We start from the raw sequence: 71,051 nt of genomic DNA, 5'->3' as shown, positions 1-71,051 counted from the left end.
GGACAATATTCCCATTTGGATTTGGGAAGTCTTTCGACACCTTTCTGAAGGGTGTCACACTTAACGTGAAAACTATGATCTCCCGTTCCAGGCTTGTCATAATAATCATGGTTACTCAGCTGAGATACACGCGCACACACACACACAGAGGCTGAAACCCACAGAAATGTCCGTCTGCTCTCAAGACCGGGAGAAGAACAGCCGGCTGTCCCTTGACTCAAAAGGGCAGGAGTAAAAGCTGGAGGATTTTAGTCCTGGAGAAGAGAGGGCTTCCTTTTTGAGCAATGCTGCAGATGAAACAGTTCCGCCGTCTGCAATAAAGAGACTTTTCTTGCAGCGCTGAGTCTACACAGCTCGGCGCGTCCCAAACTGGCCCCTCCTCCACAGCAGCTGCTGTGCAAAAGGTTCTCCTCCAGCAATTCCCACGCCACGCACTATCCGAGGGTCTTCATCAAAGATGAGATTCCAACAGGAAGCAGCATCTCCTCACCTGTGGCTCCTCTGATGCAGTGTCAGGTACTTCTTCTGCGTGAACCGCCTCCCGCAGTCGGGGCAGCTAATGGGAACCATCTTCGACGAGAGGGACATCATCCCCGAGCTGAGCCCCGCATCCTTCCTCTTCCTCCCTGCCCCTTGGCTTGCCCTGGGGGCCTTTCTATCTGCCACAACCGGATCCCACTTTCTCCGTAGTGGGGCGCTTCGCGGCAACGGTTCCTCTTTGTGGGTCTTCTGGTGTACCAGCATGATGTTCTTGTTCCGAAAGCGCTTCTGACACTGCGGACACTCGTACGGCTTCTCCTTGGCGCGGGCCCTTTGCAAGGTAACCCCAGTGGTATCCCCCGGGGGCAGCTTCTCCCCGCGGTGGACCTTTAGGTGGCTGTTGAGGTGTTGCTTCTGCCGGCAGGTCTTGCTGCAGAACGGGCAACGATATGGCCGCTCCCCAGTGTGCATGCGGTAGTGGATGTTCAGCGTGGTCTTGTCTCGAAAGGTCTTCCCGCAATCAGGGCAGCTGTAGGGCCGCTCGCCAGTGTGGAAGCGCAGGTGCTTGACCAGGTGCTGTTTGTAGCCGAAGCGCCTCCCGCACGCCATGCACAGGAAGGGTTTCTCGCCAGTGTGCACCCGCTGGTGGCTGCGCACATTGCGTTCCTGGGCAAAGCGCTTCCCGCACTGATCGCAGGCGAAGGGGCGCTCCTTGATGTGCGAGGCCATGTGCGCCACCAGGATCTGCTTGAGCCGGAAGCTGCGCCCGCACTCCAGGCAGGCAAAGGGCCGTTCCGTGGAGTGCGTCCCCTGATGTTTCCGCAGGCTCTGCTTCTTGTTGAAGCTCTTCCCGCACTGCGTGCAGCTGTATGGTTTCTTCGGATCCGGTGGGCAGCGCAGTTGACACTGCAGCTGCATCTTGGCCGCCAAGCTCTTTTTCGAGGAGCTGCTGCGGGGCACCATTGGTGGCGGCGGCTTCTTGCGCAGGTGTGTTTTGATGTGCCTCTTGAGATCCCCCCGGGAGGGGAAAGCCTTGGGGCAGAGGTGGCATTTGAATGGGCGTTCCTCAGTGTGGGTCCGGATGTGAATGGTCATGGCCACATTGCTGAGGAAGCTTTTACCGCATTCAGGACACTTTGGTGGGTTCATCTTCAGAGTCACCCGGGGAGAAGTTTTGCTTTTCGGTTTGGGGACTGGGTTGGCGGTCCGGGGGCGGCCTTTCTTCCTCTTCCCGGTGGGCATCGCAGGGGGCCTGGTCTCCACTCTGCCTTCGTCACCGTCATCCACCATTCGAATGCCATCTTCTGTTGGAGGAAAAAGAGCACCTCATCACTGGGGGCCAAGCAGAGAATCATACTTACATCTCCCACACACCCCTCCCACACACCCCACCCAAAAATGGTTATCTAGCAATGTACTCAAAATCTCAGCACAGGAACGGCAGCATCGATACCACCAACACCCTTTGGCTTGCCTCTTTTTCAGGTGGTACCCGCAGGGTGTCGGTGGCTATCAAAAACCAAGACGGGCCCTGCGCTGTGAAGCCCCTTTAGATGTGAATCAGGCATCTGTGGGAGCCATGTTGACTTTTTGGATTGCCTCTCGCCAATCTCCAAACCAAATGTCGTCACTGGGGTCTCATTCTCAGCAGACCAACTGTGATTCCAGAGAATTTTTTGCCGGGGGGGGGGGGAGTTGGGTGGGGCAGGCTGAGTTACTATCTATTCACCTGAACTGGTCCAAACTGGTAGGAACCCACCCCTGGTTTTAAGTCATACGCCAGGGTTCACCAACCCACGACAGCAATTATTCTCAAAATCACCACTCCAAAAAAGTGTTTGTTTCACAATTTTTGTTATTGTCGCAGGTCATTCTAGAAGACCGAGCCCCACCTCGGATTGGCCCACATTTTTTTAAAAAAAAATCAATTCAGGTGGTCCTCGACTTACAACTGCAATTGAGCCAATCGTTTCATTTAATACATTAATAATTACTAATGACTCTATTAGCAATTTAAGAGCCGCTGCGGCACGCAGTTAGAATGCAGTCTGGCAGGCTAATTCTGCTGACTGCCAACTGCCAGCAGTTTGATGGATCAAGTCTCACTAGCTCAAGGTTGACTTGGCCTTCTGTCCCTTGGTGGTCGCCAGATTGTTGGGGGAAATAAGCTGACTCTGTGAACCGCTTAGAGAGGGCTGTGAAGCAGTGTGTAAGTCTAAGGGCTATTGCTATTAATTTCTGTTGCTAAGTGAGACGTTTGTTAAGTGAGTGTTGGCCCATTTCACAACTTTGTCAGAAGGTCACAAAAAGGGATCGCAGGACACACAACAAACCACCATAAATGTGAGTTCACTGCTAAGTGTGACCACAGGAATGCTGCAGCGGTTGTATTGTGAAAAATCCCTTTCTTTCCTAAATCCCCTTTTCTGCTGTAAGCTTGAATGGTCTCTAAATGAAGCGTTGTAAGTTGAGGACTACCTGAACTCTGTGAATGACAACTTTTTCTTGTTGGTAAAAAAACAGTAAGCAATTCTGACCCAGCCACTGGCCTTGGGCCTCTGTCCATTCACACGGCTTCCACAATTCTCCCGTGACCACGTCCTCCTTCCGTTCAATTTGGTTGATAACCCGTGGCTTGACGGGCAGGGGTCCTGTTGGAAAGAAAGAAAAGCAAAAAGGTATCAACCCATTCCATGTCCATTTTGGTCCCCAGAGCCCAGAGGGAGGGAAGTCTCACTCTGCACTCAAATGGGGTCTCCCGAAGGTGATTTTTCCAAGAAGGAACTGGCCTTTCTTGATTTTTCAGAATTAGTCAGAACTGAAGAAGCTTCTCGAATGAGAAGCAAAGCCTCTTCAAGAAAAAAAAACACAGTCCAGTTGCCTCTTTAGGGACAACCTTGATCTGGATATCTGAGACTCTCAACACACACACACTCAAACTGGGAGGTTTCAGGAAATGGGAGTGGCTGCTAGGAACTGGGATTTTTCCTAGATCCCAACAATGGTAAAGTTTCCCCTTGGGTGAACTGGGAATTGGAAATTCCTTGTCAATAAATTCTGGATTTGCTAATTATTTCTCGACTTAACAACAGTTCATTTAATGACCAAAGTAACAACAGCACTCCAAAAAGTGACTTATGACCATTTTTCACACTTATGACTGTTGCATCCCCAGGGTCATGTGATTTATATTTGGATGGTTGACAACCGATTTACATTTACGACCGTCGCCGTGTCGTCACCGACCTTCCGACAAGCAAAGTCAGGGGGGAAACTGGATTGACTTAAGGACCGTGCAACTCACTTAACAAATGCAGTGATTCAGTTAACAAATCTGATTTTAAAACCCATAAAATGGGGCACAACAAATTTCTCACTTAGCAACGTAAATTTTGGGTTTAATTGTGGTCATAAGTCGAGAACTATCAGCCATTGACTTTCCAAAATCTGAAGAAGGGATCGCTTGGTTGGATGGCCCCATAAAGTTCCAGGCATTCTGCTCTTCTAGGAAGACCCAGAGAAACTGGACCCATTCAGAGGAGGAGAATTGAGGATTGAGAGGCTGAAGCAGCAGCATGGATACTAACGCCAGTGGAAGATGGCTTTGGGAGTTGGCCTGGGTGCGGTTGGAGTGGGGGGGGAGGTCCTTTGCTGTGCCCCCCCCCCCCCCCCCGGTGTTGCCACCGTTGCCTGGGCCACCGTACTGTGCCATTTGGCCATTTGGCCCCCCTCTCCTGTGATATTATGGACTGGGTCAACAGAGTGCGGCCCTGGCGATGGATGTGAGTGCGGCTGGTGTGGGCGGGGCTTAGCTGTTGGGAGTTGAAGTTGGAGGAGCTGCTGATGCCGCCGCTGTCCTCATTGCCGCCATTACTGGCCACTTCACCACCTCGCAAGCTAGCATCTGCTGCGATTTTGGACAGCTGTCTGTTACCCTTACATATTGTCCCCAACATCGACTATTTTTATGATGGACATAAGCTTCCTGCTACCCCCTTGAACACCGCCGGCTGCCCCCCCCCCCGGTGGACATGTCATCTCCTTGCTTCATCTCCCCATGATGTCATCCCATTTCGTTGATGCCACACTCTCCTCTATGCTATACTCCGACAGAACTTTATTCCCTCCGGGAACTCCCCCTTTCCCGGGGATGGCCTTCTGGCCTATCAAGACGCTTCCTTAATGACGGATCTTGGGATCCCGAGAGGTGGCATGTGAAGAAGAGACTTCTTAAGGGTTTTTTACAGGGGTTTTTAAACCAAATTTTAAGGGGGGGAGGGGGGGTTGATTCGGATGGCTCAGACAGGCTTGGGGGGGAGTCTGCCAGGGCACAGGCCAGCGCTAACTAATGGGCGCGGGTCAGGAGTGCTGGGAAGGGTTGGGATTCCGGGGGAGACATTAAGCCATTCCATTGGGGGGTTCACCATCTCTACTGTTTATGGGAGATGCAGATATGGTGGGGGCCGAAAGCCAAATGATGTTCGGAGGACGCGGGTTTGCTGTTTAAGAGCGATCGCGCATTCTGACCCTCATCACCCTTCTCGCGCCCCCGGGTGCTCGGGATTACAGGACCCTGGTGTCCGGCTGGTGTCGCTTACCGCCAGGTCCGTGGTACATAAGGCTCCCCTCATTTACGACCTCATACAAGAGGGTAGAGTGGACCTGGCGTGCATTACGGAGACCTGGTTGGGCCACGAGGAGGGTGTGCCCCTTAGCGAACTATGCCCACCAGGCTTCCGGGCGTTTCACCAGCCGAGAGCCCAGGGCAGAGGCAGGGGGGTGGCGGTGATTATCAGGGAAAGTCTCAGACCTCAGGAGGTCACTGTGCCTCAGATAGGCGGGTGTGAGTCCCTCTTTGTGAAGTGGGGCCTTGGAGCTCAGGTGGGCCTTTTTGTTACATACCTGTCTCCCTGCTACGTTTCATCAGCCCTGCCAGAACTGCTGGATGTCTTAGCTGGATTGGCAGTTGATTTCCCCAGGCTCATGGTCCTGGGGGATTTCAATCTGCCTTCCATTGGCGAGACATCCGAGTCAGCTCGGGAGTTCATGGCTTCCATGACAGCTATGGACCTAACTCAGTTAATTCAAGACCCCACCCATAATGGGGGGGGACACGGTCGACCTGATTTTTGTCTCTGGGCAGTGGATGAATGATCTAGATGTCTCTGGGCAGTGGATAAATGATCTGGATGGGTGACAACAGACTCAAACTCAACCCCTCCAAGACGGAGTGGCTGTGGCTTCCGGCCCCCCGGTTCAACCAGTTGCTTCCATCTCTCGCCATTGGGGGCGAGCAACTGGCCCCCATGGAGCGGGCACGCAATTTGGGCGTCCTCCTGGATGCCCGGCTGTCCATGGATGACCATATAACAGCCGTGGCAAGGGGGGCGTTTCACCAGGTTCGCCTGGTGCGCCAATTGCGCCCCCTATTGGACCGGGATGCCTTACGCACAGTCACCCATGCGCTGGTGACGTCCCGCCTAGACTACTGCAATGCTCTCTACATGGGGCTTCCCTTGAGATGCACTCGAAGACTACAGTTGGTCCAGAATGCGGCCGCGCGGGTGATTATGGGGAGTTCTAGATACTCCCATATAACACCTCTCCTGCATGAGCTGCATTGGCTGCCTGTGGCCTATCGGGTGCGTTTCAAGGTTTTGATTACCATCTTCAAAGCGCTCCATGGCACAGGACCTAGCTACCTGCGGGATCGCATCCTGCCCCATACATCCCTACGACCAATCCGCTCTCACAGAGAGGGACTTCTCCGGGTGCCGTCCACTAAACAATGCCAGAGGACGACACCCAGGAGTAGGGCCTTCTCTGTGATGGGCCCAGCCCTTTGGAATGACCTCCCCCTCGACATTAGGATTACCTCCGATCTCCGCTCCTTCCGTTCAAAACTCAAGACCCACCTTTTTCAACTATCTGGCCTGGCTCAACCATAGTTCCATCTTATTCCTCCTGACAGTCTTTTTTAAATCAGTAATTTTAAACTGGGGTATTTTAATTTCTAATTTCATTATCATCATCATCATCATTATTATTATTATTTTATGTATTGTAATGGTTGTCACCTCCTCCGTGTAATATTTATATGTGCTTTTATTTATTGTACGCCGCCCCGAGTCCCTTGTGGAGAGGGAGCGGCTAACAAATCAAATAAATAAATAAATAGGGGATATTTCTATTCAACTCTTGTCATGGTCTGATCATTTCCTCATCAGGCTTGACTTCCATACCACTACCCCTCGCCGCAGGGAGGCGGAACCGACTAGATGGTTCCGCCCCAGGCACCTGATGGACCCCGAAAGGTTCCTGATGGAGCTTGGGACTTTTCCTGAATCCCTTGCTCACAACTCAACCAAAGCCCTAGTGGAAGCCTGGGATAGAGCTGCCGCTGGGGCTTTGGATCGTGTTGTGCCTTTGCGGCCTCTGACCCGGTGTCGATCCCGGATGGCTCCCTGGTTTACCGAGGAGCTCTGGGAGATGAAACGCCGGAAAAGACGCCTAGAGAGTGGCTGGAGGGCCAGCCGGTCCGAATCTGATCGAACACTAGTAAGAATTTATATTAAATCTACTTAGTGGCAATAGAAGCGGCAAAACGGCAATATTTTTCCGCTCTTATCGCGTCCGCAGATAACCGCCCAGCCGCCCTGTTTAGGGTGACCCGCTCACTACTTAACCAAGGAACTGGGGAAGACCCCTTGCAGGGTAGGGCTGAAGTTCAGTATCTGCAGGATAAAATCGCTCAGATCCGGACAGGCTTGGACTCTGACTGGGTAGATTCGGGCGAGCCGACGGGGATGAATCTTGAGGAGACAATCTGGGATGGGTTTGACCCTGTGACCTGTGAGGGCATGGACAGGATTATGGGGGGACTCAGTGCTGCCACTTGTGTGCTGGACCCGTGTCCCTCTTGGTTAGTTTCGGCTTCCCGGGAGGTGACATGAGACTGGCTCCAGGCAATTACCAACGCTTCATTGAGAGAGGGGTTCTTTCCCACCGCCTTGAAGGAGGCGGTGGTGAGGCCCCTCCTCAAGAAGCCTTCCCTGGACCCAGCTTCTTTAGCCAACTATCGTCCGGTCTCCAACCTTCACTTTGTAGCGAAGGTTGTCGAGAGTGTGGTAGCACGTCAGCTTCCCCAGTACCTGGATGAAGCTGTCTACCTGGATCTGTTTTAGTCGGGTTTCAGGCCCAGGTAAAGCACGGAGACCGCATTGGTCGCGTTGGTCGATGATCTCTGGCGGGCCCGGGACAGGGGCTGTTCCTCTGTCCTGGTACTATTAGACCTCTTGGCGGCTTTCAATACCATCAACCATGGTATCCTACTGCGACGACTCGGGGGGTTGGGAGTGGGGGGGCACCGTTTTACGGTGGTTCTCCTCCTACCTGTCGGATCAGTTGCAGTTCGTGTTGCCTGGAGGGCAGAGATCGACCCCCAGGCGCGTCGCTTGTGGGGTGCCCCAGGGGTCGGTTCTCTCACCCCTCCTGTTCAACATATACATGAAACCGCTGGGCGAGATCATCCGTGGTTTTGGGATACGGTATCATCAATATGCTGATGATACCCAACTTTTCATCTCTACCCCAAACCACCCAAACGATGCCCTCGACGTGATGTCCCGATGCCTGGAGGCTGTGCGGATCTGGATGGGGAGGAACAGGCTCAAGCTCAATCCCTCCAAGACTGAGTGGCTGTGGTTTCCGTCATCCCGATTTGTACATCTTGTTCCATCTTTGACGATAGGGGGAGAAATTTTAGCCCCCTCAGAGAAGGCTCGCAATCTGGGAGTCCTCCTGGATACGCGGCTTAGTTTAGAAGAACACCTGACGGCCGTGACCAGGGGGGCCTTTTACCAGGTTCGCCTGGTACGCCAGTTGCGCCCCTTCCTGGATCGGGATGCTCTGTGCACAGTCACTCATGCCCTCGTCCTTTCTCGCCTGGACTACTGCAATGCTCTCTACATGGGGCTGCCCTTGAAGAGCACCCGGAGGCTTCAGCTGGTCCAGAATGCAGCCGCGCGGGTTGTCATGGGGATACCTAGGTGCTCCCATGTTACACCCCTTTTAGGCGGCCTGCACTGGTTGCCGGTTGTTTTCCAGGTGCGATTCAAGGTGTTAATTATGACCTTTAAAGCGCTCCATGACTTAGGCCCAGGGTACCTGCGAGACCACCTACTGCCTCCAGTAGCCTCCCACCGTCCAGTGCGATCCCACAGAGTTGGCCTCCTCAGGGTGCCCTCAGCCAGACAGTGTCGGCTGGCGACCCCCAGGGGGAGAGCCTTCTCTGTGGGAGCGCCTTCCCTCTGGAATGAGCTGCCCCCGGAGCTCCGCATAATCCCCGACCTCCGGTCCTTCCGACGCGCCCTAAAAAGTTGGCTTTTCCAGCAAGTCGGCCTGGCCTGTTAATTTTAATTTTAACTTATTTTAAATGTATTGTTTTTTTAAAAAAAAATCGGTTTGTCTTTTTGGAAATGGATTTAATCTTTTTTAACTTTGGGGGGGGGGTGTTAATGTTGTACGCCACTCTGAGTCCTTTTGGAGAAGGGCGGCATATAAATCCAAATAAACCAAACCAAACCAATTGAGGGGACCAGAACCGACTCCCATGGAAAGATATTGGATGATATGGACATATGGAGGCCGAGTGGAGATGATTGAGGAGAAGGCCTTCTTCTAGAACCTCAAAGAACCTCCCCAGAAGAAGGTGAGGATCTCTTCCAACTTGTCCTAGTGCAGAATAATGGACATAAGGTGAAGAGCTCATGGGTTCTCTCTGGGTGGTTTCCTTGCAGATGTTTCACTCCCAAACTAGGTAACATCATCAATGCTAGAAGGGAGTGGGGTTTGCGAGGAGGAGGAGGAGGAGGAGGAGGAGGAGGAGGAGGAGGAGGAGGAGGAGGAGGAGGAGGAGGAGGAGGAGGAGGAGGAGGAGGAGGAGGAGGAGGAGGAGGAGGAGGAGGAGGAGGAGGAGGAGGAGGAGGAGGAGGAGGAGGAGGAGGAGGAGGAGGAGGAGGAGGAGGAGGAGGACTGTGGGATGCTTGCTGCTCTCTGAGCTTGGTTGCTTTCTGGTAGAAGTTTCATTACCAAACTAGGTACTGCCATCAGTGCTGGAAGGGAATGAGATATGTTCTCTAGCCTTACTCCTTTTTACTACTGATGACGTTACCTAGTCTGATAATGAAATGTCTGCAAGACAAGCACCCTCTGAGAGCACCAAGGACCCCAACTTCTCCAACTCCTTTCCACAAATGCCACTCCTTCCTATCATCTGAAAGATGTTACCTAGTTAGGTCATGAAACATCCACAAGGAAACCACCAAGCTCAGAGAGAACCAGGGACCCCACAGTCCTTCCTCCTCCTCCTCCTCCATTCCACAACCCCCCTTCCCTTCTAGCATTAATGTTCCCTAGTTGGGCCATGAAACATCTGCAAGAAAACCGAGCTCAGAGAGCACTAAGGACCCCACAGTCCTCCTCCTTCTCCTAGCCTTGATGATGTTCCCTAGTTGGGTCATAAAACATCTGCGAGAAATGCTCCAAGCTCCGAGAGCATCAAGGACTCCACAGTTCACTGCTTTGTGCTGGAAGTGAGATTCGAGGACCCCTTTCGAAGGCTCTTAACCCACCCTTCACTTTAGAGCGGCTGGACTACTAATCACATCCTCCACACCCGGGGTGGCATTTGGAAGGCAGGCTCGATCTCATGAGCATCCTGATGGCTCCTTCCTCGGAGGCGGAGGGGGTCTCTCAACCAAATGTTCCCCGGCCAGAAGACTCCTAGAGCTTCTGTCTCTTTGGTGCCGAGGAGGCCATGGAGATCGTCGCCACAGCCTCAGCTAGGGCAGTAGAAGCTCCACCATCGGAGGCACCCCAGCGAGAGAAGGTCAGCGGCCTTCAGTTCTTGCTACTTGAAGGTTCCCCCCCGAAGCGTCCACTGTTGGAGACACAAAGCTGGGGCCAAGGAGGACCCTGGGAAGTCACTTACCCTCTTCCCTCCAGGATCTGAGCAATGAAGTCGTTCTTACCCAAGGACAGAACCGCCTCGTAATTCTCCATCATCACTGCTTGGTAGAGCTCCCGTTGCCACTCGCTTAACTCTTCCCATTCTTCCCGGGAGAAATAGACCGCCACGTCCTCAAAAGTCACCTGCGCCAGCCAGCAAAGAAACAATCCCTGGATTGGATCCGGGCCCCGGAAGAACCCCTCTTATCCCTACGGATGACAATCCGCTTCTCATGCAGAAGAACTTTGGGCTCTGGTACTTGGCTCCATCATAGTCGCTACGAGAGGGATCTCAGGGGGCTTGTGCATAGCTCCACAACTCTTGGGCCTGTGACCCAGTATCACACAGCGATCAGTTTGAAACCAGGCTGCGTGAGCAATGGGCATATATAGATGGATGGATATTATATCATAGGTGATAAATTATTGGTGATAGCTAGATATATACGATAGATAGATAGATAGATAGATAGATAGATAGATAGATAGATAGATAGATAGATAGATAGATGATAGATAGATAGATGATAGATAGATAGATAAAGAGAGAGAGATATGATAGCTAGATATAGATGATAGATAGATAGGTGATAGATAGATGATAGATGATAGATAGATGATAAATAGATAGATGATAGATAGACAGACAGACAGATGATAGATAGATAGATAGATAGATAGATAGATAGATAGATAGATAGATGATAGATAGATAGACAGACAGACCGATAGATGATACATAGATGATAGATAGATAATAGATAGATGATAGATAGATAGATAGATAGATAGATAGATAGATAGATAGATAGATAGATGATAGACAGACAGACCGATAGATGATATAGATGATAAATAGATAATAGATAGATGATAGATGATAGATGATATATAGATGATAGATAGATAGATAGATATAGATAGATGATAGATAGATGATAGATAGATAGATAGATAGATAGATAGATAGATAGATAGATAGATAAATAGATATGATACAGAGAGATAAATATAGATACTGATTGTGTGTGTATATGTGTGTGTGTGAGAGAGAGAGACAGACAGGAAATTGTTAACAACGAACTGGACACTGTACTGTGTGATAGTGATGAATATATTATTGCTGAATAAAGTGTTGTTGGATTGAAATCTGGACAATGAACCAGCCCAGCCTTGTATGATTCCGTGGGCCAGGAATGCTGGCTATCAGGTAGTGTTGGAACAGTGGGAGAATACGTGGAATAACGGTTGAATGTTTACCACGGCATTTTAATTGCAAAGGCAATTTTGATACGAGGATGCCCCGTTGGGACTTAACTCCAGATCAATGGTCAGGAACGTAGACAGGTGTACCGCAAAGGAATGATAGGAAGGGGAACTATACTGCCTACTATATCCAGTTGGAGGATTTTTTGCATTAAGATTTGAATTATACACCAATGATTCTTTGCTTTATCACGCGTCCACCATAGATGATAAAAAGCAAAGAATCACTGGAGTATAATTCAAATCTTAATGCAGAAAATCCTCCAACCAAATATAGAAGAAAACCAGAGCCTTTTTTCTTTTGGGTTGAGTGGAACAAGACTTGGGGAAAAAACATTTGGAAGGCTGGTGTTATATACGTTGACGGCACAGAAAAGGAAGGGTCACTTTGACTCCCACGATGGATGAATGGCTACAAAAACGGAAGGGGTTGGCAGAGATAGCCCAGATTGACCATTTTGATCAAAGAAACAAAAACAAGTAAATACTTTTATTTCTGTTCAGAAACCCCTTCTGGACTTTTTCCTTGGGGGGGTGGGGGAATGAAACATAGATTTTGGCTTTGACTGACGAGATATAGATTTGTTGTTACAGAAATGGCGAGTTTGTATTATTATGAAAAAGTAAAAAGTTGAGGGTAGATCTTCATGGCCGTATTTTGCTGCCCTAAAGGAGTCGGAAGTCAATACCTTCCCACCCACCCCCTACTTTACCCCACTCACCACTTCCCCCTTTCCCTTCCTAATTTCCCAAATCATTGCTTTCGCATTCTTTTTGTATCTCACATTATAAATGAATAAAATTACACAACACTGAAAAAAGGAAAAGAAAAAAGAAATAGATAGATAGATAGATAGATAGATAGAAAGAAGATAGATAGATAGATAGATAGATAGATAGAAGATAGATAGATAGATAGATAGATAGATAGATAGATAGATAGATAGATAGATAGATAGATAGATAGAGATATGGATATACATATGCTATAGATGGATAATTATATGATAATAAATTATTGAAAAATTAGATGATAGATAGAGATGATAGATACATGGATGGATGGATGGATGGATGGATGGATAGTTGGAGGGAGGGAGAGAAGGGAGGGAGAGAGGGGGAGATAGTTCGCTGACTAGATAAATATATATATATTTATATATCTATATAAATATAAATATCTTTATAACTATGGATGGGTAGACAGGTAGATGTGTCCTGTAAGCCATCTTGACTCACCATGTGGAGGAGGCAGCAGTATACACTTTCTAAATAAATAAATTAAGAGAGAGTGAGACTGACAGACACATATAATGGATAGGGAGATAGAGATGGACGGATGGATGGATAAATATAGAAGGATAGACAGAATACAATGAGAGAAAGAAAGAGAAAGAGACAGAAAGAATAAGAAACACAGAGACAGAGAAAGACAGAAAGAGGGAAAGAGAAAGACAGAGAAAGAAAGAGAAAGAGAAAGAGGGAAAGAAAGAGAGACAGAGAAAGAGACAGAAAGAGGGAAAGAAAAAGACAGACAGAGAAAGAGACAGAAAGAAAGAGAAAGAGACAGAAAGGGAAAGAAAAAGAGAAAGACAGACAAAGAGACAAAAAGAGGAAAAGAGAAAGAGAGAAAAAGGGACAGAAATAAAGAGAAAGAGACAGAAAGAAGGAAAGAGAAAGGCAGAAAGAGGGGAAGAGAAAGACACACAGACAGAGAAAGAGACAGAAAGAGGGAAAGAGAAAGAGAGAAAGAGGCCTTAGAATAGTTACGTCATCATAATATGCGTGTAGAGAGGCCTACCTTTTGGGCCCTATGAGGATGGGGTCCTTGGGGAGGGGAGGGGAGATTAACCCAAAAGATTATGTAATCCTCTCCCAAAAGGAAAATTTCACAGATTCGCAGCAGCGATTGCCCCACTCCCACCCCACCCCACCCCACGACCTCTGCAGCCCCCAACAACAGCCTCCAAAGGGAAATCCATAACATGTAAAAGCGACTTCATAGGGAAGACCCCCTCCCCACCCAATGTATCCCCCACTTCTCTTTGAAGCCTGAACTCCGCCTCTCCCCCCACCCATCGGGGATGGGGAGGGCCCCTAGGGCAGAGGGTGGCTCTCTGGGGCTGGGGATGCCATTTTGGCTTTTTGGGAGACACACCCCCCCTCTGCCCACACCTGGGAACTAACCCCCCCTTTTCCCTCCACCGGGGCGTGGAAGCAATGGCCAAGGAGTGGCATTTTCACTGCTGCAGAGGGGCTTTTTCCCAGGCCGACAGGAGGGCGGAGGGACCCTCTGCGGGGGCTGGAGATCCACGGGGGGGGCTTCAAAGGGGAGAAAGCCCCCCCGGGGGGAGGGAGGGGCTTAGAAATGGCGAAGCCGTGAAAGCGGCGTTTCCACTCATGCAGCCGCGTCTATAGCGCGGAGGGACCCCCGGAGACCTCCACGGCTATTCAAGGGGGGCGTTAATTTTTGTTAAACCCCCCCCCCCCCTGATGCATCCACCCACCCCACCACCAAGGCCGGGGGGGGTTAGTCCCCTTGGAGAGGAGCAGGGAGGGGCTTTGGGGGTTTTCCCGGGGGTGGGGGGGAGGGGGGCCTCCTACCTGCCCGGGACGGGGTCTGGGCGCCTCCATGGCGGGGGTGGTGGCGCCTCTCGGCGAGAACAAAGGCGGGGGTTTTGGGAAAGAGAGGGGGGGCTCGGCGACACCGCCCCGGCTCCGCCCGCTGGAAGGACGGCCGAAGAGGAGGAGGAGGAGGAGGAGGAGCGGGGGAAGAGCCCTGGGAAGGCGGCGCTGCTTTCGGGGAGGGGGCTGCCACACGCACACATGCACACGCACACACCGACGTGGTGTGGAACATGGGATTTGCGGGAATATAGGCAGCTCTAAGTATCGATCTCTCTCTCTCTCTCTCTCTCTCTGATATGTATGTATATTTATCTATCATTTATCATCTATTGTTCTCTTTCCTTCTCACTGTCTGTCTATCTTTATCTACCTCTCTTTATCTATTTATCATCTATTTCTTTCTATGTCTATCTCTCTATCATTTATCATCAACCTCTCTCTGTTTATCTATCTATCTATGTATGTATCTATCTTCTCTCTCTCTCTCTCCCTCTCTGTCTTATCTATCTATCATTTATCATCATTCTGTTGCTCTTTCTTTCTCACTATCTATCTCACTATCTATCTATTTATCTCTTTCTCTCTATTCATCTATTTATCATCTTTCCTTCTATGTCTCTATCTAGCTTCCTAACATTTATAATTAATCTCTCTCTCTCTTTCCTCCTTTTTTCTCGTTCTCTCTCTATATATCTGTCTATTTATTAAAGTAGAATAAAATATGGATTAAAATATAAGAATGAAGACGTGGCATAAAAGGGACAGTTGGAAGCTTGCTTAAAGGGACAGGGAAATGTCATCAGCCCTCAACCACAACATCTTCCAGCAAATGTCCCTATGTCAAAAGTCCAAAACCACAAGGTTCAATTAAAGTTCGTTAATGGCACATAGTCCATACCTGTAACAAAAGGAGAAGTAAGACCCCCATCTCCTTATAAGGCTTTTTCCCCAAGGTAATCAATAAGAAATGAGTTAAGTGTTTCCGTGTTACACTGTCTTTGAGAATGTATAAGAATGCGTGCTTCGATAATAAAGATTGTTCAGAATTTGCAATGTTAGCCATGGGCTAATGTTTCTGAACCTGGCTGCCAAATAAACTCCTCCTGTATCCTGAGAAGTCTAAGCCTGTCATTTATCATCTATCTATCTTTCTCAATCTATCTCTGTCTATCCATCTTTATCTATGTTTCTCTCTATAGCTATCTATCTATTTATCTATCATTCTTCATCTCTCTCTCTCTCTCTCAATTATTTTATATATATGTCTCTGTCTCCGTCCGCCCGTCCCCCTCCTCTCTCTCTTTTTCTCTCATTTTTCATACTTACAACCACTGCAGCATTGAAACCAAACCATGGCTTAATGCGACACAAGAGCCTAGCCAAGATTAAGCCTGCCTTATTGATTTTCAGACAGTCCTAACCTTACGACCGCAATTCAGCCCCCGCCCCATTTCATCCCTAAGTGAGACAGCTATTAAGTGAGTTTTGCCCCCATTTTACGATCTCTCGGGCAACATTTCCTAAGTGAATCGCTGAAACATGGTTGGTAAGTGAATCTTGTTTCCTTCCCCTTTTGTTGGTCGGATGGTTGCAAAAGGGGATCACGTGACCCCGGGACAACGCCACCGTCATAAAGGCGAGTCAGTTGACAAACGTCTGAATGTTGATGCTGCAATGGCCGTAAATGTGAGACACGATCCTAAGTCCCTTTTTTCCCCCAGGGCCAGCATCACTTTGAACAGTCGCTCAATGAACCTGTCGTAACTCGAGGACCAGCCATATTTGGCTTTTCATGCAAAAGTTCTCTCACGGACAAAGGTGAAGAGGCTGGTTAAACATTACCGCATTAAGCAGAATTTGAACAAATAAACAGATTGGGAGCCAAAAAATACGTCTGTTTTATTTAACAACAGAAAATCCAGAACTCACCACTTTCATTTGGCATTCCAGATACAATTTGTCCCCCCCAAAATTGAAGAGAAATATGAAAAGAGCAGCCATCCTGATTCTTGATGCTCTGAGGATACGACGAGGAAGGATTTAACGTCCTGATTCTCAACCTTGGTCATTTTAAAAGGGGAGGACTTCAACTCCCAGAATTCCTCAGCCAGCATGTAGGCTTTGAAATCCATCCTTCTTAAAGCAGGTCATCTGGGGGATTCTGAGAGTGGGAGTCCTTCCCTCTTAAAGCATAGCTGACTGGGGGATTCTGGGAGTGGAAGTCCTCCCCTCTTAAAGCATAGCTGGATGGGGGATTCTGGGAGTGAAAGTCCTCCCCTCTTAAAGCATAGCTGGATGGGGGATTCTGGGAGTGGAAGTCCTCCCCTCTTAAAGCATAGCTGAATGGGGGATTCTGGGAGTGGGAGTCCTCCCCTCTTAAAGCATAGCTGGATGGGGGATTCTGGGAGTGGAAGTCCTTCCCTCTTAAAGCATGCAAGCTGGGGATTCTGGGAGTAGAAGTCCACTTAAAACATGCTGGATGAGGGATCCTGGCAGTTGGAGTCCTCCCCTCTTAAAGCATAGCTGGATGGGGGATTCTGGGAGTGGAAGTCCCCCCTCTTAAAGCATGCAAGCTGGGGATTCTGGGAGTAGAAGTCCACTTAAAACATGCTGGATGAGGGATCCTGGCAGTTGGAGTCCTCCCCTCTTAAAGCATAGCTGGATGGGGGATTCTGGGAGTGGAAGTCCTCCCCTCTTAAAGCATAGCTGGATGGGGGATTCTGGGAGTGGAAGTCCCCCCTCTTAAAGCATGCAAGCTGGGGATTCTGGGAGTAGAAGTCCACTTAAAACATGCTGGATGAGGGATCCTGGCAGTTGGAGTCCTCCCCTCTTAAAGCATAGCTGGATGGGGGATTCTGGGAGTGGAAGTCCTTCCCTCTTAAAGCATGCAAGCTGGGGATTCTGGGAGTAGAAGTCCACTTAAAACATGCTGGATGAGGGATCCTGGCAGTTGGAGTCCTCCCCACTTAAAGCATAGCTGGATGGGGGATTCTGGGAGTGGAAGTCCTCCCCTCTTAAAGCATAGCTGGATGGGGGATTCTGGGAGTGGAAGTCCCCCCTCTTAAAGCATGCAAGCTGGGGATTCTGGGAGTAGAAGTCCACTTAAAACATGCTGGATGAGGGATCCTGGCAGTTGGAGTCCTCCCCTCTTAAAGCATAGCTGGATGGGGGATTCTGGGAGTGGAAGTCCCCCCTCTTAAAGCATGCAAGCTGGGGATTCTGGGAGTAGAAGTCCACTTAAAACATGCTGGATGAGGGATCCTGGCAGTTGGAGTCCTCCCCTCTTAAAGCATAGCTGGATGGGGGATTCTGGGAGTGGAAGTCCTTCCCTCTTAAAGCATAGCTGGATGGGGGATTCTGGGAGTGGAAGTCCCCCCTCTTAAAGCATGCAAGCTGGGGATTCTGGGAGTAGAAGTCCACTTAAAACATGCTGGATGAGGGATCCTGGCAGTTGGAGTCCTCCCCTCTTAAAGCATTGCTGAATGGGGGATCCTGGCAGTTGGAGTCCTCCCCTCTTAAAGCATTGCTGAATGGGGGATTCTGGGAGTGGAAGTCCTCCCCTCTTAAAGTGATCAAACACTGATTTAATGAAATATTTCCCCCATTGACGAAATCTCCCATCATGCTGTGGGTTCCCCAAAAATCCACCTTGGATGGGCAGAGACCCCCCAAACCCAGCAGGCAAGAGCACATTCCCACAATTACGTTCCCACTTGATTCTTTCTTCTTAACTCCAGAGCAGGAAAGATTCCAGAGACTGTCGGGGAAAAGAAGTCAAAACAACACGGTCAGGATATATAGGCAGTCCTCGGACATACGACCAAAAGCAATCTTCAACATTTCTGTCGCTAAACTTGCAGCTATGACGATCCACAGGGAGTCCTCGGCCTTACGACTGCAATTGAGCCCACAATTTATGTTGCTAAGCGAAAGGGTTGTTGAGTGAGTTTCTCACCACCATTAAGTGAATCACCACAATTATTAAAATTAGGCACATGGTCATTAGGTGAATCTGGCTTCCCTGTTGACTTTGCTCATCGGAAGGTCACAAAATGGGATCGTGGGACTCCAGGACGCTGCGAGTCGGTTGCCAAGCATCTCAGTTTTGATCACACGACCACGGGATGCCACAATGGTCGTAAGTGTGAAAAAACCTCATAAGTCAGTTTTTTCAGGGCCATTGTAACTTTAAATGGTCACTAAGTGAACCATCATAAGTTGAGGACTGCCTGTATGAGGATCACAGGTAGTCCTTGACTTATGACCACAATTGACTCGCAATTTATGTGGCTAAGTGAGACAGTTGTTAAGTGAGTTTTGCCCTCTTTTACAACCTTTCTTGCCATGGTTTAATGCAACACAAGTGCTTGGCCAAGATTAAAGCACAGCATGGTTGATTTATAGGTAGTCCTTGACTTACAATAATTCATTTAGTGACTGTCTGAAGTTACAACGGCCCTGAAAAAAGGGACTTAGGACCAGTTTCCACACTTACGACCGTTGCAGCAGTGAAAGCAAACCATGGTTTAAGGCGACATGAGAGCTTGGCCAAAATTAAGCCCTGCATTATGGATTGACAGCTGGTCCTTGAGTTATAATGGTTCATTTAGTGACCATTGGAAGTTGCAATGGCACTGAAAAAAGTCCCTTATGGCTGTTTTTCACACTTAAAAACATTGTGAAAATCCCCACTGGGGAAATGATCAAAATAAGGATTCTTGCCAACTGACATATTTATGACGGTCACAGCGTCCCCCCAGGGGTCGCGCAATCCCGTTTGGCAAGTGTCCGATGAGCAAAGTCCACAGGGAAGCCAGGTTCTCTTAACAATAGTGCAGCTGACTTAACTGTGGTGGCGGTTCACTTAACAACATTGGTCATCCAGTGGGACAAAAGTCACTTCACAAGTGTCTCACTTAGCGACAGGAATGTTGAGTTTGATTGTGGTCATAATTCGAGGAATAGCTGTGCGTGTGTGTGTGTGTATATATATATATATGCCCTTTCTTCCCCCTCTCAAAATACTGCCTTGCTTCTGACCAGAGGGCAGCCCTGTGCCCTGAAAACTCTCACCTCTTTGCCCGCTGTGGGGTGGGCCATTGGAGTCTGAGAATGCCCCAGGAAGGGGGGGTCCATTGGCACCGGCTTCTCTTGCCTGTCGGGGGGCGCTGCCTTCTCTCTTCTCCTGCGGAGGACTCTGGGAGGATCAAAGGAAGGGGGAGGAGATGCTCACAGGGTCCTACCAGGATTTGAAAGCCGGAGAGCCACCATTCCCAAACCACAGTGAGAGGACCCAAGCGTAGGTATATGAAAATAAGAGTAAACCCCTCGCCCTTCTGGCACTGAGATGTTAGCTAGTTGGGTCATGAGACGTCTGTAGAACTCCACAATTCTTACCCCCCTTCTCCTCCTCCTCTCCACAAACTCCACTATCTTCTAGCACTGAAGGTGTTACCTAGTTTGGTCATGAGATGTCTGCAAGAACCCTACCAAGAACCTAGCAGTCCTTTCCCCCCTCCCCCTCCCCCTCCCCCTCCCCCTCCCCCTCCTCCTTCTCTTCCTCCTCCTCCTTTTCCTCCTCCCCCCTCCCCTCTCAGCAAATCTCCATCCCTCTTAGCACTGATGGTGTTACCTAGTTGGGTCATGAGATGTCTGCAGGCAAACTACCACGCTCAGAGAGCACCAAACACCCCACAGTTGTCCTCCTCCCCCCCACGAAGCTCCATACAGGCTGACCCTGACGCCGTTCCCTATTTGGGTCATGAAACGTCTGCAAGAAAACCAACATGCTCAGAGAGCACCAAGGACCCCTTCAGTCCAAGAACTGCCAGCTTTGGAGTCCAGCTACCCATCCCTGATTCCCTGTTCCACCCCAAAATCCACGCCCTGCCGTGCCAAGGACCAGGTTGCCACTTTCTGAAGACCCGTGGGAGGAGCAGCGTCCCCACCAAAGCGCCCAGCCCCACTCACCACAGTCTTCATCAGCCCCCGGCTCAGAGCTGAGAGGCTGCCCAACCGGTAAGGTCTCCATCGCTTCCGTTGGGTGGTCCGGATTATTCGGACGGTTGCCCTGCTCCCCTCACCACGGCCGCCCTGCAGGACGGAGAGGTCATAGAGAAGACTTGGCTGTTTTACAACGGCCCCCTCCCTCCCCCGGGGGTCAAATTCAGCCCTTTATACGGGATACACTTCCGTCAGAATAGAACTGGAAGAGATCTCGGAGGTCTTGTAGTCCAACCTCTTGTTCAAGCAGGAGACCTTTACAGAATTATAGAATAATAGAGTTGGAAAGAACCTTGAGGTCATCTAGTCCAACCCACAGCTCATGCAGGAAACCCTTACAGAATGACAGAATGACAGAGGGACCTTGGAGGTCATTTAGCTCAATCCCCCCTGTTGAGCAGGACACCTAATACCATTTCAGACAGTCTCTTCTTGAAAACCGTCAGTGTTGCAGCACCTGCAACTTCTGGTGGCAAGATGTTCCACTGGTGAATGGTCCTCCCTGTCCGGGAATTCCTCCTCAATTCCAGGTTGCTTCTCTCCTTAATGAGTTTCCATCCATTGCTTCTTGTCCTGGCCAAGAGGTCTACTGACAAATTGAGATGAGGCCTACATTCCTATCCCCAGATTGTACCAACCTTTGTCTCCCCGGTTTCCTCTGCTCCCTCTTCTCCATCTGACAAGTCAGCAAAGCCCACAACGACAACGGTGGCAACCCAGACCCACAACAGCCGGGACTCCATTCTGGAGAATCCCCAAAAGATCTTTCTGAGATCTTCCCTTCAGCCTGAATATCTGCTGGAAGAAGCAAAGAGGAGGAGCCCAGGCGCCTTGGACGACTGTTAAAAATTAACCAATATCCTACAAAAAGGATTAACTTGGATGGAAGAGGAATTCAGGGATGGGACCATGGAAATTTTCCATTCGACCTCCAGAAGTGAAAGGTGGAAAAAACGTGGCCTTCAGAGCAGGAGATAATGGAGGAGGTGAATCAAGGAAGTCTGGAATTCAGAGGGGAAAGGAAGAACAAGGAGGTCTTCTAGTCCAACCCTACTAGCAGGAGACCCCATACCATTCTGACAAATCTTCCTGTCCAATTTTTTCTTGAAGACCTCCAGATATGATCTCTCATATGTGGAAAGCTGGCTTGGTTTCTTTATGTGGTTTGATCTCCAGACAGACCTACAGGTGGATCATTTCACATCCCAGATGTGGAGGAACCTTCAACCTACTCAGGAGGAGCTATGGGGGAGAGAGAGAGAGAGAGAGAGAGAGAGAGAGAGAGAGAGAGAGAGAGGGAGGGAGGGAGGGAGGGAGGGAGGGAGGGAGGGAGGGAGGAGAGAGAGAGAGAGAGAGAGAGAGAGAGAGAGAGAGAGAGAGAGAGAGAGAGAGACCAAGAGAGGGGGGGGGGGAAGAGAGAGAGAGAGAGAGAGACCAGACCAGGTTTTCTAGGGATACTTCTGGAAGATCTTCATGCAATGACAAATCTTCCTGTCCAATCTGTTCTTGAAGGCCTCCAGTTGGAGCGTTGGGGCCCCCACAACTTCTGGAGATGCCCCACTGGTTAATTGTCCTCACCTTCAGGAAAGTTCTCCTTAGTTCTAGGTAGCTTCTCTCCTTGATGGGTTTCCAATTCATAGTTTCTTCTTCTACCTTCTAGTGCTTTGGAGGATGACCCCCTATTCTCTGTGACAGCCCCTCAAGTATGGGAAGATGCTACCCCTTCACCCCAAATATGGTCAACATGATCTCTTATATCTAGAATAATAATAATAATAATAATAATAATAATAATAATAATAATAATAATAATAATAATAATAATAATAATAATAATAAAATTTATTTATTTCTTAGCCGCACCCTCTCCCGAAGGACTCAGGGCGGCGTACAACAAAACATAGGAAATAAATATATAGACAAACATACATATAACAAAACATATACCAAGACATATACAAAACATATACTAGGAGGAGGTGAACTGATAGATAAAAAACAAGTAAAAACACAATGTTTAAAAACCCCTAAGTAAATTGGATGCAATTAAAATATCCCAGATAAAAAACCCGTCAGGAGTGATATAATTGGATCAAAGTTGAGCCAGGCCAGCAACTTGAAAAAGGTGGGTCTTGAGCTTTACACGAAAGGAGCGGAGGTCAGAGGTATTCCTAATATCCAGGGGGAGGTCATTCCACAGGGCTGGGCCCGCCACAGAGAAGGCTCTACTCCTAGGCGCCGCCCCACGGCACTGCCTGGTGGACGGCACCTGGAGGAGACCCTCTCTGTGCGAGCGGATTGGTCGCAGGGATGTATGGGGCAGAATACGATCCCGCAGGTAACTAGGTCCTGAGCCATGGAGCGCTTTGAAGATCATTATCAACACCTTGAAACGCACCCGATAGACCACAGGAAGGCAGTGCAGCTCGTGTAGGAACGGTGTCACATGGGAGTACCTAGTACTCCCCATAATTACCCGCACGGCTGCGTTCTGGACCAACTGTAGCCTCCAGGTGCATTTCAAGGGAAGCCCCATGTAGAGAGCGTTACAGTAGTCCAAACGAGACGTCACCAGCGCATGAGTGACCGTGCGTAAGGCGTCCCGGTCCAGTAGGGGGCACAATTGGCACACCAGGCGAACCTGGTGGAACGCCCCCCTTGCCACGGCTGTCACATGGTCATCCATGGACAGCCGGGCATCCAGGAGGACACCCAAATTGCGCGCCCGCTCCACGGGGGCGAGTTGAATGCCCCCGATGGCCAATGATGGAATTAATTGGCTGAACCGGGGAGCCGGTACCCACAGCCACTCCCTCTTGGAGGGGTTGAGTTTGAGTCGGTTGTCATCCATCCAGACCCGTACGGCTTCCACACACCGGGACATCACTTCGACGGCCTCGTTGGGGTGGTTCGGGGTGGAAAAGTACAGCTGAGTATCATCAGTGTACAGATGATATCCCACCCCGAAACCACGGATGATCTCACCCAGCGGCTTCATATATGTGTTGAACAGGAGTGGCGAGAGGACCGACCCCTGTGGCACCCCACAGGTAAGGGGGCGTAGGGTCGACCTCTCCTCCCCTGCCAACACACGCTGCGTCCGGTCGGAAAGGTAGGAGCCGAACCACCGCAGAACGGTGCCCCGGATCCCCAACCCCTCCAGCCGGCGCAGCAGGATACCATGGTCGATGGTATCAAAAGCCGCCGAGAGGTCTAATAGGACCAGGATAGAGGAGCAACCTCTATCTCTGGCCCTCCAGAGATCATCCACCAACGCGACCAAGGCCGTCTCCGTGCTGTGACCGGGGTGAAAGCCGGACTGGCGCGGGTCTAGATAATCATTTTCCTCCAGATGTCGTGGGAACTGATAAGCCACCACACTCTCTACAACCTTCGCCAGAAAGGGAAGGTTGGAGACAGGACGATAATTGGCCAGCTCCAGAGGGTCCAGGGAAGGCTTCTTGAGCAGGGGTCTCACCACCGCCTCTTTCAAGGCGGCCGGGAGAGACCCCCCGCTCAACAAAGCGTTCACTAGGCCCAGGAGCCAGTCTCGTGTAACCTCCCAGGATGCCAGTACAAGCCAGGAGGGGCACGGGTCCAATAAACATGTGGTGGGTCGCAGTCGTCCACGCATTCTGTCCAAATCCTCGATGGCAACCAAGTCAAACTCCTCCCAGGTCGAATCCTCAAGACTCGCCATGGACGTCTCCGTTGGACCACTGACAGGGACCCAATCCCTCCGGATTTGAGCGATTTTATCCTGCAGATATTTCCCAAATTCCTCTGCTCTGCCCTGTAGAGGGGCCTCCCGCGGCCTCTGAAACAAGAGGGAGCGGGACACCCGAAACAGGGCAGCAGGGCGGTTCTCTGCGGATGCAATGAGAGTGGCACAGTATTGGCGTTTGGCCACTCTCAATGCCACAAGGTACGTCCTTAAATGGGCTCGTGCCTGTGTTCGATCAAATTTGGAACGGGAGGATCTCCAACGACTCTCTAGGCGTCTCTTGCGGCATTTCATCACCCTTAGCTCCTCGGTAAACCAAGGAGCCAGGGTGGATCGTTGCCGCCGGAGAGGCCGCAAAGGCGCCACCCGGTTCAAGGCCCCGGTAGTCGCATTATTCCACGCGACCACCAGGTCCTCTACCCGGGGGCGGGTCAGGGTTACAGGTGGTGGCCCAAGCTCCGTCTGGAACCTATCAGGTTCCATCAGGCGCCTGGGGCGGAACCATCTAATGCTTTCCGGTTCCGCCTCCCCGCAGCGGGAGGTAGCACCAGGGAAGTCAAGACGAAGGAGTGAGTGATCTGACCATGACAGGGGAGTGATGGTTAAATCCCCTCCTCCCAGATCACTCAACCACTGGCCAGAGACAAAAACGAGGTCCAGGGTGTGTCCTCCCTCGTGTGTCGGGCCCTGAATCATTTGAGTCAGGTCCATGGCTGTCATGGAAGCCATGAACTCCCGAACCCCCTCTGATGCTTCTCCCATCGATGGCAGGTTAAAGTCCCCCATGTCACGATGTTAAAAAGTTTGCTAGGCCTGAACTGCCTAAACTGACACTCAAGAGTTAAACTAAGAAAGCTTTATTGCGCAGGTCATAAAACAAAATGTTATCTGAAAGTGATTTATTGCGCACGCGTTACACATTCCAAAATTCCTCTCTTCTTTGTTCGGCAGCCAACTTTGGCAGATGTAACTTTCATTATCAAAATGTAACCATTAGTTATTTTCTGTTTCATTTACTTTTATTATTTTATTATTAAAAGTTTGTTTATTAATTAGAATTCTTAAATACTTTTACTTTTCTCAATATCTCAAAAGATATGCGGAAGGGAATCAGCCACGGTCCATTGATCTCAGATATCAGGGCGTTTTTTCCCTGACAACTTGGTATGCAGAGTTTGGCTTTTTGATGATACCAGCTGAGATGGTTACAATTTATGGCTGTATTTTCCCTTCATGCTATCTAAAGATAACCGACTAAGCCTAATTAGCAATGTCGAAGAGAAAGAAAAGAAAAAAAAAACACGGACATGGAAAGCGCTCGAAAGAATCCATTCCCTCAGACACAGAGGAGCAAGATTCTTCAGGTGCCGAGCCAGATGTGGGGGAAGGAGTTACAGAAGGCAAGATCTACGGACTGAGGTCAGTAAATCTTCCTCATTATCAAGATACAATTAATGAACGGCAAAAGTCTAAACGGCAACTGCCGGCAGAGGAAAAATCCTCCCACGCAGAAAGCAAAGTTTATGAAATCTCCCCAGATGATGAGCAAGAAATGCAAAGCTATCTATATCGATTAAAGCTGTTTGAAAAATATACTAGGGAGGCGAGAGAATGCTTTAACGAAATAAAGCGAAGTAGGAGGAGCTCCCCCACTCCCAAAATATTTGAGGACGCCATCTTGTCTTCAAAACAACAGCCTAAGACACACCCCACAGAGTTCATTGGTCAATTAGAACAAAGAGACATGTACACGTCACCGAGGTCACGTGGTCCCTTTGAGCCCATTGAACTTCCGGCCATGTATAGAGGGCTGCAGCCAAGAAGTGAAGCTGCACTGCCATCTGCTGGCGGAGAAAAATCATTACAGCAAAAGATGATGAGGTTTAAAGAATTAGCTATGAGTTTTACAGAAGCCCAAACTTTGCCCTCAAAGGTTAAGTCTTCAACACCCCCTGGCGGCGTTGAATCCTCCCTAGATGGAAAAAGGCAAAGCCAAAGGCGAATTCGAGGAAGCCAATTTGATGTTGCCACACAAAGGCCAATGATGCAACCCCAGCATCCCCTGGTTCAACAACCAGATTTGCAACCAGAGCAACAAATTGTTCCTCAGCAGGTATTCACAGTCACCCCCTTGACTGGTGAGTCCAAATTAAAGGAGTCAGGAGAGAATTATAAAGCCTGGGTCAGTGAAATTGCGCTCTTGCTTCGAAGAGAAGGCACATATTCCATGGTTTTTAATCCTCCCCGTCAACCCTGGACACCTGCAATGAGAGACCTCGAAAACAGAGCAATCACGACTTTACTCATGTCAATGGAAATTGAGATCCAAGGTATCTTTCCACCTGATGCAACTGCCCAAGAAATATGGGCTATTTTGGAAGATTGCTACAGGCCCGTTTCAATTGAATCTTCATGTTTGCTCATGTCTGAGTTCCATGGTTCGAAGTTGAAACCTGGTGAACAAATTGGTGGACATTTGACCAAACTGAAAAGAATGAGAAGTGAATTGAGACAAAATGGCCATGTAATCGATGATATCCAAATGATTAGCATCATCATTAACTCATTGAATTATGAATGGAAAGATGCTGTTGCAAAGATTAACTACGTGCCTATTGCTCAACGCACAGTTAACCACGTTTGCAGACTTTTAGTGGAAGACGAAGCTATCAGGTTAGCTACCCCACATCTGCAACGACCTCCAGCGTCAAAGGCTCCAGCCAGACGTCCCTTCCGAGGAAGAGGCTACGCTCCAAGGATGCCAAAGTGCTACACCTGCAACCGTGTGGGACATGACACCCGGGATTGTCCCCAACGAGTTCCAGCTCCCGCCACGTACCAGCCCAGAGGAACAGATTCCAGAGGCAGAGGTAGAGGCGGAAGACAAGGTCGTCGTGGTCCAAGACGTGATTCACAAGCTCCACTTGTGACACTGGCCATAACCAACGTTCCACAACCTGATCCAAAGTTCGACAGACGTCTTTTGTGGACTTTAGATAGTGGAGCAGCTGTGCACGTTACCCACAGAAGGGAACTTTTCACAGAGATGGGCGAACCAGAGCCCGAGTATCGAGAACTGTATTCCTTCACCAACCACACTTGCAAGGTCATGGGAAAAGGAACTGTTTACATTGAAGAACTCGATACACACATCCCTGATGTTTATTACATACCTTCAGCAACCAGTAATTTGCTTAGTCAAAGTCACTTGTCTAGAGAGTTAAAGTTCCAGGTTCACCACCTCGAAAAAGCAAGTTACTTAGTTAAAGATGGTGATATTGTTGCTGAAACCATGCTGATTGGTGGTGTTTATTACTTAAAGCCAAAGCCTAAAGGGCAAGCACAGGCAAGTATGCAAACTCCAAAAAGGCACAACGTGAACCCAGAGAGAGTTGTCCCAGAGAGAGAAAGCGTTACTGTGCCAAAGGCTCCTAAAGCCAACAAACAGAGAAAACAAAAACAGATTGCTCAGAGCAAGCCTGAGGGTCCTCATGAAACTGTTAATGTTGAGAATTCACTAACTGGTAAACCTTTGCATTCCAGGTGTATTCACAAGTGGCACAGAAGATTGGGGCATGCCAGTTTCCGTGTTCTTAGAAAGATGCCGGAGTTCGCAAAAGGTTTGGATCTAAAGGGGTGTAAGGTGTTTTTGGATTGTGCGGTTTGCAAAAAGGCTAAATCCAAGGCGGCTGCAATTCCCAAACACGCTACACGCCTGTCAACACGCATTTTTGATTTGGTACACACTGACATAGTGGGTCCTTTCCCACCAACACTTGGTGGCAGAAAGTATTTTTTAACAATTGTAGATAATCATTCTAGATATGGATTTGTATATCCTATGAGAGAGAAATCTGAGACCTTTCAGATCTTTAAAGACTTTGCAGCGTTTGTTTCTACACAATACCAAGTTCGCATCGCCAGAATCCAGAGTGACCGTGGTGCAGAATTCATGTCTCAGCGTTTCCAGGACTGGATGCGTAAGAATGGAATTCTTCATCAGACATCTGCTCCATATACACCGGCTCATAACGGAGTCGTAGAAAGAAGACAAGGGGTTCTACAAACCATGATGCGTTGTCTTCTAGAAGATGCCAATCTCAGTAACGCATACTGGGGTGAAGCAATCAAATATGCAAATTACATTGTCAACCGTACTTGGAGCAGTGTAATCAATCAAACTCCTTTCTACATGCTGTATGGCTACAAGCCTGATCTCAAGAACCTCCATATTTTTGGTTCATATGCTATGGTGAACACTCCTATAACTCAAGGACCAAAGAGACTAAGATTTATGGGTATTGATGATAATTCAAAATGGTACAAATTCATTGATACTAAACATGTGATTGTCATTTCACAATCTGCTAATTTTGAGGAAGATATTGACTGGTCCAGGATTCATTCCAATGATCCTGAAGTTTATTTTCCTAGAGATGGTGTTCCAGATGCCACGCAGCCTGATGACAATTCGCAGGCAGATATTCCTTCTACCAGTTCTTCACAACCTGATGTTCCGTCTTCGCAAGCCGCGGATGCTGATGCTAGCGACGAACGTGAGGACGAGGATGATGATGATGAAGAAGAAGACTGGACTGATGTTCCTAGACGCTCCAAGAGGGCCACAAAAGGAATCCCTCCACAACGTTATTCATGGCAACTGACAAAATCACCATTACCTTTGATTTGCAACGTTACTCTTCCTCCAGAGACATTCACACAAATCAAACAGCTTCCTGATTCAGAACAAGACAAGTGGTATGATGCAATGCAGGATGAAATGGACAGTTTGAAGAAACTTAATGTATTCACACCTGCAAAACCTCCAGCAAACAAGAAAGTCATTGGCACCCGATGGGTCTACAGAATCAAGAAGAAACCGAATGGTGAGTCTTTATACAAAGCCAGACTTGTAGCTCAGGGTTTCGCTCAACGTTATCCTGAGGACTACACAAACACTTACACACCAACAGTCAGAACTGAAAGTGTAAAAATTGCTTTAACCACTGCAACTATTCTTGGTTTAGAAGTTTTTCAATTTGATGTGGACACAGCTTATCTACATGCAGACCTAGATGAAGAGATCTACGTGAGAAGCCCTCCAGGATTCCGAAAGCAAGAAGGGGATACCTGGTTCCTGAACAAAAGTCTTTATGGTCTGAAACAGTCAGGTTTAATGTGGTATTTATGTCTTACTGACAAACTAAATTCAATGGGCTTTATTAAGTCCGAAACTGATGAATGCGTGTTCACAAAAAGATCTAACAATGCATATGAGATAATTCTTGTTTATGTTGATGATATTGTTTATATTGGTCCAAATAAGAAAATGAGTGAGATTTTTGCCAAAAGTTTGCAGAGATACTTCACACTAAAATCTTTAGGACACATTAGCACTTATTTAGGTGTTCAAATTGAAAAGACACAGAAGGGGTTTAGTCTTTCACAAGAGGAGAAAATTGACCACATTCTACATCATTGCAACATGAAAGATGCTAGCACAACAAAGACACCCATGCAAACAGATTTTCACAACTTAACACATGAACCAAGTCCTGAGTTCGAGGATCAAACACTTTATCGTTCAGTCATTGGTTCACTATTATACATTAGTAGTTGGACCAGACCTGACATCGCACTTAGTGTTAATCTTTTATCACGACACGTAGGTAAGGCAACACAATTTCATTGGTCATGCATTAAGAAGTTGTTGAAATACCTGAAACACACTAAACACATGAAGTTATTGCTAGAACCAACACACACTGATCAACCAAAGTTGATTTGTTTTGTTGATTCCGACTGGGCGAGCGACAAGAAGTCACGCAAAAGCACTTCTGGTTACATGATGTTCCTAAATGGTTGTCCTGTTTACTGGCAAGTGAGAAAACAGAGTTTTGTTTCATGTTCATCTACTGAAGCTGAATATGCTTGTGTTTCAGATGCTTGTAATTCTCTAACGTGGTTTGATGCTTTGATCACAGATATCTGGACACGTCCGATTCGACCAATCACCGTGATGGAAGATAATGTATCTGTTGTTTATATTTCTGAGTCACATTTTACAGGTTCTAGGTCCAGACACATTGACATTCGTTATCAAAACACAAAGCAATTAGTTAAACAAGGTTTTGTTAAATTGCAATATGTTTCTACACATGATCAGATTGCAGACATGCTTAACAAACCACTCGCCGCAAATCAACACGAGTATCTGCGAAAGAAGATGTGCCTTAATTGATGATTTGATGACGTCAGCCCAGACTAGCAAAAGAAGGGGTGTCACGATGTTAAAAAGTTTGCTAGGCCTGAACTGCCTAAACTGACACTCAAGAGTTAAACTAAGAAAGCTTTATTGCGCAGGTCATAAAACAAAATGTTATCTGAAAGTGATTTATTGCGCACGTGTTACACATTCCAAAATTCCTCTCTTCTTTGTTCGGCAGCCAACTTTGGCAGACGTAACTTTCATTATCAAAATGTAACCATTAGTTATTTTCTGTTTCATTTACTTTTATTATTTTATTATTAAAAGTTTGTTTATTAATTAGAATTCTTAAAGACTTTTACTTTTCTCAATATCTCAAAAGATATGCGGAAGGGAATCAGCCACGGTCCATTGATCTCAGATATCAGGGCGTTTTTTCCCTGACACCCCATAACTAAAAGCTTGGGGGTCTCAACCGCCACCGATGCGATCAGCTCGAGGAGTTCAGGCAGGGCCGCTGATGTATAGCGAGGAGCCAGGTATACTATCAGCAGGCCCAACTGTCTCCCAGGGCCCCATTTCACAACCAGGGATTCACATCCGGACGTCTGTGGCACAGTAGACTCCCTCGGCTCTAAATCCTCCCGAATAATTGCTGCCACCCCACCGCCCCTTCCCTGGGCCGTGGGTTTGGTTTCTTTATTTGGTTCTTTTTTCTCCAGACCTAAAAGTGGACCGTTTCAGATACCAGATGTGGAGAAACTCTCAATATACTCAGAAGGGATTATGGCGAGAGGGAGAGGGGGGAGGAGAGAGAGAGAGAGAGAGAGAGAGAGAGAGAGAGAGAGAGAGAGAGAGAGAGAGAGAGAGAGAGAGAGAGAGACCAGGGTTTCTACAGGTTTTTCTGGAAAATCTTCATGTAAGCAGGACAGGAAGTAAATTCAAACCATGTTTGTAAATGATACAAGCGAAAGGGTGAAAATTCAGAATTTGAACTCTTTATTTGCGAAATCGGTCCGTTGAGTATTGTTTGATTGTAAAAGGCATAATCTTGATTTGAGATGCAGAGTCTTGTTTGTCTTCATGCTTATATCCGGAAGAGGAGACTCCGCCATACAGCTAGTCCTCGACTTATGACCCCAGTTAAGCCCCACCCAAGTGTTGCTAAGTGAGAAATGGGTTCAGTGAATTTTGTCCCCTTTCCCGATTTTTTCTCACTGGGAATCCCAGCGGTGGTTAAGAAAGTCACCCGGTCGTTAAGTGAATTGGGATTTCCTGTTGAATTTGTTGGTTGAAAGGTTGCAAAAGGGGGGATTGCGTGACCCCGGGGTATAACGACCGTCATAAATGTGAGTCGGCTGTCCAAGCATCCAAATCACATGAGTATAGTGGTAAGCGTGAGGAAAGGGTCACTGGTCCCGTCGTTCGGGGCCATTGCTAAGCGAACTGTTGTAAGTCGAGGACTGCCTGTGCGGGGAATAGATTATTGGGAGAAAATTGTGGAAGCAGAGTTGAATTCCTTGTCCTGATCTTTAAGCCCAGAGCCTGCAGGAAAAGGAATAAAGTTTGGAAGATACCAGTCAAGATCCTGAAAGCATCCAGATCGAAGCATAGTCTATCTGTTTGGGGGTTCTTCCTCATCCAGAACACTCACAACCCACAACCTATCGCTTCCTTCAAGGATCTTGGTTTAGTGCATGACTGTGTTTATGATTAGTCTTTTACACAATCGTGCTTACTGTGGGTTGGACTACATGACCTCTGAGGTCCCTTCCAACTCTGTTCTCTAAAATTACACTTTTGCTATAAACTATATACAAAAATATCCAGATAGATAGATAGATAGATAGATAGATAGATAGATAGATGATAGATAGATAGATAGATAGATAGATAGATAGATAGATAGATAGATATGATATGTAGATAGGATAGATAGATAGATAGATAGATAGATAGATAGATAGATAGATAGATGATAGATAGATAGATAGATAGATAGACAGATGATAGATAGATGATAGATAGATAGATAGATAGATAGATAGACAGACAGACAGATGATAGATAGATCGATAGATCGATAGATAGATAGATAGATAGATAGATAGATGATAGATGATAGATAGATGATAGATAGATGATATAGATGATAGATATAGAGAGATAGATAGATAGATAGATAGATAGATAGATAGATGGATGGATGGATGGATGGATGGATGGATGGATGGATGGATAGATAGATAGATAGATAGATAGATAGATAGATAGATAGATAGATAGATAGATAGATGATAGATATGGATAGAGATAGACATGGATAGATGGATGGATAAATATAGATGGATAGATATTAAATGATTGATGATAAGTTATTGAAGAGATAGATAGATAGATGATAGATAGATAGATAGATAGATAGATAGATAGATAGATAGATAGATAGATAGATGATAGATGATAGATGATAGATGATAGATAGGTAGATAGATAGATAGATAGATAGATAGATAGATAGATAGATAGATAGATAGATAGATAGATAGATAGATAGATGGATATAATATGTAGATAGGATAGAGAGAGAGGTAGATGATGGATAGATGGATGGATAAATATAGATGGATAGATATTAAATGATTGATGATAAATTACTGAAGGGGTAGATGATAGATAGATAGATAGATAGATAGATAGATAGATAGATAGATAGATGATAGATAGATAGATAGATAGATAGATAGATAGATAGATAGATAGATAGATAGATAGATAGATAGATAGGTAGGTAGAGTTCACTGTGCCACAGATATCCGGGTGTGAGTCTCTATGCGTGAAGTGGGGCCCAGGGAAACAGTTGGGCTTGCTGATTGTATACTTAGCTCCTCGCTATGCATCAGCGGCCCTGCCAGAGCTCCTCGAGATGATCGCAGAGATGGCGGTTGAGACCCCCAAGCTACTGGTTATGGGGGATTTCAAGCTGCCATCGATAGGGGAATCATCCGAGGCGGCTCGGGAGTTCATGGCTTCCATGACAGCCATGGACCTGACCCAAATAATTCAGGGCCCCACACACGAGGGAGGCCACACGCTGGACCTTATTTTTGTCTCTGACCAGTGGAAGAGTGATCTGGGAATAGGGGAATTAGTTATTACACCCCTGTCATGGTCAGATCACTCACTTCTCCGGCTCGACTTCCCAGGCGCTACTCCCCATCGCGGGGAGGCGGAACCAGAATGTCCTAGATGGTTCCACCCCAGGCGCCTGCTGGATCCTGATAGGTTCCGGGCGGAGCTTGGGGCACTTCCTGTAGCCTTGACCCGCTCCCGGATGGAGGACCTGGTGGCCGCATGGAACAGTGCGGCTGCCGGGGCCTTGGACCGGGTTGCACCTTTGCGGCCTCTCCTGCGGCAGCGAGCCACCCTGGCCCCTTGGTTTACCGAGGAGCTAAGGGTGATGAAGCGCCACAAGAGACGCCTAGAGAGCAGATGGAGATCTTCACGCTCCGAATCTGACCGAACACAGGTAAGAGCCTATTTACGGAGCTACCTTGTGGCATTAAGAGTGGCCAAGCGTCAATATTGTGCCGCTCTTATTGCGTCCGCAGATAACCGCCCTGCCGCCCTGTTCCGGGTGACCCACTCCCTCCTTTCACAAAGGCCGCGGGAAGCCCCCCTGCAGGGTAGTGCAGAGGAATTTGGGGAATATCTGCAGGACAAAATCGCTCAAATCCGTAGCGAGTGGGTCCCCTTCAGTAGTCTAAAAGGGATGTCGGAGGTGAGTCTTGAAGGACCATTCTGGGAGGAGTTTGACTCTGTTACTGCCGATGATATGGACAGGTTGCGTGGGCGACTGCGAGCCACTACATGTTTACTGGACCCGTGTCCCTCCTGGCTTATACTGGCATCCTGGGAGGTCACACGAGGCTGGCTCCAGGAGTTAGTCAACGCTTCCTTGAGAGAGTGGTCCTTGCCGGCCGCCTTGAAAGAGGCGGTAGTGAGGCCCCTACTCAAGAAGCCTTCCCTGGATCCAGCTATGTTAACTAACTATCGTCCTGTCTCCAACCTTTGCTTTCTGGCGAAGGTTGTAGAGAGTGTGGTGGCACAACAGTTCCCACGCCACTTGGAGGAAATGGATTATCTAGACCCGCGCCAGTCCAGTTGCCGGCCCGGTCACAGCACGGAGACGGCCTTGGTCGCATTGGTGGATGATCTCTGGAGGGCCAGAGATGGGGGCTGCTCCTCCATCCTGGTCCTATTAGACCTCTCAGCTGCTTTTGATACCATCGACCATGGTATCCTATTGTGTCGTCTGGAGGGGTTGGGGTGAGGGGCACCATCTTGCGGTGGTTCTCCTCCTACCTCTCCGGCCGGACACAATGTGTGCTGACAGGGGAGCAGAGGTTGACCCTGAGGCCACTCACTTGTGGGGTGCCGCAGGGGTCGGTGCTCTCGCCTCTCCTGTTCAACACGTATATGAAGCCGCTGGGTGAGATCATTCGTGGTTTTGAGGTCGAGTACCATCTGTACGCTGATGATACTCAGCTGTACATCTCCACCCCAAACCACCCCAACGATGCCATCGAAGTGATGTCCCGGTGCCTGGTGGCCATACGGGTCTGGATGGGAAGTAACAGACTCAAGCTCAACCCCTCCAAGACGGAGTGGCTGTGGTTACCGGCGCCCCGGTTCAACCAGTGGGTTCCATCACTGGCCATCGGGGGCGAACAACTGGCCCCCGTGGAGTGGGCACGCAATTTGGGCATCCTCCTGGATGTCCAGCTGTCGATGGATGACCATGTGACAGCCGTGGCAAGGGGGGCGTTCCACCAGGCTGGCCTGGCCTAACCGTAGCTTTAATCTTCAATCTTTCTGGCCTGTATTTTAAATTTTTTGGGGTAGGCTTCTTAGGTTGCTTTTTAATTTTTATTATTATTGTACAGCTTTATATTTAATCTGTTTTTAGGCTTATTTAAGATTTTCTATTTTGTATACGGTCTTTTAACTGCTGTCTGTACACCGCCCCAAGTCCCTTCGGGGAGAGGAGGCGGTCTATAAATTTAATAAAATTCAAATTCAAAAAATATAGATAGATGATAGATAGATAGATAGATAGATAGATAGATAGATAGATAGATAGATAGATAGATAGATAGACAGAGATAGACAGACAGAGATAGACAGACAGACAGACATACTTTTACAAATATATTTCTTTTCAATTTTCCTTACTATCTTCAGTTTTTATTTTTCATTATTGTAAGCCGCCCAGGCTTTTTCTGAGGTAAGATGGTCAGCCAATATATTTTATAAATATATCATTAAATCCGTAAATCAATAAATCAGAAAATAAATAAATCAATAATTCAGTAAATCAATAAAAGCAAATATATAAATCAATAAATCAATAGTCTTGTTTCTTTCTTTTCTATTTCCTTTCTTCCTGTCTTTCTTTCTCTATTTGTTCTTTCCTCTTCTCTGCGCCTTCTGTTTTTTCCTTGTATTCTTTTCATATTTTTTAAATGTTTGCATTAGCTTTTACCTTTTCAATTTCAACGTTGAATCAAATTACTCTCTTTTTTAAAAAGAAACTCCTTTGAATCCCTGCAAGCCCATCCCGAAACCCTTCTACACCTCTTCGGCTCTTTGACGTACTTGTGTGCCGGAATTGACACGCATCAAATTGCCCCGTAGTCTTCGTCATCCTCGGGCACGTTCACACGAGCGGGAAGGTGAAGCTGCAGAAGGGAAGGTCAAAACGGCGGGTGTGGGGTTGGTTAGCAGGGAGTGGAATGGGACGATTCACAGCGGCCAAGTGGGCGTGACTGGGTAAGTGTGGCTAGCTGGGCGCATCTGGCTCAGTCCTGCTGACTCGGCACGGTTGACTCGGCACAGCCACGCGGCCATTCGCCTGGTGGGGGCAGCTGGTTTGGACCTGCTGACTCGGTGCGGGAGGGTCAGTATGGAACAAATCGTACTGGCTAACTCGATGTGGAAACGACTCAGTGCCCCACCAAACTACTGACAGCCAAGCATGCGCAAACCCCCACCCACCCCATCCCGAGTTTGGGGACTTTTCTGCACAGAGGAAGGAGAAGTCCTTCTAAATAGGACGGCATAGAGCCGGGCAGGCCCAACCACGATTTCCACCACCAATTTGGGTGAACCAGTCTGAACCAGCTGAATACCACCTCTGCCACCACCACCCCTCCCCGGAGCCAAAGCAAGGGGCAAGGAACTGCTGGCTTCCGAGTTGTCCCCAAGTTGTCGAGTTAGGCTGTGGAACTTGTTGTGCGCAGAGTCTCCCCACCCAACCCGGACTCTCTTCAATCCCAAACATACCTTGAAACGCTGGAATAGTTCCCTAAGGGGTGTCGGATACGTCTGGAATTCGTCGACAGTTTGGTTCTGTGGAAGGAGAGGACACTAAGGGAGTCTCCCAAACGAGAGAAAGACTGCGTTCACCAGATTGGAGAAAAGAAGGACACTATAGCAGCATTCCAGTATTTGGGGGGGCTGCCCCAAAGAAGAGGGGGGAGCATTGTCCTAAACACCAGAAGGCAAGACGAGAAGTGACGGATGGAAACTCATCCAGGAGAGAAGCAACCTGGAATTGAGAAGAAACTTCCTACCGGGAGGACAATCAACCGGTGGAACGGCTTGCCACCAGAGGTTGTGAGTGCTCCATCAATGGAGGTTTTGAAGAAGAGACTGGACAGTCACTTGCCTGCAATGGTATCAGGTCTCTTGCTTGAGCAGGGGGCTGGACTAGAAGACCTCCAAGATCCCTTCCATCTCTATTCTGATGGATGGATTGAGAAGGCAGATGCCAAGTTAATTAAGAACCGCTCTCCTGGAGAACGGAGGGGCACTTGAGTAGCCCCTGATCTATCTGTCAGCTCTGTACGTTGCCAGTACGGAGTTTTGTTCTGCAGATATATATTCTCATTGTGCCCAGAGAGAGAAATATCTGCCTCTACCTAGGATCGAACTCACAGCCTCCTGATTGTGAGGCAAGAACTCCATCTCTAGGCCACCACTCCACTCCTTCAAATCCCTCTGTTAACCATCTGTAATTCTATTTAATGCGTAAAAAGCCCACAAACGGTTTCCAGTCTCTTATAAAAAGTATCTAATCCAGGCTGCCCCAATCCCTGGTCTGCAGATCGGTACGGTCCATGGCCTGCCAGCAACTGGTCTGCACAAGCAAGCGAAGCCCCATCCATGCATGCGTGGCACGTGGACAGCATTCAAAACCACACTTCCTCGGTCCGCAGAAAAACCCCTGTCCACGGAACTGGTCGGCGGCTCCCAAATGGTTGGTGGTGGCTGGTCTCATCCACTGTCTCTAATCACGGCACTTAGGGTAATGCTTGTTTTAGCTGAGCAAGATGGCCAGCACTACGGACCCAAGGTGAATTAGGGAAACGGGAGCAGAAAAACACGGGAATGCACCGGCTCCTTGACGTGTGTCCCCTGCCTTTTTAGACATACTGTCAAGTTTGAAGCACGCTTATGCTGTTGCAACCACTTTCGCTTCTCAACTTGCCAACAAACCGGGGATTGGGGAGAGGTAGGGGGAAATGGAACATAGCCTCCAGACATCAAGAAGACGAGTCCTGGGAACCAAGGACACTTACGCAGGTCTTTGCCAAACCCCAGAGGCATTTTCTCATAACAATACACTGACCCTTAATTGGACAGTGTGACCTGCACTAATAGTGGGAGGGGGAATGCTATACTTGAAGTGTGTGGATTGCGCAGGAATTAGCCAGAGCTGGTTTGGCTTCCCCCGTGCCGAAATGATGTACTCAATAAAATTTTGCATTTGGAGATTGGATGGTCTCGAGTGGGCTTGCTGAGTTGTTTCGTCAGTCGGAACCTTGACACATACCTGTATAGCAGGTTGAAGAGTCGGGAAGTTGGCCAAGTCAAATGTCAGTGAGTCCTCCGGCTGGGGGGAAAAACAGGCGTTAGAAGTCTGTTAGAACTTGGGGGCAGCCCCTCCCAAGGTGCAAAATGTATTTGATTAGCATAAAAAACGCTCAGAGTGGGGAATAAGCCAGAGTTCCCCAACCTTTTTGGCCAGAATGGGGGGAGAGGATGTCTCCACACGAATGGCGGGCAAGCGTGCACAGCTTCATTTGCATGAATGATGGAGACGCACGCATGCCACTCGCGCACCCATGTTTGCTCACTGTTTGCCCGAATTGGGCATGTGCTCTCATGCTTGCTTGCTGCTCACACAATTGAGGATGCACACATGCTTGGCCACCACTTTTGCAACCCAGTTCCACAGGGCTTGGGGCCCGGGAGCGGGCTGCGGCCTGGGGAGTGGGGACACCTGGGTTAAGCAAAGGAGAGTTAAGGACCATGTAAGATCCAGGGGTCTCCAGAGGTTCATACAGAAGACGCAAAGACTGCCTTTTTGTCATCTGCAATCCACCACAAGGAGATGTGGCTTCAGAAGCTGAGGGATTGCATTAGAATTAGAATTTTGTCCCAGACAAAAGGCTTCCTAGGTCAAAAAGGTCAAGCTGTTGACCACCATTATTTTTTGTAACTGCACTGCTGAGCTTTGGTTATGTCAAGCACTGGGGAAATCGAGAGATTCAGTCAGTTCAAATGAGTATCAAGATGATAGATAGATAGACAGACAGACAGAGAGACAGACAGACAGACATAGATGATAGGGATGGAGGGAGGAAGAGAGATAGGAGAGAGAGATGGCTGGATGGGTGGATAGATGGATGGATAAAGATAGATGGATGGATGGATGGATGGATAAAAATAGATAGATATTAAATGATGAATGATAAATTATGATAAATAGATAGATAGATAGATAGATAGATTGATTGATTGATAGATGATAGATAGATAGATGATTGATAGATAGATAGATAGATAGATAGATAGATAGATAGATATGATATGTAGATAGGATAGATAGATAGATAGATAGATAGATAGATAGATAGATGATAGATAGATGATTGATAGATAGATAGATAGGTAGATAGATAGATAGATAGATAGATAGATAGATAGATAGATAGATAGATATGATATGTAGATAGGATAGATAGATAGATAGATAGATAGATAGATAGATGATAGATAGATAGATAGATAGATAGATGATAGATAGATAGATAGATAGATAGATAGATAGATAGATAGATGATAGATAGATAGATAGATAGATAGATAGATAGATAGATAGATAGATATGTCAAGTGCCAGGAAAATGAGGAAATTCAGTCAGTTCAAATGAGTATCAAGATTTACTGCAAGCTTAAGCTCTCTACAAGAATCTGACCTACTAACGGTCAAGGGAAATGAGTGGGAGGTATGAAATGCATGCATGGTGGGCTGGATTAAGATCATTTCTGGGTGTGCAGGGATTCATGACTGATGATGCCTTTGACTCCTCCCTCGGGCACAGCCTGGTCATCTCCCACAAAAGATGGAAGGATAGATGATAAATAATAGAAGATAGATAATTGATAGATGATAGATAGATAGACAGACAGACAGACAGACAGACAGACAGACATAGATGATAGGGAGGGAGGGAGGGAGAAAGAGAGAGGAGAGAGATGGATGGATGGATAAAGATGGATGGATGGATGGATGGATAAAGATAGATAGATATTAAATGATGAATGATAAATTATGATAAATAGATAGATAGATAGATAGATAGATAGATAGATAGATAGATAGATAGATAGATAGATAGATAGGTCAAGTGCCAAGAAAATGAGGAAATTCAGTCAGTTCAAATGAGTATCAAGATTTACTGCAAGCTTAAGCTGTCTACAAGAATCTGACCTACTAACGGTCAAGGGAAATGAGTGGGAGGTATGAAATGCATGCATGGTGAGCTGGATTAAGATCGCTTGTGGGTGCGCAGGGATTCATGACTGATGATGCCTTTGACTCCTCCCTCGGGCACAGCCTGGTCATCTCCCACAAAAGATGGAAGGATAGATGATAAATGATAGAAGATAGATAATTGATAGATGATAGATAGACAGACAGACAGAGAGACAGACAGACAGACAGACATAGATGATAGGGAGGGAGGGAGGGAGGGAGGGAGGGAGGGAGAAAGAGAGAGGAGAGAGATGGATGGATGGATAAAGATGGATGGATGGATGGATAAAGATAGATAGATAGATATTAAATGATGAATGATAAATTATGATAGATAGATAGATAGATAGATAGATAGATAGATAGATAGATAGATAGATAGATAGATGATAGATATGTGCCAGGAAAATGAGGAGATTCAGGCAGTTCAAATGAGTATCAAGATTTATTGCAAACTTGGAGGGGCAGGGACGAAGTCGCGACGATACAGCATGTGATCTCAATGCTCTGAGATCGCAGTTGACACTTTTGCCACTGGGGAGGGTCCAAATGGACCTAAACCGTCCCGCAGAGAAGGTGAACAGGAAGAATACGTCTTGCTGATCTCAGGGACATTGCAAAGTCCCTGATTGATCCAAGAGAAAGTCTTCAAGCCGGTGACAAAAAATCCAGCCATTTGGCTGACGAAGTCGGGGCAGCTCCAAAACGGGAGGATATGGAAAGAGAAAGTGTTCCCAGCTGGTGAGGAAATTTTATTGTTTTAAGAGTGATTGCCTATAAAAAACTTAAAATAAATTTAAATTGGAGAACAGAAGAAATAAGCGGCAGAATTAAATTTGGAATGGTTTTTGACAGGGGGTTATCTTTTTTCTTTCTCAATGCTATCTTCACGGACGGAATTTATGTAAGACCTTTAAAACGAACGGACTAAGCTTTCTTCTGCTATTTTCCTTTTTTCATTACTCTCTGTAACCTATGGTCTAAAACTCTCATCTGTCATTACTGTGGATGTTTTTTTAACTCATTTAAGAATTGGACTTTCTCTTCAACTTGAAATACAAAAAAGACACTTTCTTTTTAAAAAGGGAAGAATTTGCGGCATTGTGGCTAACACTGTTCTGTTTTGGAAACAAAAAAACCTTTACTTTTTTTCACAGACTATCTTGGCTGGTACCTCAAGGTCTTATTGCTTGTTTACAGAGAGAGATAAGAAGAAACAGATGTTCCTTTGAGGTATTTCTAACCAGAGAGAGGTGATTAAAAGCTACTAAATTAAAATAACAGTGTTTACATAGTTGAAAACAATGGCGCTATCACAGCAGGAGAAAGAGGCTTTAAGTCTGCAAAAGATATTTTCAGAAATACAGAAGCTATCAAATACACGCAAGACGATTGAGAAGAAATTGGATGATTTAATCCATTTAACAGCAAAATATGACGGGGAAGTTGAAGATGTTCATCAAATGGAGAAAGCGGCAGTTAAAATTTAAAAAAAACAAAAAGGAAAATGATTATAAAGAAATTAAAACTGCTGATAATTATGATGATGGGTTTGTCTCTGAAAATGGAAAGAGAGGAATATTGAAAGAGGAATTAAATGGAGGGGAAACTTACTCCAGATGGCAAGATACAGAAGAAGAAAAAATAAAAGAATTTATGGACCTAAACTTTACTTTTACTTTTACTTTTATTTAATTTATAAACCGCGCCCTCTCCCAGAAGGGACTCGGGGCGGTGTACAGTCATATTAAAACAACAATAAAAATACATAAATATAGATAAATATAGATGGAGGAGGTAACATATAAACTGTACAGTAATAATTAAAATTAAAATTAAAAATACATTAAAAACTACCCTTAAAAAACTACCCCAGAATAAGATGTTTGCCAGGAGGTTAAAAATGGGACTATAAATCGGCTAGGCCAGCTAATTGGAACAGGTGGGTCTTGAGTTTCTGTCGGAAGGAGCGGAGGTTGGTAGTGGTTCTAATATCGGGGGGGAGGTCATTCCAGAGGGTTGGGCCCATCACAGAGAAGGCTCTACTCCTGGGCGCCGCCCTTTGGCATTGCTTAGTGGACGGCACCCGGAGGAGTCCCTCCCTGTGGGAGCGAATTGGTTGCAGGGATGTATAAGGTAAGATGCGATCCCGCAGGTAACTAGGTTCTGTGCCATGGAGCACTTTAAAGATGGTAATCAACACCTTGAAACGCACCCGAAAAACCACAGGCAGCCAGTGCAGCTCGCGCAGGAGAGGTGTTATGTGGGAGTACCTGGTACTCCCCATGATAGCCCGCGCGGCCGGATTCTGAACTAGCTGTAGTCTTCGGGTGCATCTCAAGGGGAGCCCCATGTAGAGAGCGTTGCAGTAGTCCAGACGGGACGTCACCAGCGCATGAATGACTGTGCGTAGGGCGTCCCAGTAGAATAGGGGGCGCAATTGGCGCACCAGGCGAACCTGGTGGAACGCCCCCCTTGCCACAGCTGCCACATGGTCATCCATCGACAGCCGGGCATCTAGGAGGATGCCCAAACTGCGCGCCCGCTCCACGGTGGGCAGTTGCTCGCCCCCTATGGCCAGCGATGGAGTCCACTGGTTGAACCGGGGTGCCGGTAGCCACAGCCACTCCGTCTTGGAGGGGTTGAGCCTGAGTCTGTTGTCCCCCATCCAGACCCGAACGGCTTCCAAGCACTGGGACATCATTTCGACGGCCTCGTTGGGGTGGTTTGGGGTGGAGATGTACAGCTGCGTATCATCAGCGTACAGGTGGTATCCGACCCCAAAACCACGGATGATCTCACCTAGTGGTTTCACCTATGTGTTGAACAGGAGGGGCGAGAGGACCGACCCCTGCGGCACCCCACAAGTGAGCGGCCTCAGGGTCGACCTCTGCTCCCCTGCCAACACACATTGCGTCCGGTCGGAGAGGTAGGAGCAGAACCACCGCAAAATGGTGCCCCCTACTCCCACCCCCTCCAGCCGGCGCAATAGGATACCATGGTCGATGGTATCAAAAGCCGCTGATAGGTCTAATAGGACCAGGGTCCGGGTCCAGGGAAGGCTTCTTGAGTAAGGGCCTCACCACCGCCTCCTTCAAGGCGGCCGGTAAGGACCCCTCACCCAATGAAGCGTTCACTAGACCCAGGAGCCAGCCTCGTGTAACCTCCCAGGATGCCAGTACAAGCCAGGAGGGACACGGGTCCAATAAACATGTAGTGGCTCGCAGTAGCCCACATAACCTGTCTAAATCCTCGGGGGCAACAGAGTCAAACTCCTCCCAGCGTGGTCCCTCAAGATTTGCTTCTGACGTCTCCCCTGGTCCACTGAAGGGGGCCCATCCACTCCGGATCTGAGCGATTTTGTCCTGCAGATATTCCCCAAACTCCTCTGCTCTACCCTGCAAAGGGGCTTCCCGCGGCCTCTGTGATAGGAGGGAGCGGGTCACCCGAAACAGGGCAGCAGGGCGGTTGTCTGCGGACGCAATAAGAGTGGCACAATGTCTACGTTTGGCCGCTCTTAGTGCCACAAGGTAGGTCCGTAAATAGGCTCTTACCTGTGTTCGGTCAGATTCGGAGCGTGAGGACCTCCACCTGCTCTCTAGGCGTCTCTTGTGGCGTTTCATCACCCTTAGCTCCTCGGTAAACCAAGGAGCCAGGGTGGTTCGTTGCCGCAGGAGAGGCCGCAAAGGCGCAACCCGGTCCAAGGCCCCGGCAGCCGCCCTATTCCATGCGGCCACTAGGTCCTCTGTCCGGGAGCGGGTCAGGGCTACAGGAAGTGGCCCAAGCTCCGTCTGGAACCTATCCGGTTCCATCAGGCGCCTGGGGCGGAACCATCTGGGACAATCTGGTTCCGCCTCCCCGCGGCGGGGGGTAGCGCCAGGGAAGTCGAGCCGGAGAGATGAGTGATCTGACCATGACAGGGGTGTAATAACCAAATCTCCTATTCCCAGATCACTCGTCCACTGTCAGAGACAAAAACAAGGTCCAGCGTGGGGCCACCCTCGTGTGTGGGGCCCTGAATTAGTTGGGTCAGGTCCATGGCTGTCATGGAAGCCATGAACTCCCGAGCAACCTTGGATGCTTCACCCGTCGACGGCAGATTGAAATCCCCCATAACCAGAAGTTTGGGGGTCTCAACCACCGTCTCTGCGATCAGCTCGAGGAGCTCAGGCAGGGCCGCTGATGCATAGCGAGGAGCCAAGTATACAATCAGCAAGCCCAACTGCCTCCCTGGGCCCCATTTCACGCCAAGGGACTCACACCCGGATATCTGTGGCACAGTGAACTCCCTCGGTATAATTCTCCCGTATAATTACCGCCACCCCACCACCCTTACCCAGGGCCCGCGGCTGATGAAATGCACGGTAGCCCGGTGGGCACATTTCCACGAGGGGTAAACCACCCTCGTGGCCCAACCAGGTCTCCGTTATCCCTGCAAGGTCCAGCTCCCCCTCCGAGAGAGAAATCTTTTCAGCAATAGTTTTGATAACACCACTGACAATTATAGATAAGTTGATTGAGGAAACAGAAGAAGGGCATCGAAATTACAAGAGAGACCGTATAAGCAAAGAGCTGCTAAGAGGAGTCCATGCAAAGTTGATTAAAGAGAAGAGGACTGTTACCACAAACAGCAGAAGATATGAGATTGCCTCGTTATTGGAAAGATACAGGTTGATAGATGGAAGAATATAACTTAAAACTAGCTAAACTTAGTGAAATTTAGTGATAATAATAGATATAGTTAAACAAATAATTGATAATGATAATGAGGCAGCAGGTAAATAACCCCCTCATTTGAAGGGTATAGGAGCCCCTAGACTCCTTGATAAAACTCCTTGATAAAAACATGGATTAAGTCTGCATATTAAAAGGACTTCTGTAGCTGGCATAGGAAATTACACATTTTAGTGACACATAGCTCAGGAAACGCTTTATGGAAGGGCACAGAAAAACAGATGTTGTAAGATAAGAAATAAGGAAGTGGCATTTAGCATTTTAATCACCTTTATGTAGAGATCGCCTAGGCTAACACATTATTCCTGTTTTTCTGTATAATGTTAGCATTTTCTACTTCTCTTTTCTTGCAATTAACAAATTCACTTCTGTTTCTGTTAAATGTCAAGGAGAATATTTGTAACATTTTACTGTAAAAGTTGTGATGATGATGAATCCAAAATGTACCTCCCCTTGACCTTCCTTTTTCCTTTGGACAAACACGCCTATGGAACCCCCAAAACGTCTGAAGGGGTATTAAAGTTCTGTCCTGGCCTACCCAGGACAGTTCAGACTTTGCAGTGTTAAACGCTCTGAACTCTGATGCATCATTAAAAACCTGTTTCTCTTTTACCTTGTGGTCTCGCGTCCTATGTTTGGCTGACTGAGGTTTCCTGCCACAGTCTGCCGCAACATTTCTGGCGACTCCGAGCCGGGACTGTGAGGGGTTTTGGAACCCTCTGGTGTGTCGGCCCCGGTGCCGCTCGCCCGGCTGCTCCTAGGGACTTCCCCCTGGCGCCAACGGACCTTTGTTCCGAGGGGCTTTCCAGAGGACTGGGGGGCCGCGGCACCTGCGGCTGACGACTCCAAGAACCACGTGAAAAGGACCAGAGACCAGGAGCTCACAGACGCCGGCCGGCTGGGACAAGGGGATTCAGACAGGCAAGTATTGCGGGACCCCTCTCCCCTGAAGTTGAGCCGGACTCGTTAGAGAGCCGGACCGGAACGCCCGGATTCCTTAGTGAACCGGAGGCGCGGGCTGATCCCCCGACGCTAACTGAACAGGTACCTCTGGGTGGATTGTCTAAGCATAAGTGCTTTCTGAGGCTATTGCGGTTCCCTACGGTGACCCTGTTGATCGGGCACCCTGGGCCAGTAGCAGGTGCGTGAGCGTCCGCAGTTCCCTACGGTGACCCTGGTGATCGGGCTCCCTGGGTCGGACGATTGTTTGTGTGTGTGTAAAGGTGTTACGTTCGCAGTTCCCATTGGTGGCCGTGGTGAACCTGGACCGTGGGTCGGACGTGTGAGTGAAAGCTATTTGTTTTGTCTGGGGCCCCGGGAGGACCATGGGTGGCAGTGAAAGTACACCCCAGACCCCCCTCCAATGCATGTTAGACCATTTTAAGGCTGAATTTATGTCTCAGGACTATGGCATCAGGTGGAGTAGGCACAAACTCAGGGTATTTTGCACTTCCGAATGGCCCACTTTTGGCTTTGATTGGCCAGCCACAGGCACATTTGATCCCCAAATTACTTTAAAAGTTCATCAGTTGGTGTTTCATCCCGAATTAGGCCACCCTGACCAGGCTCCTTACATAGATGTGTGGTATTTCCTGGTGCGAAGACCCCCTCCCTGGATGAAAAAATGCCAAGCCAAAGCAGTCAATGTTATGCTGTCTCGTACACTGACGCTGAAACGCCCGAAAATAAAAGTGGTTCCTCCCATAGTGGCCAGTGCTCCAGAAGAAGTGCCCCATCCCCCACCTTATGAAGTCTCTCAGGTGGAGGCACCTCGATTGGCTGTGGCCAGGCCACCCCCGGTGCCTGCGTTAGTGCCCCAAGTGCACCATTCAGGTGCCCGTCCACGCAGCGTAAGCTCAAGCGGAACCTCGGGGGTTACATGGATGGAAGAAAGGCTGGATGACCTAGCCCCCCTACTCTCAGCCACCAGCTCTTTCAAAGGCTCCCAGGATCTGGCTCCCTCTGAAAGACCAGTATCCCCAGAAGCAAAAGAAGAAGCAAAAGAAGAAGCAGGAGAGGGGGAAGGGATGGAAGCAAGTGGAGGCATACCCATGAGGGAAAGTCAGGATCCCCCCATTTCTACCCGTACCAGGGCAAGAAAAACTGAAACAGCCCTTACGGCCCCCTTGAGAAGGGTGGATCAGCTCCTAGTGGATCGAGATGACCCTACCAAAGTGCTGACCAGTCCCCTGTTTCAGCACGTTCCTTTTTCTACATCAGACCTCCTTAATTGGAAGCTCCACTATGGACCCTTTAGTGAAAAGCCAAATGATGTGGCTGATCTGTTTAAAACTATCATGGACACCCACAACCCAAACTGGAGGGATCTCCAACAGCTGCTTGCCACTTTGTTCAACCCAGAAGAAAGGGAAAAGATCCGAATAGCAATTGGCCAGATTTTGAAGCCTGATGTCCCTGCTCATACCACTTTGGCCCAGTTTATTGAGAGACGGTTTCCATCTCAGGATCCCCATTGGGACCCTTATGAGCCCCGCCAGATGGCAGAATTGCGTCAACTCCAGCAGTTAATTGTCAGGGCCATCCGGATGGCTGGCAAACCAACTACCAACATGTCAAAGCCCTCCCTCGTTCATCAGGAACCGAATGAAAGCCCCGAGGCATTCTATACCAGGCTCATTGATGCCTACCAAATGTATACTCCCATAGACCCCACTTCGCCTGAAAATGCTCGCATGTTGGCTATGGCTTACATTTCCCAAAGCACCTCAGACATCCGTCGGAAGCTTCAAAAGCTAGAAGGTGCCTTGGGCAAGCCCATGAGTGAGCTAGTGGAAGTGGCCCGCAAGGTGTTTGTCAACAGAGAAGCTGTGGAGGAGAAGAAGAAAGAGTCCAAAATGCAACGTAAGGCTGAACTTCTGGCAGCTGCCTTCATGACACTGCCACCAGGAGAAGGAAGAATGAGAGGAAGAGAGAGTGGAGGGCCCTTGGGATGCAATCAATGTGCTTACTGTCATCAATATGGACACTGGAGGGAGGAGTGCCCCCAAAAGGCTAGGGATGGCGCAGAGGGACCAGCAAGAGGATCTGGACGACCCAGACCACCCAGAGACCCTCGTCTGCGCCCCACTAACCGGGGGCGCGGAGGCAGAAGAGGCTTCCTTCCCCCTGCCCCCCTTATGCAGTTGGGCCACTTAGAAGAGGAGGACTGAAACCGACCAGGTTCCAGCAGCCTCCCTGAACCTATGGTCCGTATTAAAATTGGGGGCACAGAAATTCCCTTCCTTGTTGACACAGGGGCTACCCGCTCCGTGCTCACCAAACCCCTGGGCCCCCTCTCTAGTCAATCTATCAACATCCAAGGGGCCACGGGAGGCCCTCAGAAGCGTTCACTCCTACAGCCCCTGCTTTGTAAAACGGGAGGAAGGTCCATTCTTCATCAATTTGTGTATTTGCCCGAATGCCCACTCCCCTTGTTGGGCCGAGACTTACTTTGCAAACTACGTGCTCAGATCTTCTTTACTGAAGATGGGGAGATGGATCTCAAATATGGGCGGGTGAATTTGGAAGTGCCCCGGGAGGAGGCTTGGAGAATTATGACCATCATGCAAGTACCAGGAGAAAAGTGGCGTGAATTCAAGGTCCCTGAATTATGGGCAGAGGACAACCCCCCTGGCTTTGCAGCTCATCACCCACCTATCATAGTGGAAGAGCTCCCCTTTAAAAACCCTGTCAGGATTCGTCAAAGACCCTACCCCAGACCCATAGTGGCAGCCATCCAAGAAGTCATTGATCTGTATTTGGACAACCATATTCTGGTTCCCACTGACTCCAAATGGAACACCCCGATTTTGCCTATCCCTAAGGGTGAGGGTCGTTTTCGCTTGGCGCAGGATCTACTCCCCGTGAACCTGGCTACAGTTACCATACATCCGACTGTTCCAAACCCATATGTACTGTTGGGTCTGATTCCTCCAACTGCTAAGTGGTTTTCCGTCATTGATCTGAAAGATGCCTTCTTTTCCATCCCCATACATCGCAAGAGTAGACACTTGTTTGCCTTTGAGTGGGAAAGCCCTGTCACGGGTCGCAAGCAACAGTACACCTGGACTCGTCTCCCACAAGGTTTTAAGAACTCCCCCACTCTGTTTGGAGAAGCCCTGGCAAAAGACCTTGAGTCATTACAAATCCCTCGGCCTGATGTATTGCTTCAATATGTAGATGACTTATTAGTCACCGGACACAACCAGGAGCACTGTCACAAAAACACATCAGCTCTGTTGAATTTGTTAATGGAGAGGGGATACAAGGCTTCTAGGAAGAAGGCTCAGCTAGTCCAAACAGAGGTCAGATATTTGGGCTATGATATACAACAAGGCCAAAGGGCATTGGGGCATGAACGGAAAGAGGCCATTTGCCAATTACCAATCCCCAAGAATCGCAAGGAGCTGAGAGGCTTTCTGGGGGCAGCAGGCTTCTGTCGCATTTGGATCCCTAATTTTGCCCTATTAGCTAAGTCATTGTATGATGCCACAAGAGGACATGAAAAAGAACCTATGCAATGGGGAAAAGAGGAACAGGCCAGCTTCTTGCAGCTTAAGCAGGCTCTTACCCAAGCACCCAGCTTGGGCCTTCCGGATTTGGACAAGCCTTTTCATTTGTTTGTGGACACAAAACAGAATATGGCTGTGGGAGTGTTAACTCAGAAATTTGGTACCTGGCACCGTCCTGTGGCCTATCTGTCCAAACAGTTGGACCCTGTAGCAAAAGGATGGCCTGCTTGCCTTAAAGCTGTTGCTGGCACGGCCCTCCTTACCCACGAGGCTAATAAATTGACTTTTGGCCAGGACCTGAACATATACACCCCACATGCCCTTAAGGCTGTCTTGGACCGAAAAGGCCATCAATGGCTCACAAATCCACGGATGCTCAAATACCAAGGCCTGATTACTCACAATCCTGCTGTCACATTGATCCAATCGCACGCCCTCAACCCAGCTACTCTTCTACCTGAACCAGATGCCCAAACCACCCATGATTGTTTACAAACCATTGCTGAGACCTATGCCAGTCGCCCCGACTTGAAGGATGAGCCCCTCCTTCGCCCCGATGCTTCTCTGTACACAGATGGCACCAGTTTTCTCCATGAGGGAACCCGCAAGGCTGCCTATGCAATCGTCACTCTCGAGGAGGTATGGGAAGCAGAGCCCCTTCCCCCAGGCACCAGCGCTCAATTGGCTGAACTACATGCTCTCACACGGGCTCTGGAATTAGCTCAAGGCCTCCGAGTCAACATTTACACAGACTCCAAATATGCCTTCCTCACTGTACAGGTCCATGGGGCCCTTTACAAAGAAAGGGGGCTTATCACAGCAGGAGGAAAAGATATTAAATATGGCCCACAGATTCTGAGGTTATTGGACAGTGTCTGGGCACCTAAGGAGGTGGCCGTTATGCATGTAAGGGGACATCAGAAAGGCACCACGGACACTGAGCGAGGCAACAATAAAGCTGACCGCACGGCCCGTGCTGCTGCTCTCCGCCCTATGAAATTGCAAGCTACATGCCTTACCTTGTGGACCCCAGACTCATCCCATCCACCTTCATATACGAACCAAGAAATTCAACAGGCCATAGCCATAGGAGCCCATCTTCAGGAAGGATGGTGGGTCTTACCTGACAACAGAGTTTTTGTTCCTCAACATTTGGCATGGGAAGCAGTTACCTCCCTCCATAGGAACCTACATCTGGGGAAGACTGCCCTACAAAATGCTTTGGCCAGAGAAGTCTACATTGAGCACCTTCCTAGCATGGCAGCTAGTGTATGTGCCAGATGTCAAATTTGTGCTGCCAATAACCCTCGACAAGGTCCTTCTCTTCCCCAGGGACACCAACCAAGGGGATCCTATCCTTTTGACTCCTTAATGATTGACTTTACAGACATGCCTAGGTCAGGTCCATACAATGCCATGTTAGTCTTAGCATGCACTTACACTGGCTGGCCTGAATGTGTCCCCACTAGGATGAAGAAGGCCTTCGAGGTGACACGCGCCCTCATGTGTCTTATAATTCCTCGTTATGGCCTCCCGTCTCGTATTTCTTCTGACAATGGCCCGGAATTTATTCATAAGGCCACGCAACAGGTGGCTTCGATCTTAGGGATCACCTGGAAGCTGCATTCGTCGTTCCACCCTGAATCTGGCGGTTTTATAGAGAGACGGAACCGCACTATTAAGGACAAGGTCGCTAAAATTTGCCAAGAAACCCACCTTAAGTGGCCAGATGCCCTGCCTATGGCTCTCTTGGCGGTTCGTTGTGCTCCAAGCAAGGGTCTTGGTCTCTCGCCCTTCGAGCTGTTGTATGGGCGGGTCCCCAACCTCTTGGCCCCTAACTTGCACCCGACCGCTCAGATAGCTGACTCCATTAAAATTAAACAATTACAAGCCCTGAATGCCATAGTCCTCCAATTGCAAAAATATGTATTGGCCTGTCGGCCATATGTTGTTGCCACTCCGGTCCATGCCTTCCACCCTGGCCAGGAGGTCTGGGTCAAGGACTGGAAAAAGGAACCATTGGGCCCCAAGTGGAAAGGACCATATACTGTTGTCATATGTTCTCCCCTTGCTGTTAAGGTTGCTGAAATCAAACCGTGGATCCATTGGTCACGAGTTAAGTTGGCAGCACCTTCCCAGTGGCACGCTGCCAGCGACCCACACGATCCCTTGAAGCTCACTCTGCGTCGTCATCGGGACCCCGACTTGAGGACTGTCACCTCTCTTGACGACACTCGGGACGCTGTCTCTCTACGGACAGGTGACCAACGCTCTCCACCCCCTGCAGGTGATCTACCGGGCACGGTCACCCATTGCACGGGCAACTTACGACGTCTCCCGTGGACTCTTCGCTCATCCCGGCGCTCCAAATAGCTCAATGGAGGCCACCCAGCGCCTGCGCCAAACGGCCTGGATCAGACGAGGCCTTATGCCCACCGTCTGGGTGGTAGTCGTCCTTCTTTTTATTTCTATTGTAATTAACTCTATGTATTTGTACCGACTTTTGCGTGCCCAGGACCCTCCTCCGGTCCTGCCGGAGGGATTCCCCGAGTCGATTGATCCTCCAACAGGGGGGAATGGGACACGCCCCGTATACGAAACTATGGGACCGGGCCCCTTTCCACCCTGTGAGGAGTGTTTCGTGTACGGTCCAGGGGGAAAACAGTTCCTTCATAGTGATTCTTGGTTCCCCGAATGCCATAAGGAGGAAGGGCTCTCCCCTTGTGAGTATGAAAAGACTAACTTTTGGCAATGCAGAATAGACCCCAATGGTACAAAATGGGCCCCCAATGATATTTACAACTCATCCATCATGTGTCACTTGCTAAGGCCCACTCAGGTACCAATTTCTGGTATCAGACATACCAGACATAAACGAGCCAAAGTCACACCTACTAGTGAGGAATCCACTAAAAAGGACCTCCACACCCTTCAGAAACACATGTCAGCCTGGTTGACCAATTTCATGAGCAAACACGTGCAAGAGACGAAGGAACTTGATAAAAGCAAACACACCCGAGTTAAAACCACCCCCATGAATGAATTTAGGACCCCCCAGGGAAACACCATTATACATATTACCGAGGGGGAACATGCAGGTCCACCAGACAGGGCCTCACTTGATGAGGTCAAGAGAGCTTGGGCTAACTCAAATCTGACAGTAATACCCAAGGAGCTCCCTCAGTGCATTTCATGCATGACGGGCCAAGGTAAAAACATTTTTAGGTTTAAATTAGGCCTGACCCAAGAGTGCAGTACTTCACCTGAAACTGCTTCACTGCCGGACTGCACTTTTGGGAAGGATCACCCTCAGGTAAAAATATGTAGGGGTCGGGCTGGCATTAGAAACTGTACTCAGGTCCCCCTAAAGCCCCAGGTATACAAAAGATGCCAGGGTTCCACCGGTATTATCTGCTACCTTCCAAAATCCCAAGGTTTGGACAGCTGCACACCTTGCATGAAAAAGGCATGGGTAGGGGCTCGCACCATTGAAATCCTGATCTACCACACTGAGGCCCCTCCAAATTGTGTACCCCAGGCCACAGGGTGCATCTCCAATGGTACCATGTACAGTTACTGTTTGCAGGGAACTGATTTGGTGTGCTATAATCCAGAACTCCCTGTGCGGATGAATGTTTCTGTTTGGGCAGGCCTCGGCCTCACCTCTCAGGAACATTCATGGCTCTATTACCTAAACTCTACAGTAGCCCTGAAGCAGGGAACACAACCCCTGACTGTTGTCTTTGATGTGTGCGCTGCCATGGACAAAGCGGTCCATATTACCTGTGGGGACAGTAGCTGGAGAAATGCTTATCAATCTGCACACAAATACCTATGTCCAAGGAATCTGGACCCGTACAAGGGCAATCCTGATGACTTCAGCCCTTGTGATAACCGAATGGTATGTACAGGTTGGGATTGTGTATGCAAATACACAGGCCAAGGAACACATTCTGGTTGTCCGCACATTGCCAAGTTTGAAAGGATCCCCGATAGTAATCTGGTATCGATCCAGGTGTCTCGAGACCATCCCCCTCAGGTTAGTTATGGTATTGGGATTGAGGGGTCAGGGAGGGATCCTGTTACCTATATCACCATTCGCCTCCAGACTAAGAATGATGGGGAAATAAAGTCTCTTGGATGGTCAGTTTATGACAGCCTTCAAGAGTTGGAAGAACCTCTCCCTCTAAGTACTAAGGCAGTCAATTTGTTTGTGGAAATGGCTGAGGTCGTTGCAAAGTCCCTCGCAATTAAAAACTGCTTTGTGTGTGGTGGAACCAACATGGGAGAACAGTGGCCATGGGAAGCTTTGGAAACTAGCCCCGAAGTATATAACAACATGAGTCAAGATGGCAATATCACCGCCAGAACTGATCCATCGGGCATAGTCTGGACGCTCACCACAAATTTGGTGGGACGAAATTGCTTTGTCCGGAATGGGTCATTCCCGGTGGGCCATCTGATATGCCTGGGTACGTGGGATGTCAATTATACCCAATGGACATCGCCATCTGATTTGCCAGCCCCTCCAAAGTTCAACAGCACTTTCCTTCCTTTCATTAGCTCCAACCCTAAGTTCCCGGGCCCATGGGTTGCCCCTGCAAATATGTATTGGATTTGTGGCAACACTGCCTATGAGGTCTTGCCACCGTATTGGTCTGGGTCATGTGTTCTGGGATGGATAAAACCTTCTTTTTTCCTACTCCCCATCCAAAAACGCCAAGTCTTAGGGGTCCCTCTATATGAACACATAGGGCTTCAAAGGAAGAAGAGGGACTCCGAACATGCATTCTCCAACTTCCCTTGTAAAGAACTGGCCCAATACGAAGGACAAACATTCTGGGATTCGGAACGTATTGTTTGCACCTATGGGAAGGCCACTTGGGCTGAGGATGGGTCCTGGGGGTATCGCACTCCTATATATATGCTGAATCGCATCATTAGGCTCCAGGCAGTGTTGGACCTAGCAGGTGAAAGGATTGATAAGTCACTTAACATTTTGGCCTCAACAGCAGATAAACTAAGGACCGCTGTGTATCAGAATCGGCTGGCCCTGGACTATGTGCTGGCCAAAGAGGGTGGGGTGTGTGGAAAATTTAACCTTACCAACTGTTGTCTCCAAATAGATGAAACTGGCTCAGTTATAAAGCAATTGACTACTGAAATGAGGCAACTCACCCACTTTGAGGGGCAGGATTGGAAAGGGTTTGACTTCTCCTCAGCTTTTGGGTCTTGGTTTCCCAAACTCCCTGGACTGCAGGCAATAGTGGCTTTGATTGGCCTAATTGCCGCTGGATGTGTTATTCTGCCTTGCATCCTCCCCATTTTTGTGAGAACCATTAGTAACAGTCTCTCACTTCTGGTCGACAAAAAGGCCTCTGTAAAGGCCTTGGCTCTGTGTGACGTGGAAGGTGAGTATGTCACCTTGCTCCGGCAAGAAAAGGAGGAACCCCCTCTCTGGCGTACTTGGGATGATCCCAACGGTGCTTATGAAACTCCCCAGTAAGCTATCACATACAGGTGAAGTTTCAACAGGGGGGAATGAGGCAGCAGGTAAATAACCCCCTCATTTGAAGGGTATAGGAGCCCCTAGACTCCTTGATAAAACTCCTTGATAAAAACATGGATTAAGTCTGCATATTAAAAGGACTTCTGTAGCTGGCATAGGAAATTACACATTTTAGTGACACATAGCTCAGGAAACGCTTTATGGAAGGGCACAGAAAAACAGATGTTGTAAGATAAGAAATAAGGAAGTGGCATTTAGCATTTTAATCACCTTTATGTAGAGATCGCCTAGGCTAACACATTATTCCTGTTTTTCTGTATAATGTTAGCATTTTCTACTTCTCTTTTCTTGCAATTAACAAATTCACTTCTGTTTCTGTTAAATGTCAAGGAGAATATTTGTAACATTTTACTGTAAAAGTTGTGATGATGATGAATCCAAAATGTACCTCCCCTTGACCTTCCTTTTTCCTTTGGACAAACACGCCTATGGAACCCCCAAAACGTCTGAAGGGGTATTAAAGTTCTGTCCTGGCCTACCCAGGACAGTTCAGACTTTGCAGTGTTAAACGCTCTGAACTCTGATGCATCATTAAAAACCTGTTTCTCTTTTACCTTGTGGTCTCGCGTCCTATGTTTGGCTGACTGAGGTTTCCTGCCACAGTCTGCCGCAACAATAATAATGTATACTATGTGTAATGTCATGGTAAGTAATAATGGGATATGAATATTGAATGGTACCCATGAAAGGAAGATTAGAAAAGGTCTTGGATTATATATAAAGATTACTAAATAAATAAATAAATAAAAGAACTAAGTTAGATATAGTTAAGTTTTGAATATTAGGGGGGGAATGTAATAATATACAATCTAGTTAAATAATTGTTCTAACTGTCAGGAAATTCCTCCTCAGTTCTAAGTTGCTTATTTAAATAAATAAATAAATAAATAAATAAATAAATAAATAAATAAATAAATAAATAAATAAATAAATAAACGAACTAAGTTAGATATAGTTAAGTTTTGAAAATTAGGGGGGGGATGTAATAATATACAATATAGTTAAATAAAGGAGGGATAATGATAACAATACAATACAATACAATACAATAGTAGAGTTGGAAGAGACCTTGGAGGTCTTCTAGTCCAACCCCCTGCCTAGGCAGGAAACCCTATACTGTTTCAGACAAATGGCTATCCAACATCTTCTTAAAGACCTCCAGTATTGGGGCATTCACAACTTCTGGAGGCAACTTCTGTTCCACTGATTAATTGTTCTAACTGTCAGGAAATTCCTCCTCAGTTCTAAGTTGCTTCTCTCCTTGATTAGTTTCCCCCCATTGCTTCTTGTTCTACCCTCAGGTGCCTTGGAGAATAGTTTGACTCTCTCTTCTTTGTGGCAACCCCTGAGATATTGGAAGACTGCTCTCCTGTCTCCCCTAGTCCTTCTTTCTATTAAAGTAGACATACCCAGTTCCTGCAACCGTTCTTCATATGTTTTAGTCTCCAGTACCCTCATCATCTTTGTTGCTCTTCTCTGCACTCTTTCTATTGTCTCCACATCTTTTTTACATCGTGGCGACCAAAACTGAATGCCGTATTCCAAGTGTGGCCTCACCAAGGCATTATAAAGTGGTATTAACACTTCACGTGATCTTGATTCTATCCCTCTGTTGATGCAGCCTAGGACTGTGTTGGCTTTTTTGGCAGCTTCTGCACACGGCTGGCTCCTATTTAAATGGTTGTCCACTGGGACTCCAAGATCCCTCTCATGGTTACTACTATTGAGCAAGGTACCACCTATACTGTACCTGTGCATTTCGTTTTTGTTGCCTAAATGTAGAACCTTACTCTTTTCACCATTGAATTTCATTTTATTAGATAGTGCCCAATGTTCAAGTTTGTCAAGATCCTTCTGTATCTTAAGCCTATCTTCTGGAGCGTTGGCTATTCCTGCCAGCTTGGTGTCATCTGCAAATTTGATGAGTTCCCCATTTATTCCCTCATCCAAATCATTGATGAAGATGTTGAAGAGTACTGGGCCTAAAACAGAGCCTTGGGGTACTCCACTGCATACTTCCCTCCATGTAGATGCAGTTCCATTGAGGACTACACGTTGAGTGCGGTTGGTCAAGGTCTATATAGGTATGGGTACAACATAAGGAAATTGAATGTAAATTGCAAATAATGATTTGGAAAGAAGGATTAGAAATTTTGTTATTGAGTATTATGGATGTTTAGCTAGAATAGGATATAAAGATTCAGTGTTATTGGAGGATTTAAAAATAGTAAATGAAATGCTAGTATATGGTTATTATTAAATTTGGTATATTTTATGATGAAGGACATTTAAACAATTGTAGTCAAATGTAAATGGAGGTATGATAGTGGTCACATGTATAAATATCTGAGTTAAAATACTTGAGTTAATATGAATTATGACTGTGGAAGAGATGCCCGAAAGTCTTTTGTAACCAACTGATACACTTTCTACAGTATGCAAAAAAAAGAAGATTTTATGTGTTATGTTTGTTTTGAAAACAAAAAATAAATTAAAAAAAATTATTTAAAAAAAGATTTATTGCAAACTTAACCTCTCTACAAGAATCTGACCTACTAAAGGTCAAGGGAAAGGAGTGGGAGGTAAGAATAGAAGGGATTCAAGGCAGGCTGGACTTATCTGTGGCGTGCAGGGACTCGTAACTGATGACATGTTTGACCCCTCCTTTGGGCTCAACCGGGTCATCTCCTACAGGTTGCACCACTGTTGTGACTTTCTTTTTTAACCAATCACTGTAGACACCCTTGCCCCAAAATTGCAGGGTTATGGGGAGAAGGGGGTGATTTTGTAAGGCAAAGTCGTCCTTTCAGAATTGGGTTACTAGCCAAATTCGACAGTGTTCATCCCGTGCAGATTCAACCTGCATTCAATCCCTGTGCCCTGGACTCGAACCCAGGGAATGGATCCTATGCTCCCGAGGCAAACCCCAGCCTCATTGGCCGGATCCAGAATGGTTCTACCTGGTCAATTGGCTCTCGACTCATGAGGGAGTAACATCCGATACGATGACGACAGGGATTACGATATCCTCTTCTAACTCGTTCTCGTACCTGCAGAAAAGGAAAAACACCCTCCTTACCAGCCGGCTGGAGAAAGTTTTCAGGTTAAGGCAGCCTGTTCCAATTCGGCTGTCTGACTACAATTCCCATCATCTCTTCAGACTGAGATTAGTAGAGCCTACTAAACCCATTCCAGATCAGTCCAGGTAGGAAACAACCTCGCTGTCTTCTAGCCCTGATGTTGTTACATAGTTGGGTCATGAAATCTCTGCAAGGAAACAACCCAGCTCAGAGAGCATCAAGGACCCCACAGTCTTCCCCCTCCCCCCTCCTCCTCCTTGCAACACATCCAACTCTTTTCTAGCACTGATGATGTTACCTAGATAGGTCATGAAATTTCTGGAAGGAAACCAGCAAGCTCAAGAGAACACCAAGGACTGCCCAGTCCTTCTTTCTTTCCTTCGTTCCATCCCCTTTTGTTTTCTTTCCTTCCTTCCTTCCTCCCTTCCTTCCTTCCTTCCTTCCTTCCTTCCTTCTTCTGCCTTGCATCCTCCCTCCCTTTCTATTTCCTTCTTTCTTTCTTTCCTTCCACATTTGCCCTATTTCCTTCCTTTTTATTTCTTTTTCTCTTTCTTTTCTCTGTGTTCCCTCTCTCCCTCCTATCCCCTTTCTTTTTACTTCCTTCTTTCTTTCTTTCTTCCATCCACCTCCACTGTTTCCTTTCTTTTTTCTTTCTTTTTCCTCTGTTCTTCCTCCCTTCCTCCCATCCCCTCTTCCTCTCTCCCTCCCTTCCTCCTTGTGTCCTCCATCCATCCTTCCTTCCTTCCTTCCTCCTCCTCTTCCTTTCCCTGTTTTCCCCTCCTTCTCTCCAAAAACCCCACTCCCTTCTAGCACTGATGATATCCCCAAGTTGGGTTGTGAAATGTCTACAAGACAACCATCAAGCTCAGAGATCCCCAATGATCCCACCGTCCTCCTCCTTCTCCCCTTCCCTCCTAGCACTGATCATGTTTCCTAGTTGGCTCATGAAAGGACCCCCACACACACAATCTCACAGACCACCGAGGACCCCATCGTCTCCCCGAAAATGGCTTGTTGGTGTGAAAAATCAGCAAGTAACCAGGGCACCTTTGACAGAGTACCTCAGGTGTCCTGGATTGCCCCTGAAATTCACGGCAAAAGAGTTCCCTTCAGTGCAACTGTAACAAAACGGCCGTCCGGCAGTAACAGCTACAAACCAGCACTCGGGATCGAGCTGAATTAGGAAATCGGGAGCAGAAAGAAACACGGGAAGAGCCCCCTCTTTGCTAAATCTACCCTTCTAGCAGGTGAAAAAGGCAACAAGTTCAGATATGCGTGGTTTCCCAAGCTCTGGGTCAGAGGGCAGACCCATGGGCTTTGGGGGCCAGGTATCCAAAGGGGAAATACGTGCTTGCTTAGCGTATGTGGCCCGCGAGAGGAGGCTAAGCGACAAAAAGTGAAGGACCTCGGAAGACACAAGTTACGTTCCACCGAGACGGAACAGATACGGCAGGGGTGTCAAACTCGATTTATTGAGGGCCGTATCAGGGTTGCGATTGACCTCGGGGGAGGGTGGGCGGCACGAGGTGGGTGTGGGTGTGGCCAGGGTGGGCGTGGCAAACTAGACGTCACTTGTGCCTGGGGCACCTGTGGTGTCCAAGTTAAGACAGGACTTCCCTCAGACCCTCCCTAACTCTCATTATAATCTCCTTCCTTCCTCCCTCCCTCCCTCCCTCCTTCCTTCAGTCCTTCCTTCGTTCCTTTTCTGTCTTCCTTCCTGTTCTGTGTTAGATTTGGGCAACGAGAGAACAGACTTCATACGATAGTGACAATCAGCTCTTTATTAGTTAAGTAGTAGTGATCCAGCTTGCTAAGGGGTCGTGCAGCTCCCCTTTTATAGGGAGCTGGCAGACCTCCCGTCCAATCAGAACAACCCCTTGTTCCCACCCTAGTGGCGGACATGAGTGGAGACTACAGCAGTTTATGTAAATATCTAACACCCCTCCCCTCTTAGATGGAGTGTTCCGGTTAGTGACAAAGTCCTGTAAGTATGCAGGTTTCTGCCTTGTTCGGGTGGACCTGCGTAGTTCTGGTTGTGCAGGAACGGGCATAGGATCGGAGTGTCCTTTTTGTTCCATTGTCCTGGCTGGGGATTTCAAATTCCCTTCACTTGGAGGCTGCTCCGTTCTTTCGTTGGCCTCAGGTTCCACCTCTGGCTCTGCTGTGCCATAGTCGTCTGTGATGGGCGAGTCGGGTTGTTGTATCGGCAGTCTTTCCGATGGGATGAGTTCTTCGTTTGATGATCGTAGGTTGGAGTGCGTCAGGTGACCTCGGATTTGGTCGATGTGTCTTTTCCAGTTCCTACCGTCTTCCAATTCTAACAAGTAGGAACGAGGACCGGTGATGCCTATTACCTTTGCCGGAATCCACAGTGTCCCCCCTGCAAAGTTGTGGGCGTATACTGAATCCCCTATGCTAAAATTCTGAATTTTGCTTGTGGAGTCTGGGGGTGTTGTGGCAGAGTAATTTGGGTGTAGTCGGTCTAGGTGAGACCTTAACCGGCGACCCATGAGGAGTTCAGTGGGACTCCTTCCCGTCGTGGCGCTAGGGGTAATGTGTTGGATTAAAAGATAGTGATCGATTCGTGTTTGCCAATCACCCGGGCCCATCCTAGCGAGGGCCTCTTTTGCAGCGCGCACCATTCTTTCCGCCTGTCCATTCGATGCCGGATGAAATGGCGCGACAAGGGCATGCCGAATTCCCTGACTTGCTAAGTATGCTTCGAATTGCATGGCCATGAACTGGGGCCCGTTATCGGAGACCAGGAGGTTGGGCAGGCCGTGCGTGGCGAAAAGTCGCCGTAGTACCTTGATGACCGCCTCTGCCGTGATCGAAGTCATCAGGACTACTTCTAACCATTTGGAGTATGCGTCCACAACTATTAAGAAAGTTTGTCCCTGAACTGGTCCTGCGAAATCTATGTGTATTCGCGACCAGGGTGCTTTTGGTTTGTCCCACTCCGTAGCGGGCGCTTCAGGGGGAGCTGGTCTGGATTCTTGGCACGGATTGCAAGTGGCTACCCATTCCTCTATTTCCTTGTCCATGTTTGGCCACCAAACATAACTCCTAGCTAATGCTTTCATCCTTACGATCCCTGGATGCCCCACATGCAAAGCTTCTAATACATTTCTCCGCCATTTGTATGGTACCACAACTCGATCCCCCCACAATAAACCGACAGTTCATCACGCTTAGACCAAAACAGTTTGAATTCGGTTCCCACAATCCCTTTGGGCCACCCCCTCCATACCCAAGTTTGCACTTGTCTGATTACGTTGTCCTTAGCAGAAAACCTAGCAACGTCCACAGAAGATACTGGCCCTGTGTCCAAACAGTCAATCAAAAGGACCGGTATCTCTGGAGTGGGGTCGGCCAGCAGTTCCGGTAGCGGGCAGTGGCTGAGCGCGTCTGCATGCCCCAATGTAGAACCCGGTCGGTGTACCAGTTTGTAGGAATACGCAGCCAGGAAAACAGTCCACCTGGTCATGCTCGGGGAGAGGGAGACCGGTGTGGGGCGGTTTCCCGCCAGTAGACCCAGCAATGGTTTGTGGTCCGTGATAAGTTCGAAATCGCGGCCGTAGAGGTATTCGTGAAAACGCTTGATTCCAGCCACAGCGGCTAACGCTTCCCTGTCCAGTTGGCTATAGTTGCGTTCCGCCGAAGACAATGTTCTTAAGTAGAAAGCGATGGGGGCTTCGTTCCCGTTTGGCATTCTGTGGCTGAGTACTGCGCTGACGCCGAAAGGTGAGGCATCGCAGGTCAATACCAGTGGTAGGGTTTGGCTGTACTGGATTAGCAGAGAGTCGGTCGTCAGCAGGCGCTTGACTGCGGCGAAAGTGGCCGCCTCGGAACGTCCCCAGGTCCATTTCGCGTTCTTTGCTAGAAGTCGGTGCAACGGCTCAGCGACGGTGGCTTTCTGTCTGAGAAAGACGCTGTAGAAGTTAAGAAGTCCAAGGAAGGCCTGCAACTCGGTCTGATTTTGTGGTGTGGGGACGTCCTGGATCGCCTTAATTTTTTTCGATGTCGGGTGTATTCCCAGTCCATCGATCCTGTAACCCAGGAATTCTACGCTGGGCACGTTAATTTGGCATTTTTCCTTTTTTAGGCGGAGACCCTTTTCTCGAATTCTGGCCAAAACAGTCCTTACACGCTTTAATAATTGCTCCTTGTTTGCAGCTGATACCAAGATGTCGTCGAAGTAAGGGTATGCCCTGCAAAAGCCGTTCCATGACGCTTTGGAACAATCCCGGAGCGATGCTTACACCGAATTGTAACTGGTTGCATTTAAAAGCACCCCTGTGCGTCACTATAGTTTGGGCCTCCGCCGTGGCACTATCCACTGGCAGCTGCTGATACGCTTGTGCCATGTCTAATTTTGCAAAAAAAATTCCTGGCCCCAACGAGTGCAATAGGTGTTGTACCACGGGCACAGGATATGCACTTTGTTGTAGGGCGACATTAATTGTGCATTTATAGTCCGCGCAGATACGGACTGACCCGTCTGGCTTAATGGGGGTCACGATTGGGGTTTTCCAGCGAGCGTGATCCACTGGTTCAAGGATTCCTTGCTCTACCAGCTTATCAATTTCCTTATCAATTTTGGGACGGAGCGCAAAAGCACTCTCCTAGGTTTGAGCCTGATAGGCGCCACATTTGGATCCAAATTAAATGAAATTGGTTTGCCCACATACTTACCAAGGTCGGGGCTGAACACATCCTCGAACTCCTTAAAAATTCCTTCAGCGCTGCTGTTACTCACGGCGTTGATCCCGGTAACTTCTAGCCCCAAGGCCTCGAACCAATCCAGTCCCAGGAGGCTTTGTAATGGCGCGCTGGCAACGGTCACAGGCAGCTGGGCTGTGATGTTTTTGAACAGGACTCGAAACATGCCTTGACCCACGATGGGGACCCTGTTCCCCTGGTAGTCTCATAGCAGGATGTCTGGTGTTCGTAGTTGGCACTTCTTTAGGCTCGGAATCGCCTTTTTCATCGCTGACCACGAGATGATCGTCAGTGATGATCCCGTGTCGACTTCAAGCTCGCAAGGGGAGTCCTCCAGGAGGACAGTGAGTTTCAGCTTTTTAGGTCGCTTAGTGCGGACCTGTCCTATCGTTGTGAGATAGGTTCTTAGTGGTTCTCTCTGGGAGTACTATCTCTCAGCTCCCTGGGAGTACTCTCTCTCAGCTCTGTGGGAATACTCTCTCTTGGCTGACTCCCTTGGTTCTCTCTCTGGGAGCCCTTTGTTTTTTCGCCAAGCCCCTGAGGGATTCGAATCTCAGCATGTAGGATTCCCAATGCTCGGTTATTGGGTTGTAGGGAGTCGGTGGAGCGTGCATCGCCATCTTGTCCTGCGTTCGAATTTGCCGCGCTGAGATGGCTGCGGAATTTCCGCTCCGGGGCTGGATCGAATCCGTAGATTACGGTGGTAGATCTTCGTCCTATCTGTCTCTCGATCCCACCTTCATCGCCAGTGTTAGATTCGGGCAACGAGAGAACAGACTTCAGACGATAGTGACAATCAGCTCTTTATTAGTTAAGTAGTAGTGATCCAGCTTGCTAAGGGGTTGTGCAGCTCCCCTTTTATAGGGAGCTGGCAGACCTCCCGTCCAATCAGAACAACCCCTTGTTCCCGCCCTAGTGGCGGATCTGAGTGGAGACTGCAGCAGTTTATGTAAATATCTAACATTCTGACCTGGGCCTCCCAATATCATTTAGTTTAAAGGGAATTCCTCTCCAGCAAAGTCTCAGCCAACAGCCTTTCAAGAGATTTCACAACTACAGACCTTTATCAGTCTCGGAGAGCTGCCAGGCCGATATCTTCCAAACGTCAGGCTGTTGCAGCAATTATTTGGCAAGAAATCAGGAACAGATCTTCACCCTAATGAATTGAACTAACTGCCTCCTGCAAACTCCACTCCCCTTTCGCTCCTCTTTTTATTTCCTCTGGGAGGGGCCATTCACTGTCCACCTGTGGCTTTACTCCCGAGTCAGCCCTTGTTCCTTAGCTGTTCCCTTCTCCTGGCAGCTCTGCGCATGCGCACCCTGGGAACAGGCTCCAGCTGTTCTTCTGCCCCACTGATGTCTGACTCCGAAGGCAGCTGATAATTGGTAGACGGCTCTGGCCCCCTCTCTGCCTCCGACACAGAGCCCTCCTCAGAGCCTTCCCCAGACTCCAGGACTGGCCCATCTTCCTCCCCAACCTCCTCACTGTCCGAATCTGCTGCCAGCTCCACTGGTAGGGGGGGATAACCAGGCCAGGGAGGGGGGGATAACCAGGCCAGGAGGGAAGCCAGTGCCAGACGAACAGGTGAGTCCAGGAGGGAAGTGAGCGGAGTGGGGGGGGAGAGGGAACAAGTTATTCCAATAGAGGGTTGTTTGATTACAACGGTCGCGGGGAGGGGGGGATGCGAGGACAAAAGAAGATTACAAGGTCGGTTGGGAGACCGTGGCTGTTGGCTACGCCCGGTCGTTTGTACCAACCCCCGCAACCTAGGTGGCCAGGAACTACAGAGCCCGGGCCTATGGCTGATGCTTTGCAATGCAAGGTCCGTAACCAACAAGGCCCCCCTCATTAATGAGCTGATCTCTGAGGGGGAGCTGGACCTTGCAGGGATAACGGAGACCTGGTTGGGCCATGAGGGTGGTTTACCCCTCGTGGAAATGTGCCCACCAGGTTTCCGCGCATTCCATCAGCCTCGGGCCCTGGGTAAGGGTGGTGGGGTGGCGGTAGTTATACGGGAAGGTCTAGAGCCGAGGGAGTTCACTGTTCCTCAGATATCCGGGTGTGAGTCCCTTGGTGTGAAATGGGGCCCAGGGAGGCAGTTGGGTTTGCTGATTGTATACTTGGCTCCTCGCTATACATCAGCGGCCCTGCCCGAGCTCCTCGAGCTGATCTCGGAGACGGCGGTTGAGATCCCCAGGCTTGTGGTTATGGGGGATTTCAACCTGCCGTCGACGGGAGCAGCGTCTGAGGTGGCTCGGGAGTTCATGGCTTCCATGACAGCCATGGGCCTGACCCAGTTAATTCAGGGCCCCACACACGAAGGTGGCCACACATTGGACCTTGTTTTTGTATCTGAGCAGTGGACGAGTGATCTGGGTATAGGGGACTTTGTTGTTACACCCCTGTCATGGTCGGATCACTCATGTCTCCGGCTGGACTTCCCTGGCGCTACCCCCCACCGCGAGGAGGCGGGACCAGATGGTCCAAGCTGGTACCGCCCCAAGCACCTGATGGAGCCGGATAGGTTCCAGATGGAGCTTGGGCCATTACCTGTAGCCCTGACCCGCGCTCGGTCGGAGGACCTAGCGGCCGCCTGGAATAGGGCGGCGGCTGGGGCCTTGGACCGGGTTGCGCCTTTGCGACCTCTCCTGCGGCACCCGGGCTCCTTGGTATACCGAGGAGCTGAGGGTGATGAAGCGCCATAGGAGACGTCTAGAGAGCAGGTGGAGGTCCTCACGCTCCGAATCTGATCGAACACAGGTAAGAGCCTATTTACGGACCTACCTTGTGGCATTAAGGGCGGCCAAACGTAGATATTGCGCTGCTCTTATTGCGTCCGCGGATAACCGCCCTGCTGCCCTGTTTAGGGTGACCCGCTCCCTCTTGTCACAGAGGACGCAAGGGGCACCCTTGCAGGGCAGAGCAGAGGAGTTTGGGGAATATCTGCAGGATAAAGTCGCTCAGATCCGGAGCGGATGGGCCCCCCTCAGTGGACCGGACGGGCCGCCAACAGCAAGTCTTGTGAGACCATCCTGGGAGGAGTTTGATTCTGTTGCCCCCGAGGATTTGGATAGGTTGCGTGGACGGCTGCGACCCACCACATGTTTAATGGACCCGTGTCCCTCCTGGTTGGTACTGGCATCTTGGGAGGTGACCCGAGGCTGGCTTCTGGGCCTGGTGAATGCCTCATTGGGTGAGGGATCCTTACCAGCCGCCTTGAAGGAGGCGGTGGTGAGACCCTTACTTAAGAGGCCTGCACTCGACCCAATGGAGCTAGCTAACTATCGTCCAGTCTCCAACCTTCCATTTTTAGCGAAGGTTGTCGAGAATGTGGTGGCGCAGCAGTTTCCACAACACCTTGACGACTCCGAGTATCTAGACTCACGCCAGTCGGGCTTCCGACCCGGGCACAGCACAGAGACAGCCTTGGTCGCGTTGGTCGATGATCTCTGGAGGGCCAGAGATAGAGGTTGTTCCTCTATCCTGGTCCTATTAGACCTCTCGGCGGCTTTTGATACCATCGACCATGGTATCCTATTGCGCCGGTTGGAGGGGATAGGAGTCAGAGGTACCGTTTTGTGGTGGTTCGGCTCCTACCTCTCCGACCGGAGGCAATGTGTGTTGACAGGGGGACAGAGGTCGACCCCGAGGCCACTCACTTGTGGAGTGCCACAGGGGTCGGTCCTCTCGCCTCTCCTGTTCAACACATATGTGAAGCCGCTGGGTGAGATCATCCGTGGTTTTGGAGTTGAGTATCACCTCTACGCTGATGATACTCAGCTGTATATTTCAACCCCAAACCACCCCAACGAGGCTGTTGAAGTGATGTCCCGGTGCTTGGAAGCCGTCGGGGTCTGGATGGGGGACAACAGACTTAAACTCAACCCCTCCAAGACCGAGTGGCTGTGGCTACCGGCACCTCGGTTCAGCCAGCTGATTCCATCGCTGGCCATAGGGGGCGAACAATTGCCCCCTGTGGAATGGGCGCGCAATTTGGGCGTCCTCCTTGATGCCCGGCTGTCAATGGATGACCATGTGGCAGCCGTGGCGAGGGGGGCGTTCCACCAGGTTCGCCTGGTGCGCCAATTGCGCCCCCTACTGGACCAAGATGCCCTACGCACGGTCACTCATGCGCTGGTGACGTCCCGCCTGGATTACTGCAACGCTCTCTACATGGGGCTGCCCTTGGGACGCGCCCGGAGACTGCAGTTGGTTCAGAACGCAGCCGCGCGGGCTGTGATGGGGAGTACGAGGTACTCCCACGTAACACCTCTCCTGCGCGAGCTGCACTGGCTACCTGTGGTTTTTCGGGTGCGTTTCAAGGTGCTGATTACCATCTTTAAAGCGCTCCATGGCACGGGACCTAGTTACTTGCGGGATCGCATCCTCCCACATACATCCCTGCGGCCAATTCGCTCACACAGGGAGGGACTTCTCCTGGTGCCGTCCACTAGGCAATGCCAACGGGCGACACCAAGGAGTAGGGCCTTCTCTGTGATGGGCCCAACCCTCTGGAATGACCTCCCACCCGACATTAGAACCACTTCTGACCTCCGCTCCTTCCGGCAAAAATTGAAGACTCACCTGTTCCGATTAGCAGGCCTGGCATAATTACAACTGTCCCTCCTGGCAAATGTATTATTATCTGGTTATTTTAGGGTTTTTTTTAATCTGTTGTGTCTGTTTTAGGGATTTTAAAAAATTATATTTATTCAGCTTTGTACAGTTCTTTTAATTGCATTTTAACCTCCTCCAAACTGTACATATTTAATTTTTTATTGTATTTTTGTGATATTCTCTATGGACTGTACACCGCCCCGAGTCCCTTCTGGGAGAGGGGGCGGTCTAGAAGCACAAATAAATTGAAATTAAATTGAAATTGAAATTGGTTACTGGAGGGCCACAACACTTCCTTCCTTCCTTCCTTCCTTCCTTCCTTCCTTCCTTCCTTCCTTCCTTCCTTCTCTTCTCTTCTTTTTCATTCCCTCTTCTCCTTTCTTCTTCCTTCCCCCCTCTACTTATTTTTCCTTCCTTGCTCTCTTCCCATCTTTTCTTTCTTTTCTTTTTCTTCGTCTTTCCTCTTTCCTTTTCTCCTTCTTGCATGCTCAAATGCAAAAGGGGAAACATTTCTCCTTTAGCTTTGCTTTCAGTTTGTTTTGCTAGCCCTCGGCCAGTTGAAAACAGAGGAAGGAAAACCAAGCGTCTTTTTCCTCTTCCTCCTCCTGCTCCTCCTCCTCCTCCTCCTCTCCGCAAACCCCACTCCCTTCTAGCCCTGATGCTGTTCCCTAGTTGGGTCATGAAATGTCCGCAGGGAAACCACCCAGCTCAGAGAGCACTGAGGAAGAGCATCCTAACTCTAAATCCTAACCCACAAGAAATGTCTTCTAAGCTGACCCACCCAGCCCGACCCCGTTAACCACTGGCAGTGTGAACTCACTGGATTGCTGACTGCAGTCTCAACCACCAAAACCAAGAGGATGGCCGAGATCAACCAAAGCTTCTTCACGGCCATCTTTGTCCACAAAATTGGAGGCAGGAGCGGTTGAGTTGAGAACCCGCCGCGTTGTCTACGCTCCGTCGTTGGACTTTGACTTCTGGTTTCCCGTTAACGGGGTATTGTGGATATATCTGGATTGTTAGCATAAGGCCGAGCAATGGCCTTCAGTCTCTGGCCAATGATTAGCCACTTGGAGGGATGTCCTGCTGGACTCCAGACCTTCAGAAGTTATCAGGTGAGGAGATAATGAGATGTTTGCTTTGGATATCTGTTTCCGTACTTTCTCCCTGATTCACTTACAAGCCTTGATTCACTTACTACCTACCTACCTACAAAGTTACTCCTTTTGAGGATGAAGAAGAAGGATCAAAGAAATGCAAGTCAGGAGAGGAACCTTAGAGAACCATATAATAACAGCTGGAAGGGATCTCGGAGGTCCTCTAGTCCAACCCCCTGCTCGAGCAGAGACCCTTACAGAATCAGAGAAGGACAGAGTGGGAAGGGACCTTGGAGGTCTTCTAGTCTTCAAGACCTCCAAGCTCCCTTTCAACTCTGTGAATTCTATGATCCTCTAAGGATCTCGTCCTTGAGCAGGGGGCTGGACTAGAAGACCTCTGAGATCCCTTCCAACTGTACTCTGAAGTTTGAGTTCGATTAAGGCTTCTAACTTTATGGCCATGCCACTCAGTTGCACTTCTGGCAAACCATGCCACATCTATAGGACCTCTTCGTAAACTGCGTTATGTTCTCTCTTTTTTCTTTTCTTTTTATTGTTTTAATTAAACAGAAACACAAAAAAGAACCATCCTTCATTACATCTTGTAGAAAGTGTGTTGATTAGTTACAAATAGATTTCGTGCGTTACTACCACAATCATTATTTATACTTCCTTCATATTGAATTGTACATTTTAAATCAAAAATCTTTATGCATTTTACTATCAATGTACCATCATTCTCATTTAACTATAATTATTTAAACGTGCTTTTATCTGGAATCATTTGTATTTAAAGACACAACCACCTACTGGCATTCAATAACTATTCCAATAAATCTCCAATTGTTACCCTCTTATAACATATTCTGAAAGGACAAAAAAAATCAATTAATAAGATATCTAAAAACATTCCCCCCCCTTTTTTTAAGGCTTATATCTAATTGCTTTTACCAATGCCAACACATGTAGAAATCATTAAACATTATCCATTAGCATTTCCTTATTATTATTGTAATTAGGTAAAAATTATTTACTATTTATATCACATCTCTTCTCATCAGAGTCAGACCCAAGAAAGATTACATCTTTATAACAAAATCTAAACAAAAAATTGCTAATAAAGTTTATAAGTACCCTAAAAAAATTACTTCTTTATAGCAAAATCTAAACACAAATTTGTTAATAAAATTAATAATTCTTTTTTCTAGGTCTCAATTTGTGGTTTATATCAAAGTTGCTTTTACTAGTTAAAATTATTATTTCTTTATTATTATCATAAATAATTATTTATTAATGAATAAACATTTTTAAAAAAACAATCTAAAAGCATCTACAACGTCCTACTTGTTAATACCAAAAATTAACTGCGGCGATCCCATGGGGCCCCACTAGCCGTGGCAATCTGAGGGATTTTGGCCCGGTTCGAGGCTGCCTCTCACACCGGGGGTGAGACCCATGAAAAGAAGGCTCTGACACCGTTCGTGATGAAATTGTCACCCTGAGCAGTCTCGGGGAGCTGTTTTTATTAGGGTAAAAAAGAGGGCAGGGTTCCGCGAATCATACACAATAGTTTCCTGTGTAGGTGCGGCAAGGCATGGAAACATCACAGTTCATGGTTATGTGGTTGGAACAGGATATACAGAAATATACACAGTGCAGCTACATTTTCCGCTTGCTATTTTCCTCATTGCTTTGCAAGCTGTTACTTTGCAAACACAGCTTTCTAAATGGGGCCCTCCCAGTGGGTATCCAGCTCAACCCTTGTTCGCTACTCAATTTATTTCAGTCCCAAATTCCATATATGTGTTCCAATCAGGAAAACTGATCTGCACATATACCATGGCGACCTCATTCCCACATCTCCTCTGTTTTTGTTTTTTGCAACAGGAAGTTTTCAGTTATGTCCCCGTTACTCTCCGTTCCGGGGATTTTGAGCAGAGATCGTTGTTCAAGGTTCAGTTGTGTTGTTATTATGATGTTTTCTTCATGGTTGGCAAATATGTGTGTCATCATAGCAAATAAAGCAGGAATACATTGGGTAATACAATATACAGAAATAAGCAAAGCAATGATCACGAGTATAGTACACAATATGTTTTTCAGCCATCCGGTTCCCGGTAACCAGGAACATAGGCCTGCTCATATGTCCGAGAAGCTAAGGTGTTCAGGGTGTTGATGCACAGGATTGTTGGAGACCATGGTTCGCATTCTCAGGGCAGGTGCCAGGCAGTGGAAGGAATTTTGTACAGGGTCTGTAATGTCCGAGAGCTTCCTTGTGGCAGAATTATTCCGTTTGATGCACAATTCCGCAGGAAATGAGATAAAAAGTGTCACTGAGTAAGTTTTGTTCATAGTATGATGGTTTGTAAAGTCATCTTCTTACAAAGGGCCAGAAAAGGGGCTATTATCAGGAGAGGAATATCCCTGCAGTTGTCTATACAAGGCATAAACTTGACCCTGGGGCAATGTGAGAGGTGGTTTTGGGATTAAACATGTAGAAAGCAAATTTTCCATATAT

The 71,051-nt window shown here is 48.2% G+C and overlaps 3 protein-coding genes across 4 annotated transcripts in view; all 3 read right to left on the bottom strand.

The window, feature by feature from the left end:
* Nucleotides 1-14,464, bottom strand: part of LOC309382012 (uncharacterized protein) — a 15,927-nt gene extending 1,463 nt beyond the window's left edge. Inside the window, exons 1-4 of one of the 2 annotated variants that reach the window (XM_081933446.1) lie at nt 14,359-14,464; nt 10,512-10,632; nt 3,018-3,131; nt 1-1,784 (exon numbers count right to left, since the gene is read on the bottom strand). The exon at nt 1-1,784 is cut by the window's left edge and continues 1,462 nt beyond it. In XM_081933446.1, the coding sequence (XP_081789572.1) occupies nt 487-1,784; nt 3,018-3,131; nt 10,512-10,632; nt 14,359-14,388 (1,563 nt within the window). In that variant the 5' untranslated portion in view covers nt 14,389-14,464 and the 3' untranslated portion in view covers nt 1-486. Of the gene's footprint in view, nt 1,785-3,017; nt 3,132-10,511; nt 10,660-14,358 lie in introns of both variants that reach the window. The other variant, XM_081933445.1, reaches the window with a different exon arrangement.
* A 3,416-nt stretch (nt 14,465-17,880) lies between these two features.
* Nucleotides 17,881-21,171, bottom strand: LOC309382055 (uncharacterized protein). Its single transcript, XM_081933508.1, has 4 exons — nt 21,024-21,171; nt 20,353-20,475; nt 19,456-19,579; nt 17,881-18,139 (listed from the first exon to the last, which is right to left on the bottom strand). Exons 1-4 carry the CDS (start codon nt 21,126-21,128, stop codon nt 18,084-18,086), a joined length of 408 nt encoding a protein of 135 aa, XP_081789634.1. The 5' UTR covers nt 21,129-21,171; the 3' UTR covers nt 17,881-18,083.
* A 10,128-nt stretch (nt 21,172-31,299) lies between these two features.
* Nucleotides 31,300-68,428, bottom strand: LOC309401193 (uncharacterized protein). The gene is made up of 6 exons (XM_081970255.1): nt 68,257-68,428; nt 57,977-58,066; nt 38,215-38,274; nt 36,663-36,728; nt 35,976-36,058; nt 31,300-31,862 (listed from the first exon to the last, which is right to left on the bottom strand). The coding sequence occupies exons 1-5, from the start codon at nt 68,329-68,331 to the stop codon at nt 35,999-36,001; spliced, it is 351 nt and encodes a 116-aa protein (XP_081826381.1). The 5' UTR covers nt 68,332-68,428; the 3' UTR covers nt 31,300-31,862; nt 35,976-35,998.
* Nucleotides 68,429-71,051: the final 2,623 nt, after the last annotated feature.

This window comes from Natrix helvetica, assembly GCF_964273705.1.
Source record: "Natrix helvetica genome assembly, chromosome: Z".
Taxonomy (NCBI): Eukaryota; Metazoa; Chordata; class Lepidosauria; order Squamata; family Natricidae; genus Natrix; species Natrix helvetica.
The sequence above is the reverse complement of the archived record's forward strand: the minus strand, read 5'-3'. Positions and strand labels throughout refer to the sequence as shown.

What these genes read in the sequence shown, in the direction of transcription:
- LOC309382055 (XM_081933508.1), bottom strand. Translation starts at nt 21,128, where the DNA reads ATGGAGTCCCGGCTGTTGTGGGTCTGGGTTGCCACCGTTGTCGTTGTG. An exon ending in AGGAAACCGGGGAGACAAAG is followed by an intron (nt 20,476 to 21,023) that starts GTTGGTACAATC and finishes TCCGTCCTGCAG; the next exon opens with GGCGGCCGTGGTGAGGGGAG. An exon ending in GGGGGCTGATGAAGACTGTG is followed by an intron (nt 19,580 to 20,352) that starts GTGAGTGGGGCT and finishes TGATCCTCCCAG; the next exon opens with AGTCCTCCGCAGGAGAAGAG.
- LOC309401193 (XM_081970255.1), bottom strand. Translation starts at nt 68,331, where the DNA reads ATGGCCGTGAAGAAGCTTTGGTTGATCTCGGCCATCCTCTTGGTTTTG. An exon ending in CTCTTCAACCTGCTATACAG is followed by an intron (nt 36,729 to 38,214) that starts GTATGTGTCAAG and finishes CTCCTTCCACAG; the next exon opens with AACCAAACTGTCGACGAATT. An exon ending in AACTATTCCAGCGTTTCAAG is followed by an intron (nt 36,059 to 36,662) that starts GTATGTTTGGGA and finishes TCCCTTCTGCAG; the next exon opens with CTTCACCTTCCCGCTCGTGT.